This window comes from Schistocerca gregaria, chromosome 3 (genome assembly GCF_023897955.1).
Source record: "Schistocerca gregaria isolate iqSchGreg1 chromosome 3, iqSchGreg1.2, whole genome shotgun sequence".
NCBI classification, from domain to species: domain Eukaryota; kingdom Metazoa; phylum Arthropoda; class Insecta; order Orthoptera; family Acrididae; genus Schistocerca; species Schistocerca gregaria.
The window spans coordinates 684,091,036-684,163,124 of NC_064922.1; the positions used below are offsets into that span (position 1 = coordinate 684,091,036).

The following is a 72,089-nucleotide window of genomic DNA, read 5'->3' on the forward strand; positions in this document are numbered from 1 at the left end:
GGTATGTTCTCGAAATTTTAACAAAAGCCCGTACCAAGCTACTGAGCGTCTCTCCTGCAGAGTCTTCCACTGTAGTTTATCTATCATCTCCGAAACACTTTCGCGATTACTAAATGATCCTGTAACAAAGCGCGCTGCTCTCCGTTCAATCTTCTCTATCTCTTCTATCAACCCTATCTGGTACGGATCCCACATTGCTGAGCAGTATTCAAGCAGTGGGTGAACAAGCGTACTGTAACCTACTTCTTTATTTTCGGATTGCATTTCCTTAGGATTCTTCCAATGAATCTCAGTCTGGCATCTGCTTTACCGACGATCAACTTTATATGATCATTCCATTTTAAATCACTCCTAATGTGTACTCCCAGATAATTTATGGAATTAACTGCTTCCAGTTGCTGACCTGCTATTTTCTAGCTAAAAGATAAGGGATCTATCTTTCTATGTATTCGCAGCAAATAATGTTTAGGATCCTGCACTTTATTTACTAAAATCTCGCTCACCATCACATCCATCAGAGGTGAAAACTTTGAGGGAATTTGCATCTCACAGAGTATCAGTGCATGCTCTGTAAAAATAAAAGAGGATCAAAAGGACACAGTCAATGTCTGAAATCAAATAGTGTGAGGCAAACAACAGTTCACACACTGTTTAGAGTCCAGGCAGTGAATACACATAATATCAAAACTTGCAGCACCCAAAGTATAGAGCTGTGTTGGTTGGCAAAAGATTATGCAAAAAATGGAAACAACATTTGGCTGAACATTCAGAAGCTTGCTATGAAACACATTTGTGAATTTTTGAGACAAAGTTTGTATGCATGGATAATATTTAAAGCAATACAAACAGCTGAGAAAACTGACAACAGTTTCACAGTGGAGTTATTTTCCTGTGTATTTTGTTGTCAGCAATCGATCACAGTTTAAAGGCAACAGTAATATTGATGAGTACAATAACAGAACAAAAAATAGTTTCCTCTATTATACACTCAATGTTAGTGTGGCACAGAAAGAAATGAGCTACTCAGCCATAAAAATTCAGTGGCTACTAATGGAGTGATGCTAAGAAACTTACAGACTGTACAATTAACTTCAAACACAAACTGAAATCATATCACCTTGTCATCTACTACTCTATAGAAGAATATGTGGATGTGTAATACTAAGACGTGTGTGTGTGTGTGTGTGTGTGTGTGTGTGTGTGTGTGATAAGGAAGAGGAGGAGGGAGGAGGTTGCAAGAAGAGAGATGGATAGATAGATAGATAGAGATAGAGAGAGAGAGAGAGAGAGAGAGAGAGAGAGAGAGAGAGAGAGAGAGAGAGAGAGAGAGGAGGCACTGCATCATTTGATAAGAAAATAAAGATTAATGTAAACTACAGTCATGTAAATGATCTGTACACAAAAAATATAAACTAACTGACTTGTTCTTCCACATCATAGTGAGATATCACAATTGTGATTCATGGTGCATGCAAATACTGAATTACAGTACTTATTATAAATGGTCTTTGCAGTATTGATAAACTGTAATTATTAATGGTAGGATACCAGTACTTTGAAAATCAATATTATTCATTTCTTCGTGTCTATTATAATACCTGAATTATGTTAAAACACACACAAATCTTCAAAATGCACCAGATGACAAGAGTAGCAGCTATTACTTACTGCATAATTTGGATGTTAAGATTACCTAATTTGGTTGAAACCAGTCAGAGAAATAAAGATGCTTAATCTACTCTATACTTTGCTTACACAATTACAAATTTAGATAATGATATCTGCTGGTGATGCAACACCACTTTCCAGCACTTGAATTATTTGTTACATAGTTTGTAAAGTTTCATTGACTGTGAATTACTTGCCATCGGCTGTATTAGGTATAGATCTACTACCCATTAGTGAAATATTAAAACTGGTGCTAGCCAGATTTCCTGTTGTTTTTTTTTTTCTCATCCTTACAGCATAGTCCACCAGATTGGGGAGTGTTCACAGATAGCTGAAGTGATTAAAGTGACCACTGACAATAAGTAGGAAACCTGGGTTCAAATCCCAGTGAGGCACAAATTTTCACATGTCCCTATTTGGTAGAAGATCTACACCCAATACTGCTGATTTCAAAAAATTCACAGTCAGTGGGTAAATTTTGAAAATATTGCGTCCATATATGGATTGTGAAAAGTGTCTGCTCATTTTGACATGCATGTAACTATTTTATAAAGTTCTTATTTCCACAAAAATAAAAAAAAATTAAGCTGCTACTTTTCCAGTATTACCAGCCAGCCTACTGGAGTAATCACCTACAAAATATGCACATTATATCTGCCATTAATGCAAAAAGCTTACAAAGCATTGATTCTAACTACTGCTTCCACACTTACACTGATGAGCCAAAACATTATGAGCACCTCCTTAACAGCATGTTGGGCCACCTTCTGAATACAATGCAGTAGCAGTTTTGCATGACAAGAATTCAAAGGGCCTTATAAGGTTTCTGGAGACATGTGACACCAAATGTCTATGCATAAGTGATATAATTACCATAAACTACAAAATGGTGGTTTGTGGATACAGATTTGCAGCCAATAGTGTCCCAGATGGGTTGTATTAAGTTGTGGCTCTGATGAGGTTGACACCAGTATCAATTTGAGCATCTTCTTTGAACCAAGCAAAACATTATCTTTGTGTAGTTCTGGCATCCAGTTCTGGGTAAGCCCTCTTGTGTGAAGATGTGAATAAATGAACCCCTGATTATAAGGTGTTGTTTGGTGTATCTCACCCGAGCATCAACCTCAAAGTTAAGACCAGGCACATTTAGTGCCCAAGATGTTAACACGCATTAACTTTCATGCTCCTCAGACCACTATAGCAAGATTCTGATGTTTTAACATATACTGTTTTCCTGCTGCAAGATCTCTCACCATCAGAGAAGACATCAAGCATGAAGGGATGCAAGTGGTCATCAGTAATGTTCACAAAGTTCAGAGCTTTCATTGTGCCTTTAATTACTACTATAAATCATGGGAGACCAACTGAATGTCCCCCATAGCATAACATTGTTCCCACCAGTTTGTATCATGGAACAGGGCAAGTTTCACACAGCTATTATCTGGATGGTGTAATACTATACCCACAGTCAACTTGTATTGTAGAACATACTACACAAAACTAACGTACCACCTGATACATATCAATATTTGACATTTGTAATTTTTGTCATAAGTCTTAGCATTGTATTTTAGTATTGCATGGATAATCCTCAGTCTTCATCATTTTTTGAATAACTTCCCTGACTGCAGTTATAATATATGCTAAAAGTGGAGATGTATGGGGTAGTCCTCTATTTATGTTAAGTAAGTTACAAAATTATGAAAAATTATACTGTCAATTTGAAATGCAAAACTAATCTCACATTCTAATCAATGACAAATGACTGAAATCATGTGGATAACCGTTAAAGACTGACATTAATGAAATAATTTATAAAATCTGAATAGTTGAAGTGTAGTGTAATAAATTTAAAATTGAGTAGTATTAATTTTTTTCATAAGAAACAGTAATTGTAAAGACAAAAAGCAAGAAATTAAATGGCCTACAATAAGGTAAATAAAGTAAAACTGGTGTAAAATAGTGAAAACAATTGTTTTTAATCTAAAAAATAATATATCATACTAAAGTGATTGTCAGGTTCCATAAATCAGTAGGCAGCATAACCCACTGAATAGTTGTGGTAATGGTGGTTGTAATCAGTAACTACTACAGTTACACTACCAACCAAAACAAAGTGTCTGACTCAGTTAGACTCTGTGTGTTCATTTGCAGTGAATTATAGTAGTGTCATTATCTCCAACTTTGTTTTGTCCCTAAGGAAAATAAAAGGAAAGTTGGAAGCAAAGTGTGTCAGGTTATAAGAAAATGGGGATCCAGGTCCTATTAATCCTCCATCAGATATAAACATAAATTATGAAAATGAAAACTTTTATTAACTAATTAACTGTTTCCACTTCATCCACTGCATGTGATGATGTGTTAGATTATTTAGCTAAGCTAATCACCAGATGAACTAATTTTCATGAAAGTATCAAAATTTTGTGATGTTGTAATGAAGTGACTGTGTTAGAACGAAGAGTGAATTTGTTAGAATGAAGGTGTATGTGGTTGGAACCAATGACCTGATTCATCCAAGTAGACATCTGCTTTCCATTAATCCACCATCCAATCTCAAAGATCCCTTGCCTGCTGTAATCATAATTAATTTTGTTGGGTCAATATGGGAACATGTCGTCTGCTGCAGAGCTCTTTGTTCAATAATATACATAGAAACGCTTGTGCCTGCACCACAGTATACTCCATCATCATATCTGCCACAGATTGCCAACTATCCTGCTTTACAGAGTGGGAAAGCATCCAACCTCCATATTTGACATTTGGTCAAACTTCCACAGCGACGTCAGTCACTGCAAAATTGACGCATCCACCATGGAGAACTGATGTTCCATATAGAACATTGATTGTTTAGACATGATCAAGATTCATATTATAACCAATTTCAATGTCTAAAACTCTTTTGTAGATTGTAGGACACCAGTACTGAGCAGGCAACAACCTTGGCCACTAACTCCATTATCTCCACACTGCCTTGGCTGCTATGCATATTGCTAGAATGACTACAGTACATATACGGGATAATGCCTCACTTCTGTTTAAGAAATACCTAAGTCCATTATCAGACACTGACATCATCCAGTCTGTGCATTACTATATAAGTGATCACCCTGGTAAGACATCAGTCAGTTGGCAAGATGCCACGCCGTCACATACATCGTGTTTATCACTGGCATCCTACCATCTACAAAATGGTTGTAGATATTGTGTTGTTTGATAATATGAATGTTTGTCCTGCCAAAAACAAACAATGTTCTACATGGACCATCATTTTTTTGTGGTGGACATGTCGTTGACCAACAATTTGTCACCTACTCATCATTTCACCATCCTTCAACCCTTTCAACAGATGCTCAAGACTTTAGTAGAAGAAAATTAGCATGTTAATAGCCAACTAGCTGCATCATAACTGAGATGCTTGTTCCCAGTTGCCAGGCCACAGCAATTTTCTCTATGTCAAAGTCTGTACTTCCCATTTCACTGTCTATGTTGTTGCTCAAATTACATCTCACTTGTGTCTGCTTTGCTTATATCCTTTTCTTATCATGTCATTTCCTTGCAATGCCACTAGACAATGTATCATGGTTGGCAGTGGGCATAATGTTTTATCTCATCAATGTATTTGCATAACTCTAAGGACTATGTATATGATACATTGTCTTATATTTAATGAGAAAATAGACTATACTTCCTAAGTTAATTTAATTTAGAATAATGCTGAAGGAAAACCTGAAGTTTCCTTTGCATCAGCAGCTGATGCTTCTTTATGATGTGATATCTTAGGAAGTGTAATATTTTTGTCTCTCTCTTCAAGTACTTGTGAAGTATTTTTTTCAGAAACTGCAACTTCTGTGATGCATACCTATAAACATTTGATATATCTTCAAATTTGAAATTAATTTTATAAGCTGTGGCCTATTAGTGGCCATAAACTAAAAACATTGTGCATCTTTTTCTGTTGTCATAATAGATACATCATTTTGGATTTTATTCATTTTAGTTTTAAAAGGCTACCAGGCACATAAATTAAAAGGGATTTAGTAAACTTAGTTTAAAGTTATTTTAGCTGTTTACTGCTCTGTAAAATATTGCACCAGGCACATAGGAGCCTCTCTGTGCATGCTGCTCTAAGAGATGAAGTGAAGAGTTGCTGCTTGTAAGAAGCTGAAAATAGCTGTGACTATTGCCAATATCTTAACTGCTACATCACTAGCTTTGTGAACTGTAGTTCCTTGTTCTCTACTACAACAACATATTCTGCCATTCAGATACATCCTTTGCCTTTGGTAGTGAGTTGACACTATGAAGGGGAGCAGAAACTTGTGCTAATAAGTCTGCATCACATGTTTCTTTTGATGTTGCATGTTATATGTCATTTCCAAAGCAAATTCATAGCTGAATTATGTTTCAAGATACTATTTATTAGCACTGTCAGTAAAGATGAAGTTGTGTAAGGAGCAACAGAATAGCAAAATACATATACAGATGGTACTGATGTCATTCGTGCTATAAATTGTAAGGACCAATTCAGAGAATGTAATAACTCACGTAACATTACTTATTTTATTTCTCTAAAAATGAGCATTTTTTTCACAGTCATTGACAATATTGAAACTGAAGACCACATAAAAAAATAGTGAGAAACATAACAAAAATAACTAATGGCTGATCAGAGTTTTCTCAACTCTATATAAGCTTTAGATGATGATGATGTCGTGTGACGAGGGCCTCCCGTCGGGTAGACCGTTCGTTTGGTGCAAGTCTTTCGATTTGACGCCACTTTGGCGACTTGCACATCAATGGGGATGAAATGATGATGATCAGGACAACACAACACCCTGTCCCTGAGCGGAGAAAATCTCCAACCCAGCCGGGAATTGAACCCAGGCCCTTAGGATTGGCAGTCTGTCGCGCTGACCACTCAGTTACTGGGGGCGGACATAAGCTTTAGAGAAAACTTTGTATGTGAAACTGACATGATTTACCAAGAAGAATGATGTACTGTCCAAACCACAATATAAATTTTGATGGAAAAATCATCTCTTACAAAAATATGTGGATGATTCAGCAGGACATGAAATCTGATGGATCAGAAACAATTACCAACATGGATACATTTAGTGTGGTTAATCATGAATACCTCTTTCGCAAGCAAGAACAGTAGCCTATGGTATATGGGGACCCTCTAACAAATGGTTCAATTTAATCCCTAGTAATGAAAAACCATAGGTTTCAATGTGATATACTGACCATAAGCACAATGCAGCAACAGAAATATTATGAAATTAAGGTGGAGTCAAAATGCAATATGTCCTAAGGCTTGGTTGTGAAACTCCTTCTCTTTCTTACATATATCAACAATGATATATAAATGTGAAAGCACTTCGAGCTGCCTATTTGCTAATGACACAAAATTTCTGCTAGTTGGTAACATCTATGATGAAACTCAGAAATCTCAAAAATGCTGTTACAAAGCAAATCAGTATTTGAGAAAATCATAACCAGTTATTAATAAAGAACAGAAAGAGTTTGAGTATGGATTTTCATTCATACTAAAGCCAAAATCCTGATAAACTTGTTACTTCTAGTAACACTGTCCAATAGTTGATACAGGTCTGAATGCTTACTATCCTTACATTCAGTCCTACCCAAATCATGAAATAATATTCTCAAGGAAACCTCCAGCATCACTCCATACATTCAAAACCCGAAAAGAGAGACTGAAACTGTAGTAAGACTGGCGAACAGTGAAAAAACTCTTTTAATGTACTCGGGTCTGCAGCTTGTGGTCTCATGGTAGCGTTCTCACTTCCTGAGCAGGGGATCCTGGTTTTGATTCCTGATGGGGTGAGGGATTTTCACTTGCCTCAAAATGACTGGGTGTTATTGTGTCATCTTCATCATCATCATCATTCAATCCCCATCATGATTGGAGGAAGACAATGCCAATCCACTTCCTTTAGGACCTTGCCTAGTATGGCGGTGCGGGTCTCCTGCATCGTTCACCTATGCTCTGCAAAAATGCGTGGGACTTCATTTCTATTCCGATGTACTTGGCTTTTTCTTGTTGTTTTAATATGTTGAATTCTAACACAATAACAAAAATACCTTTATCTATACTGTGAGAAGGGTGTCTCTGAGATTCTCAGTGTTTGGGAAATTGAGTTGTGAAAAATGCTAGTGTGTGTCACTGCCCAAAAGAGCCATGTCATATATTTTGATAACTTTTTTAGTTCATATTATCTGTTTGTAGAACCGAATGAGATGGGATTGCATGCCACAGGTACAATAAGCAAAGCAGGATTGCTCATTGCCCTTTCAAAACAGATAAAATCTTATCAAAGAAAGATCGAGGAAGTTATGACTCCCATTTCAACACATTGTGATGCAATGGCAAAGTGAAATGACAACATCTGTGTTTCATTGGCAACAAATTTTGATCTATTGGAGCCTCTGGTTTCAGTTTCTAGATGACCAAAGAGACAAAATGAAAAGAACCACATCAGACAGCCATATCTTGTGAGTCAGTACAAAAAATATGTGGGCAGTGTAAACCACCATGGCACTTCTGGAGAAATATACAGTCGCATTTCATGGGAAAAAAAATGCCATTGGCCAATTTTCATTAGAATTGTTGACAGGGCTGTGTTAAATATATAAGTACTCTACAACAGTAATGGTTGAAGTACCAGAGAATGAAAGAGTTATAGTCGGAGGACATCTAAATAGTCATGTTGGCAGAAGGAAAGGTGGGGAAGAGAGGTGGCATGGAGGACTGGGGTATGGCAAGAGAAATGAGGAAGGAAAAAAGACAGTGGAGTCTGCAGTGGCTTTTGATCTAGTGATTATGAATACCTACTTCCAAAGAAAAAGAGAAAAACTAATAACATACAGGAGTGGCAAAAATAAAAGCCAAATTGATTACATATTATGTAGAAGGAAAAATAGTGGGGAGGTGCTAAATACTTAAGTCATATACGGTGAAGGAATACCAACACAACATAAGTTGATTGTAACGGATTGTGAGATGAAAGTATGTAAAAGACAGAGGCACATAAATCAATGGGAAAGGAAAATTAAGTGGTGGAGATTAAAGGACAAAAATTTGAGAGAGGAGATTAGTGAAAAAGTACCGGGAAAGGTAAAATTGGCAGAGAGTGTGCAGGAGTAGTGCAAAATAAATAGTACTGTTACAAGGAAGACCAGGGAGGAAGTGTTTGGGTTAACATCTGGGAGAGGGGTGCCAAAAGATAAGGAAGCATGGTGGTGGAACGAAGAGGTACAGAAGGTTGTGAAGGAGAAGAAAGACACTAAGAGGAAGTGGGATATGTACGGCAGTGCTGAGGATGGGCAAGCATACAAAAGTGCAAAGAAGTAGGAAAAATGAGCTGTGGCTAAAGCTAAAGCTCAATCAGTAAGGGAGGCATACGAACAACTATGGAAAAATCAGGATATGAGACATCTGATATGGATAAGCAAATCAAGAGATAAAGTTTCTAAGGATCTAACAGCAATAAAACAAATGAAAGATGAAACAGGAATAATCCTGCATACCATGGAAAAATAATCCAAAGGTGGTTGAATTATTTTGAGAAATTGCTGAATGAAGAAAATGTAAGAGTGAAAACTGAGGAAGGAGGGGCAAATGAAGGATTAACGATGGATATAAGTAGAGATGAAGTCGAACGGTCAGTTGAAAAGATGAAAAATGGGATAGTAGTTGGCCCAGACCAGATTCCCTTTGAGGAATGGAAGTGTCTTGGTAAAAAGGGAATTGAGCTCCTTTGGGATTTAATGAAGAAAATTTGGTGACAGGAGGAGGTGCCAGACGAGTGGAGAACTAGTGTACTGATCCCAATATTTAAGGGGAAAGGTGATGTGCAGGACTGCAGTAACTATAGAGGTATTAAATGGATGGCACATGCAATCAAAATTTGGGAAATATTTATAGAAGCAAGATTATGCAAGGAGACTGTGATGTGCGAAGAAAAATTTGGGTTCATGCCTGGAAGAGGAACAACTGGTCCAATACGTGCTTTAAGGTGGATAGTGGAGATACACGGGGAGCTACAAGCTGATCTACATGTGGCTTTCATTGATTTGGAGAAAGCATATGACAGAATCTCAAGGGATGAAATATGGAGAAGCATGAGAGAGTAGTGTGTGCCAGAGAAATATGTGAGGTTAGTGAAGGAAATGTACAGAGGAGCAATGACAGGTGAGAAATAGTGTGGGCATGACAAAGGAGTTTCCAGGAAGAGTAGGGTTACATCAAGGGTCTGCGTTTAGTCCCTACCTCTGTGACCTGATTATGGATGTGCTAGTGAAAGATGTGAAGAAGGAAGTGCCATGGAATATGATGTATGCGAATGATGTGGTTCTTTGTGAGCAGAGTATCAACAGACTTGAGGAAAAGATGGGATTGGAGGATGCTACCAGAAGAAAGAGGGATGAAAATTAGCAGGACAAAGTCAGAATACTTAGCACTGAAGAATGTGCAGATGAGGTCTTGCAAGATCCAGGATGATGAGCTGAAATCGGTCTGCAAATTTAAATACCTGGGGTCGTACATACAGAGGGACAGAGGACTGGAAAGTGAGATACAACACTGAATAAATTGTGGTTGGAACAACTGGAGGAAAATGAGTGGAGTATTATGTGACAAGAAGGTGAGTATTGGATTGAAATGGAAAGTGTACAAGTTGGTGGTAAGGCCTGCTATGATACACAGGGCAGAGACATGGCCAATCACAGTAGCCCAGGAAAGGAAGATGGAAGTGTCGGAAATGAGGATGCTGAGGTGGATGTGCAGTGTAACAAGGAAGGACAGGATTAGAAATGAATTTGTTGGACGGGCTGTGAAGGTGGGACCCATGAGGACTAATGTGGTAAGGATACTTACAGAGGAAATGGGAAGAGTAGATTGGAAAGAGAATTGAAGATATAAAGACTGAAGGAGCAAGAAGGAGAGGAAGACTGAAGATGAGGTGGAAGGATAAGATATTCAGGGACCTAAGGGAGAAAGGATGGAAGAAGGAAGAGGCAATGGATAGAGTACTATGGAGGAGAAGGATCCAGAAGAGCAACGCCAACCCTATGTGATGTGGGACAAAGTGACAATAAAGAAGAAGAAGAAGACTCTACAACAGTTCATCACAGGAGCCCAAAATCACCAAGAATAATCAAAGATACAAAGCCACCTCATATCTGAAAATTGGACAGAATGCAAGAAGAAGCATTGGCAGATCAGCACCATTGCAGACCTTCTAGAAATTAAGTTCTGGACACTGCATGGGAGGATGAGAGAGACCACATTATCGGAAAAAGAGAAAAGCAGAGAAAATGGCTATTCCAAAATTGTTTGGGGAAGCCTCTAACATTTTGTACAAAATGTGATATAAGTTTATGTATTTTTTGTTTTCCAAGATTTCGTAATTAACCAGGGTTCTCAACTAAGTAGTTTGTTTGTAATTGCACTGTAGTGCCTTGAGAATTTCAGGGTAAATTCTAGAGGCACTCGCTCTTCCATCATTTTGAACACTCAGTATTTTAAGAATAATTGTGGGAAAGTGGAGATGTGTCTACGGCACCACCAGTGTTTGTGTGTACAGGATGGACGTGTTTCAAAAGAATACTGCAATCGTGGTGGTCGATCAGCACAGACAAGTGTTTGCCGCTAATGCCGTAGGAGCTGTATGTAATTTACAGAGAGCAAGCACATATTATTCTTTGACAGTGTAATGATTGTAATTGTTACGAACAAATGAAATATGATTTGACTAGAGACTTTTAATTTGTGTGTTAGACTTTCTAGAAGCAAGAACTGTCTTTGAATTTCTGCTGGTTATTAAATGCAGCACATTGTAAATATACTTAATTGCGTCTGGCAGTTAAAGATGCAATTGAATTGCAAGAATTTGTTTACTTATGTGAGACTTGTGGAAGTGGAAATATACCAGAACTGAGTTGAAAGTATTATGAGAGTATCTAGTTATTACAAGATCAGAGAGAGAGTGAGAAAGATTTTTTTAATCCCTCTAACCAGCATTATTTCTTCAAAGAAGAAGTTGTGGAGATCGACGCAGCCATGTATCCAGAGAAGAGGATCAGCTGAATGTTTCAAGTAAGTCAATTGTAATAAGAGAAAAGGAAAGTAAACAATCCAGTTTTGCACTGCTTCTCTTGTCACCAAACCGTTAGAGTACCACATAACAAACTATTAATTGCTATGAATATTTGTTTCTCAACACTTAGATAAGTAATAATTAGATTCAACATTTTTACTACTGTAAGTGCAACTCAATGGGCATGTAGGTTCTAATCAGTGACTGTAGTAGATAATCACAGTTATCCTTGTTTATGAAGTCTATGGCTGACATGACTCCATTTAGAGGATAGCTAAAGACTTTCATAAATTATTTCTCATATTCTTTCAGGAGTATTGAATTTATTTTGTAATTTGAGCAATTAGATAAATCTTTCCCACTATGAAATTTAGTGTTTTGATTCTAACTTATCTCCTTAAAAATAAAGTGGAACAAAAATTGTAAAACAGGAAAGAAAGCTGAAGGAAGATTGTTTTCTTTATAGGACACTTTAAATACCCAGGGGCCTATTTATAGGACAGTGATTATTTTTATTTCTGTCAGAGGTGTGGTGTCTCTGCCCCATAGTGCCCTATCTTTGGCACCATCCTTCTTTGACTAGATGTAATTGTGTACTGCTTTCAGCTTTTGATGCTATCTGCTGTCTACATATTGTTGTGGTCTTCAGTCCTGAGACTGGTTTGATGCAGCTCTCCATGCTACTCTATCCTGTGCAAGCTGCTTCATCTCCCAGTACCTACTGCAACCTACATCCTTCTGAATCTGCTTAGTGTATTCATCTCTTGGTCTCCCTCTACGATTTTTACCCTCCATGCTGCCCTCCAATGCTAAATTTGTGATCCCTTGGTGCCTCATAACATTTCCTACTAACCGGTCCCTTGTTTTTGTCAAGTTGTGCCACAAACTCCTCTTCTCCCCAATTCTATTCAATACTTCATCATTAGTTATGTGATTTACCCATCTAATATTCAGCATTCTTCTGTAGCACCACATTTCAAAAGCTTCTATTCTCTTCTTTTCTAAACTATTTATCATCGATGTTTCACTTCCATACATGGCTACACTCCATATGAATACTTTCAGAAACGACTTCCTGACACTTAAATCTATACTCGATGTTAACAAATTCGTCTTCTTCTGAAACACTTTCCTTGCCTTTTCCAATCTCCATTTTATATACTCTCTACTTCAACCATCATCAGTTATTTGGCTCCCCAAATAGCAAAACCCCCTTATTACGTCAAGTGTCTCATTACCTAATCTAATTCCCTCAGCATCACCCGACTTAATTTGACTACATTCCATTATCCTCGTTTTGTTTTTGTTGATGTTCATCTTATATCCTCCTTTCAAGACATTGTCAAATCTGTTCAACTGCTCTTCCAAGTCCTTTGCTGTCTCTGACAGAATTACAATGTCATTGGCGAACCTCAAAGTTTTTATTTCTTCTCCATGAATTTTAATACCTATTCCAAATTTTTCTTTTGTTTCCTTTACTGCTTGCTCAATATACAGATTGAATAACATCAGGGACAGGCTACAGCCCTGTCTCAATCCCATCCCAACCACTGCTTCCCTTTCATGCCCCTCAACTCTTATAACTGCCATCTGGTTTCTGTACAAATTGTAAATAGCCTTTCGCTCCGTGTATTTTACCCCCGCCACCATTAGAATTTGAAAGAGAGTATTCCAGTCAACATTGTCAAAACCTTTCTCTAAGTCTACAAATGCTAGAAACATAGGTTTGCCTTTCCTTAATATTTCTTCTAAGATAATTTGTAAGGTCAGTATTGCCTCACGTGTTCTAATATTTCTACGGAATCCAAACTGATCTTCCCTGAGGTTGGTTTCTACCAGTTTTTCCATTCATCTGTAAATAATTCATGTTAGTATTTTGCAGCTGTGACTTATTAGACTGATAGTTCGGTAATTTTCACATCTGTCAACACCGGCTTTCTTTGGGACTGGAATTATTATATTCTTCTTGAAGTCTGAGGGTATTTCACCTGTCTCATACATCTTGCTCACCAGATGGTAGAGTTTTGTCAGGACTGGCTCTCCCAAGGCCGTCAGTAGTTCCAATGGAATGTTGTCCACTCCCGGGGCGTTGTTTCCACTCAGGTCTTCCAGTGCTCTGTCAAACTCTTCACGCAGTATCGTATCTCCCATTTCATCTTCATCTACATCCTCTTCCATTTCCATAATATTGTCCTCAAGTACATCGCCCTTGTATAGACCCTCTCCACCTTTCTGCTTTCCGTTCTTTGCTTAGAACTGGGTTTCCATCTGAGTTCTTTATTTTCTTACAAGTGGTTCTCTTTTTTCCAAAGGTCTCTTTAATTTTCCTGTAGGCAGTATCTATCTTACCCCTAGTGAGATAAGCCTCTACATCCTTACATTTGTCCTCTAGCCATGTCTGCTTAGCCATTTTGCACTTCCTGTCAATCTCATTTTTGAGACGTTTGTTATCCTTTTGGCCTGCTTCATTTACTGAATTTTTTATTTTCTCCTTTCATCAATTAAATTCAATATTTCTTCTGTTACCCAAGGATTTCTACTAGCCTTTATCTTTTTACCTACTTCATCCTGTGCTGGCTTCACTATTTCATCCCTCAGAGCTATCCATTCTTCTTCTACTGTATTTGTTTCCCCTATTCCTGTCAATTGTTCCCTTATGCTCTCCCTGAAGCACAGTACAACCTCTGGTTTAGTCAGTTTATCCAGGTCCCATCTCCTTAAATTCCCACCTTTTTGCAGTTTCTTCAGTTTTAATCTACAGTTCATAACCAATAGATTGTGGTCAGAGTCCACATCTGCCCAAGGAAATGTCTTACAATTTAAAACCTGATTCCTAAATCTCTGTCTTACCATTATATAGTCTATATGATACCTTCTAGTATCTCTAGGATTCTTCCATGTATACAATCTTCTTTCATGACTCTTGAACCAAGTGTTAGCTATGATTAAGTTATGCTCTGTGCAAAACTCTACCAGGCAGCTTCCTCTTTCATTTCTTAGCCCCAATCCATATTCACCTACAATGTTTCCTTCTCTCCCTTTTCCTACTCTCAAATTCCAGTCACCCATGACTATTAAATTTTCATCTCCCTTCACTACCTGAATAATTTCTTTTATCTCATCATACATTTCATCAATTTCTTCATCATCTGCAGAGCTAGTTGGCATGTAAACTTGTACAACTGTTGTAGGCATGGGCTTCGTGTCTATCTTGGCCACAATAATGCATTCACTATGCTGTTTCTAATAGCTTACCCGCACTCCTATTTTTTTATTCATTATTAAAGCTATTCCTGCATTACCCCTTTCTACATATAGTTTCCCTTGTCAAAGGGATCATCTCTCAACCATCAGCACCCCATTATCACCTGGAACCCTATTCATCAGTGCTGATGCTCCCTACCTATATATGAATATCTACCATGACCATGACCTTTCAACTGTCAACACTAAATCTATCAGCATCCTGCCAGTACTAAACCCACTAACTAATACTTTATACACCTAACTAACTTCATCCCCACACACAAATTCTTCTCCTTTCAGGGGAAGATACAAAACACAAATCCATGGCACTGTCAAGGACATCTGCATGATCAATTTGTTTGTGGGCCATCTGGACTCCCAAACCCCTTGTCTAGGTCAGGTCCATAGATGATATTTTCAGGATCTGGGTCCACAGCTTTAATATCTTCACTTCACATGGACCTCCTTAGCCAAGCTTTGCACCTTCCTGAACATTGTCCCCCAGCTAACTGATGACTCAATCTAAAGCTTCATCCATACCAAGATCATTTACCATTAACAGTCCTTCTATAAGGATAGCTGCCATCCCTTTTACACCAAAAGGTCTTTCCCATATATTGTGACCACCCGTGGGTGTGTATCTACAATTGTGAGCAATTCCTTACTCATTTTAGTGAAGGTCTTACTAAAACCTTCACAGATGGGCATTATTCCTTAAGCCTAGTCCACTGAGTGATTTTTCATGTTGTATATGCTCCCAAAAACCAGGTGGGAAGGCACACCCTCCTTTCATCCAGTTTCACCCTGCACTGGAACAACTGAGCCATATTCCTTGCCAGGCTTTGACTGCTTAACATCATGTCCAGAAATGATGAACATCCTACTGACCATTATTGCCACTTCTCCCAAAGTGGCATACTGCCACCTATTGAATCTACATAAGATCCTGGTCCATCCTTATGCCACTCATACTCACATTCCGATGCCACATATGTGATACTACTGTGGAAGATAAAATGCAGGACCTGTCCAATACATCCATACAGCACACCCTACCCCAGTTCCATCATAGGACAACATATTGAATGCAAGGCCACACACTAATGCAGTCATGCAATATACTACCTCCCTTGCAGTTCTTTATGGCGTTTTAAATGAAATGATTGCCATTCAACTGTCCACCTGAATGAATGACAGCTGCCAATCTGTCACCAAGGGCAGTGTTTGTTGTCCACCCAGTGGCACGACACATGAACAAACACTGCTTCATAGTGTGTGTCATCTGTACCTTTCCCTCCAACACCAGTTTCTCTGTATTATGTAGATTAGAATTGTCCTTACAACACAATCTTTGGTCCTGTAATCCTTCTGGCAATTGCTAGTCCCTGTCTCACACCCACCTCTGATCTACTCCATGAACCTAACTTCACTCATCATGCACTGTCATCCTCTTTCACAGTCTTCTTTCACATTAGTTTTACCTCCTCCTCGCAGACCACCTCTCCACATCACCATGTTCTCTGCACAATGTCCCCTCCCTGTCTCTGGAAAGAGCTCACTGGTGTTGTATTCCTGTCTGTGCACATATGCTGGCACAATGCAGTCAGCCAGTATATATATATATATATGGAAAAATGAAAGGATGTGGGTTTTAAGGGAGAGGGTAAGGAGTCATTCCAATCCCGGGAGAGTCTTTGCCTTTAAATATGTCTGCTTGTGTCTGTGTATGTGCGGATGGATATGTGTGTGTGTGTGTGTGCGAGTGTACACCTGTCTTTTTTTTCCCCTAAGGGAAGTCTTTCCGCTCCCGGGATTGGAATGACTCCTTACCCTCTCCCTTAAAACCCACATCCTTTCATTTTTCCCTCTCCTTCCCTCTTTCCTGACGAAGCAACTGCCAGTTGCGAAAGCTCGTAATTCTGTGTGTGTGTTTGTGTGTTTTGTTCATGTGCCTGTCTGCCGGCGCTTTCCCGCTTGGTAAGTCTTGGAATCTCTGTTTTTAATATATTTTTCCCATGTGGAAGTTTCTTTCTGTTTTATAATATATATATATATATATATAAAAAACAAAGATTCCAAGACTTACCAAGCGGGAAAGCACCGGCAGACAGGCACAATGAACAAAACACACAAACACACACACACAGAATTACTAGCTTTCGCAAGTGATGGTTGCTTCTTCAGGAAGGAGAGGGAAAGACGAAAGGATGTGGGTTTTAAGGGAGAGGGTAAGGAGTCATTCCAATCCCGGGAGCGGAAAGACTTCCCTTATGGGGAAAAAAAGGACATGTGTACACTCGCACACACACACACACACACACACACACACACACACACACACACACACATATCCATCAGTACATGTGGAAGTTTCTTTCTATTTTATATATGATGATGTAAATAAAATAGAAAGAAACTTCCACATGGGAAAAATATATTAAAAACAAAGATTCCAAGACTTACCAAGCGGAAGAGCGCCGGTAGATAGGCACAATAAATAAAACACACAAACACACACACAGAATTTCTCGCTTTCGCAACCGGCGGTTGCTTCTTCAGGAAAGAGGGAAGGAGAGGGAAAGACGAAAGGATAAGGGTTTTAAGGGAGAGGGTAAAGAGTCATTCCAATCCCAGGGGCACAAAGACTTCCCTTAGGGGGAAAAAAGGACAGGGGACAGGTGTACACTCGAGCACACACACATATCCATCCACACATACACAGACAGAAGCAGACATTTGTACAGGCAAAGAGTTCGGGCAGAGATGTCAGTCGAGGTGGAAGTACAGAGGCAAAGAGGTTGTTGAAAGACAGGTGAGGTATGAGCGGTGGCAACTTGAAATTAACGGAGGTTGAGGCCTGGCGGATATCGAGAAGAGAGGATATACTGAAGGGCAAGTTCACATCTCCGGAGTTCGGATAGGTTAGTGTTGGTGGGAAGTATCCAGATAACCCGGACGGTGTAACACTGTGCCAAGATGTGCTGGCCGTGCACCAAGGCATGTTTAGCCACAGGTTGATCCTCATTACCAACAAATACTGTCTGCCTGTGTCCATTCATGCAAATGGACAGTTTGTTGCTGGTCATTCCCACATAGAAAGCGTTACAGTGTAGGCAGGTCAGTTGGTAAATCACGTGGGTGCTTTCACACGTGGCTCTGCCTTTGATCGTGTACACCTTCCGGGTTACAGGACTGGAGTAGGTGGTGGTGGGAGGGTGCATAGGACAGGTTTTACACCGGGGGCGGTCCAAGGGTAGGAGCCAGAGGGTAGGGAAGGTGGTTTGAGAATTTCATAGGGATGAACCAAGAGGTTACGAAGGTTAGGTGAATGGCGGAAAGACACTCTTGGTGGAGTGGGGAGGATTTCATGAAGGATGGATCTCATTTTGGGGCAGGATTTTAGGAAGTCGTATCCCTGCTGGAGAGCCACATTCAGAGTCTGATCCAGTCCCGGGAAGTATCCTGTCACAAGTGGGGCACTTTTGGGGTTCTTCTGTGAGAGGTTCTGGGTTTGAGGGGATGAGGAAGTGGCTCTGGTTATTTGCTTCTGTACCAGGTCAGGAGGGTAGTTGCGGGATGCGAAAGCTGTTTTCAGGTTGTTGGTGTAATGGTCCAGGGATTCAGAACTGGAGCAGATTCGTTTGCCACAAAGGCCAAGGCTGTAGGGAAGGGACCATTTGATATGGAATGGGTGGCAGCTGTCATTATGGAGGTACTGTTGCTTGTTGGTGGGTTTGATGTGGACGGATGTGTGAAGCTGGCCATTGGACAGATGGAGGTCAATGTCAAGGAAAGTGGCATGGGATTTGGAGTAGGACCAGGTGAATCTGATGGAACCAAAGGAGTTGAGGTTGGAGAGGAAATTCAGGAGTTGTTCTTCACTGTGAGTCCAGATCATGAAGATGTCATCAATGAATCTATACCAAACTTTGGGTTGGCAGGCTTGCGTAACTAAGAAGGCTTCCTCTAAACGACCCATAAATAGGTTGGCATATGAGGGGGCGATCCTGGTACCCATGGCTGTTCCCTTTAATTGTTGGTATGTCTGACCTTCAAAAGTGAAGAAGCTGTGGGTCAGGATGAAGCTGGCTGAGGTGACGAGGAAAGAGGTTTTAGGTAGGGTGGCAAGTGATTGGCGTGAAAGGAAGTGGTCCATTGCAGCGAGGCCCTGGACGTGTGGGATATTTGTGTATAGGGAAGTGGCATCAATGGTTACAAGGATGGTTTCCCAGGGTAACAGTCTGGGTAAGGATTCCAGGCGTTCAAGAAAGTGGTTGGTGTCTTTGATGAAGGATGGGACACTGCATGTAATGGGTTGAAGGTGTTGATCTACGTAGGCAGAGATACGTTCTGTGGGGGCTTGGTAACCAGCTACAATGGGGCGGCCGGGATATTTGGGTTTGTGAATTTTACTAACTAGGTAGAAGGAAGGAGTGCGAGGTGTCGGTGGGGTCAGGAGTTTGATGGAGTCAGGTGAAAGGTTTTGTAGGGGGCCTAAGGTTCTGAGGTTTCCTTGAAGCTCCACCTGGACATCAGGAATGGGATTACCTTGGCAAACTTGGTATGTAGAGTGGTCCGATAGCTGTCGCACTCCCTCAGCCACATACTCCTGACGACAAAGTACCACGGTCGTGGAAACCTTGTCAGCCGGAAGAATAATGATGGATCGGTCAGCTTTCAGATCACGGATAGCCTGGGCTTCGGCTGTGGTGATGTTGGGAGTAGGATTAAGGTTTTTCAAGAAAGATTGAGAGGCAAGGCTGGAAGTGAGAAATTCCTGGAAGGTTTGGAGAGGGTGATTTTGAGGAAGAGAAGGTGGGTCCCGCTGTGATGGAGGACGGAACTGTTCCAGGCAGGGTTCAATTTGGATAGTGTCTTGGGGAGTGGGATCATTAGGAGAGGGATCAGGATTATTTTTCTTCGTGGCAAAGTGATGTTTCCAGCAGAGACTACGAGCGTAGGACAGTAAATCTTTGACAAGGGCAGTTTGGTTGAACCTGGGAGTGGGGCTGAAGGTGAGGCCTTTGGATAGGACAGAGGTTTCGGATTGAGAGAGAGGTTTGGAGGAAAGGTTAACTACTGAATTGGGGTGTTGTGGTTCCAGATTGTGTTGACTAGAATTTTGAGGTGTTGGGGGGAGTGGAGCTGGAAGTGGTAGATTGAGTAGATGGGAGAGACTGGGTCTGTGTGCAATGAGAGGAGGTTGAGGTTTGTTGGAAAGGTTGTGGAGGGTGAGTGAGTTGCCTTTCTGGAGGTGGGAAACCAGGAGATTGGATAGTTTTTTGAGGTGGAAGGTGGCATGCTGTTCTAATTTGCAGTTGGTCTGTAGGAGGATGCTATGAACAGCTGGTGTGGATGTGGGAGAGGAAAGATTGAGGACTTTGATTTGGGATAGGAGTTGACGGGTGTGTTCATTGGCCGAGTTGATGTATAGGTGAAGGATTAGGCGGGTGAGGGCAATGGATTGTGTAGTCTGGAACTGGTATAAGGACTGATGGAAAGAAGGATTGCAGCCAGAGATGGGAACTTTAAGTGTGAGGCCTTTGGGGGTAATGCCAAATGTCAGACAAGCCTGAGTAAATAAAATATGGGAGCGTAATCTGGCTAGGGTGAAGGCATGTTTGTCGAGGGAATGTAAATAAAATTTAATTGGGTCATTGTAGGGATGTTGTGAGGTTGACATGGTATTAGAAGGTGGAAAGGGTAATGTGAGGTTAAAGTAAAAATAAATAGAAATATATATAGGGAGAGATAAAGGTGTGAAAAAAGTCGAAAAGGTGTTGGTTTGAGATGAGCTTGTGCTGAACTTAGGTTGGTGAACAACAATGGGTGCAAAGGTTAGGTAGTTGTGTTGTCTCCAAAACACGTTAAAGGGTGGGGAAATTCAGGAAAATTTCGAAAAAAAAATTATATAATATTGTTGTCATCAGCGAAGAGAATTTTTTCACCATGAGTAACACTACTGGGAAAGTCATTAATGTATATCAGGAGTAGCATTGGTCCTAATATGCTACCTTGCAGAACCCCTATGTTAATGTATTTTGGTTCTGATGAGTGTTTTAGTAAATGTTTGGATTTATTTGAAGCATGTATTATCTCTACTCTTTGTACCCTACCTGGTAGGTATGATCAAAACCAGTCATTAACTACACCTCTTATTCCTAATTTATTTAATAGAATCTTATGGTTGAGTGTATAAAATGCCTTAGAAAGATCCAAAAATATTCCTGTCACCCACTCATCTTTATCCAAGAGCATCAAGTTCAACTTTTGTGAATTCTACTATGGCTGACTCCGTATTTTTGCCACTTCAGACGACTTGTGTGAAGAATTCAAACTTGTCTATGACAAACTAGAAAATATAATAACTTTACCTAATGTTGTTTCCTGGAAAAGTGATAACTGTTTTGTTGCGGGGGGGCTTTCACACAACAATTTAATGACAAGTATTGGTCCATAATTAATCAAGTGATGTAAATGTCAGATCCATGGGATCTGGGCAGAGTCACAGCTGTCTCCCAGGGACGTTAATGTTCTGTGTTAACGGCCAGAGTGACGACCATCGGATTCCTAGTTGTTTTTGGTGTTTATTCAAATTTAGTTTTCCTGCACCAAATTCCCTTCAATTCTTCAACTAGTCTGTAATCTATTCCTCCATTCTTACACTATCCTATAATGTTAGTAATTAGGAAACCAGATCTGACTACAAGATTGAGACCTCTTTAATAGAATCATGGATAAACAGTGATCTCTAAACATGGAATGAAATGAATAGAATATAGTACGAGTATAAAGATACTATCATGGTACTATTCAAGCAGAGAGATATCTAGATGACATAAATTGAACAGAATATTTTGTGTCTGTATAAAATATAGTGTAAAGTGATTAGCTAAACAACTGTTTGATTGTAGTGTATAATTGTCTATTTTTAAAGAATATTTTATAACTTTTGTGAGATGTAATGTAAATTGGAGGGTTTGTATCACTCTTGGAAGGGGTTGGTAGTGTAAGTACAAGCATGACTAACACTAATCACACTCACCATCTTTCAGACAACTCTCGCAGACAGGTGTAACTGATTCTTCACCATCTGCCGTTCCATAGGTGTTGCTAAGATTTTTCTTTGGGGAGTTCAAAGGTGAAGGTGAGAATATCCATTCTGTAGGAGACATTTAACATCATACCTCCTCCGGCCTCTCTATCAAGTACTGGTGAAGTAGGGATCCTGGGGAAGGGGGATGGGAAGGGTTTTCCTGTCTTTGGGGCTATTTTCTTTCATTTCTTTAATCTTAGCAACCAGTTCTACTATTTCCTTTCTAACTTCTCATATGAATACCAGTCTATTTTTCCCTTTTTCCATATGTGTATACTTATATCACTGAAGTCCTTATTTTCCAAGGTTTCCAATAACCTTCAACTTATTTCATATAAGTAGGCCAAGAAATTATTCAGGTAGTGGAGGGAGACAAAAATTTAATAGTCATGGGTGACTGGAATTCGAGAGTAGGAAAAGGGAGGGAAGGAAACATAGTAGGTAAATATTGATTGGGGGTAAGATATGAAAGAGGAAGCCATATGGTATAATTTTGCACAGAGCAAAACTTAATCATAGCTAACACTTGGCTCTAGAATCATAAAAGAAGGTTGTATACATGGAAGAATCCTGGAGATACTAGAAGGTATCAGATAGATTATATAATGGTAAGACATAGATTTAGGAACCAGGTTTTAAATTGTAAGACGTTTCCTTGGGCAGATGTGGACTCCGACCACAATCTATTGGTTATGAACTGTAGACTAAAACTGAAGAAAGTGAAAAATGGTGGGAATTTAAGGAGATGGGAGCTGGATAAACTAACCAAACCAGAGGTTGTACAGAGCTTCAGGGAGAGCATAAGGGAACAATTGACAGGAATGGGGGAAAGAAATACAGTAGAAGAAGAATGGATAGCTCTGAGGGATGAAATAGTGAAGCCAGCAGAGGATGAAGTAGGTAAAAAGACAAAGGCTAGTAGAAATCCTTGGGTAACAGAAGAAGTATTGAATTTAATTGATGAAAGGAGAAAATATAAAAATGCAGTAAATGAAGCAGGCCAAAAGGATTACAAACGTCTCAAAAATGAGATCGACAAGAAGTGCAAAATGGCTAAGCAGACATGGTTAGAGGACAAATGTAAGGATGTAGAGGCTTATATTGCTAGGGGTATGATAGATACTGCCTACAGGAAAATTAAAGAGACCTTTGGAAAAAAGAGAACCACTTGTATGAATAACAAGAGCTCAGATGGAAACGCAGTTCCAAGCAAAGAAGGAAAAAGCAGAATGGTGGAGAGGGTCTATACAAGGGCTATGTACATCATCATCATGATCATCATCATCATCATCATCATCATGATTTAAGACTGATTATGCCTTTCAGCGTTGAGTCTGGAGCATAGCCCCCTTACAAAATTCCTCCATGATCCCCTATTCAGTGCTAACATTGGTGCCTCTTCTGATGTTAAACCTATTACTTCATAATCATTCTCAACCGAATCCAGGTACCTTCTCCTTGGTCTGCCCCGACTCCCCTACCCTCTACTGCTGAACCCATGAGTCTCTTGGGTAACCTTGCTTCGCCCATGCGTGTAACATGACCCCACCATCTAAGCTTGTTCATCCTGACTGCTACATCTATAGAGTTCATTCCCAGTTTTTCTTTGATTTCCTCATTGTGGACACCCTCCTGCCATTGTTCCCATCTGCTAGTACCTGCAATCATTCTAGCTACTTTCATATCCATAACCTTAACCTTGTTGATAAGGTAACCTGAATCCACCCATCTTTCGCTCCCATACAACAAAGTTGGTCGAAAGATTGAACGGTGCACAGATAACTTAGTCTTGGTACTGACTTCCTTCTTGCAGAAGAGAGTAAATCATAGCTGAGCACTCACTGCATTAGCTTTGCTACACCTAGCTTCCAGTTCTTTAACTATGTTGCCATCCTGTGAGAATATGCATCCTAAGTACTTGAAACTGTCCACCTGCTCTAACTTTGTTCCTCCTATTTGGCACTCATTCGTTTATATTTCTTTCCCACTGACATTACTTTCGTTTTGGAGATGCTAATCTTCATACCATAGTCCTTACATTTCTGCTCTAGTGCTGAAGTATTACTTTGCAAACTTTCAATCGAATCTGCCATCACAACTAAGTCATCCGCATATGCAAGACTGCTTATTTTGTGTTGACCTACATGACCTGCTGATAACAAACAGATCCAAACTTTTTGACTCTGTAAGTGCAGAACAGGGAATCGCTGATCATAAGGCCGTTGCAGCATCCCTGAATATGGAAGTAGAAAGGAATATAAAAAAGGGAGGAAGGTTTATCTGTTTATCAAGAGTAATAGGAGTCAGATTTCAGACTACCTAACAGATCAAAATGAAAATGTCTGTTCTGACACTGATAATGTTGAGTGTTTATGGAAAAAGTTCAAGAGAATTGTAAAAAGGGTTTTAGACAGGTACGTGCTGAGTAAAACTGTGAGGGACAGGAAAAACCCACTGTGGTTCAACAACAAAGTTAGGAAACTACTGCAAAAGCAAAGAGAGCTTCACTGCATGTTTAAACACAGCCAAAACCTCTCAGACAAACAGAAGCTAAATGATGTCAAAGTTAGCGTAAGGAGGGCTATGAGTGAAGCGTTCAGTGAATTTGAAAGTAAAATTCTATGTTCCAACTTGACAGAAAATCCTAGGAAGTTCTGGTCTTATGTTAAATCAGTAAGTGGATTGAAACAGCATATCCAGACACTCTGGGATGATGATGGCATTGAAACAGAGGATGACACAAATAAAGCTGAAATACTGAACACCTTTTTCCAAAGCTGTTTCACAGAAGAAGACCACACTGCAGTTCCTTCTCTAAATCCTCGCATGAACGAAAAAATTGTTGATATCGAAATAAGTGTCGAAGGAATAGAAAAGCAACTGAAATCACTGAACAGAGGAAAGTTCACTAGACCTGACTTGATACCAATTTGATTCTACACAGAGTACGCGAAAGAACTTGCCCTCCTTCTAACAGCCATGTACTGCAAGTCTCTAGAGGAGCGGAAAGTTCCAAATGATTGGAAAAGAGCACAGGTAGTCCCAGTTTTCAAGAAGGGTAATTCAGCAGATGCGCATAACTGTAGGCCTATATCTCTGACATTGGTCTGTTCTAGAATTTTAGAACATGTTTTTTGCTCGTGTATCGTGTTATTTCTGGAAACCCAGAATCTACTCTGTAGGAATCAACATGGATTCCAGAAACAGTGATTGTGTGAGACCCAACTTGCTTTATTTGTTCATAAGACCCAGAAAACAGTAGATACAGGCTCCCAGGTAGATGCCATTTTCCTTGACTTCCAGAAGGCATTCAATACAATTCCGCACTGTTGCCCAATAAACAAAGTAAGAGCCTACAGAGTATCAGACCAGCTGTGTGGCTGGATTGATGAGTTTTTAGCAAACATAACACAGCATGTTGTTCTCAATGGAGAGACGTCTACAGACGTTAAAGTAACCTCTGGCATGCCACAGGGGAGTGTTATGGGACCATTGCTTTTCACAATATATATAAGTGACCTAGCAGATAGTGTCGGAAGTTCCATGCAGCTTTTCACGGATGATGCTGTAGTATACAGAGAAGTTGCAGCATTAGAAAATTGCAGCAAAATGCAGGAAGATCTGCAGCAGATAGGCACTTGGTGCAGGGAGTGGCAACTGACCCTTAACATAGACAAATGTAATGTATTGCGAATACATAGAAAGAGGGATCCTTTATTGTATGATTATATGATAGTGGAACAAACACTGGTAGCAGTTACTTCTGTAAAATATTTGGGAGTATGTGTACAGAATGATTTAAAGTGGAATGATCATATAAAATTAATTGTTGGTAAGGCGGGTGCCAGGTTGAGATTCTCTGGGAGAGTCCTTCAAAAATGTAGTCCATCAACAAAGGAGGTGGCTTACAAAACACTCGTTCAACCTATACTTGAGTATTGCTCATCTGTGTGGGATCCATACCAGGGCGGATTGACAGAGGGGATAGAGAAGATCCAAAGAAGATTGGCACATTTCATCGCAGGGTTATTTGGTAAGATTGATAGCATTACGGAGATGTTTAGCAAACTCAAGTGGCAGACTCTGCAAGAGGGATGCTCTGCATCACAGTGTAGCTTGATGTCCAGGTTTCGAGAGGGTACGTTTTGTGGATGAGGTATCAAATATATTGCTTCCCCCTGCTTATACCTCCCGAGGAGATCACAAATGTGGTGGCTTTCCAGCAGTCGTTCTTCCCGCGAACCATACGCAACTGGAACAGGAAAGGGAGGTAATGACAGTGGCATGTAAAGTGCTCTCCACCACACACTGTTGGGTGGTATGCAGAGTATAAATGTAGATGTAGATGTAGATGCAGATGTAGATGAAAAATGCCTGTGCACATCCTGCAAGACAGACAAAAAACGCTATATAGGAGTTGTGCTGGGAAGCGATTCCACACAGATTCTATTCATCTGATCTTGTCCCCTCACATTTTCACCTTCTCCAGTGACTATGAACAGCATCTAAGGAACTTCTTTTCTGTACGGAACTGTGCTCCAAATGTGGCTCAATGAGTACCTCATGATTTTTGAAGTTGTGGAATCGAAATGTAACCCCTGCTTTGGTAGACTGTTGTAAACAGTGAAGGATAATATGTTATTAATGACTAAAGTCTGTGTTATGTCTATCTGTTGTGTTTATTAATCTTATAGATGACTAAAAGGACTCTAAAATTCTAGAGACCAGGTGGTGTAACAGCAAATAATTGCTGAAGATTTTACTCTACATAAGTTGGGAGGGCAATAAAACAACACACGTTATTGTTTCTTGATTTTTTAAATTCAAACAACAATTGATTACCTTATCATATTTCAAATGTTATTTAAAAATTCAAAATTAAATCTTTTGCTTTGAAACAAAGTTGGTGCAATGAAATGTTATGAATACAATCATGCTCAGGAACTGTGTGCTGGAATGTTGTCAAGACAAAGTCCATCTGCCACAGAGTGGAGTTGTATGTTGGTTTATTGTTGAAAATAGGATCCAGATTAATGCTTCTTATCTATGTCAATGACATTAGAAAATGAGATCTTGGATTTTGTCACACATTTTGTTGTGCAACACTCTGTCATTATAAGATCTTAATTTCAGAGAAAGTTGAAAATTGCAAGCCCTAGAAAGATTATACATCTTGAGTAAGTATATGCAAATACATATTTATTGAATTACTTTGTAGCTTCTACATCTTCTTTCTTACATCAAACTTTCTGACAAGTCCACAGACCACATATCACAGTCTTTTACAACACTGAAATAAGATATGTAAGACAATGCAAATGAAGAAATGATTTAATAATGAGACAGTTATTACTTGTGTTACTCACAATGCATATCTTGTTGCACTGTCCCTCTCTTTCTCTAGATGTTCCATATCACTATTATAGTTCATGTGTGTGTTTAATTCCTTGAAAACAGAAAAAATTCAAGGTAAGTAAGTTCCCATGTACATTTAATATTAACTTTTATAGCTATTACATTTATCATTTATTTGTGTGAATAAGGGTAGATAAATACTCATCCAAAAGAAGAGGTTCAGTACCTATAAATGGATGATAAATTGTATGGGTTTCTGATAAACCATTCCAAGTTCCATCTGGTTTCATTGAGAGAGGACAATAGGTCTGTGTGGGGTGGAAGGAGGAGACACATCTGGTTGATGTATGTGTGTGTGTGTGTGTGTGTGTGTGTGTGTGTGTTTGTGTATATATATGTCTGTTGATTGATGCACTTTTATTTGCCTGAAGCCTTATTATGACAGTGGTAATACAAAAATACTGAAATAATATGTTCTTTGTTCATTTTTTTACAGAATTATATTTTATTTTTTCCACCAATTTTCTCATATTTTAATATACCATACAGTATTTTGATTGTCAGATTAAAAAGGCCAGCTTTACACTGTTTGCACCTATTATACAGGAACATGTCTGATCACACCAGAGGCAAGCTTACAACGTTCATGCTCCTTTGGGAATAACAATATTTGAAAGGGTTTACAATTTTTCTTAACAATGAATTCCTACTAGCTTTCATTACATTGTTAATTTCAATTATTATTTTGTAAATGAATCCAAAAATAAACATAGTAAACAGTACAGGTTTGTGTAATTAGGGACAGATATTTTAATTGTGCAAATAATTCGTAATTTCAAATGTTTATAAAAAAATAATAATTTTAACTGTATGTTCAGAACTGGTAGTTATCAATTACAGCATTGAAACTAAAATATTTTATAAAGTAATTCACTTTCATAAATTTTAGCTTGAAATATAACATACTGTGTATAAAATTATATGAAAGTTTTCTGAAAAGTAAGAGATAATCCCGACCTGTCAGAAATTCTAAAAATAATACTGGTATTGGCAGGAAAAGTTGTTGAGGAAAGGTAATACTAGAGGAAGATGTCCCGTTACAAGCAGCAGCACTATAGTTGTTGCTTTTTCCCCCCTAAAACAGCTTGATGAGTAAAGCCCTGTTCATCTTTTCCAGATTCTTGCTGACTGACTACAACTGCAATGCACTGATAACTATATTTCAACCATGCATCACTTTACCAGTAATGGTGCCTAACAGAAAGTCATGATATTAACATGACTAACTTTGAAAATCCTGCAGCACACAGACTCAACTCATTCCTATAAAGCAGGGTATCCATACAGTAGATAGTTTTCCATGTACATTCGATTAAGTAGTAAAAGTTTATTTATAACCACACTGTATGTTTCATATGATATTACCTAATGTTCCTGTCTTTCATGTTGCTCTTGAAAATGTTATAGCTCTGTATTGAAGGTTATTTAAAAACCTTCCAATTGAGAGTGTACAATATTTTCTGCTATTGACAATTTTGCAGTATATCATGTAAAACAATGTGGTTAATAGGAAAACTTTGTAATGGAAAATTTTGTAATGGCTCAATTTATAAATGAATTAGTGTACATAGTTGTGCATTCAGTTGAGTAAAAAAAGCATTTTGAAGTTAGAACTTCTTTATTATGTACGAAGATTTATTACAGAGCATGTTCTGTTGTAATTGTTATATGTATTTGTTTGAGGTCTTCCTTATGGGCTTTGTGTGGCAATGATTTCTGTAGCATTGTGTTCAATGTCATTGCAAGTGTAGCAAAGTGTCTTCTGTGCTGTACGTGGCTCTAAGACATGTCAATGACTAAGACATGATATACAGCAATATTGTCAAATACTGTCAGTATATACTGAATCTTTTTTAAATAGCCAATTGTTCGGTTGGTTGAATGTCAGAGTCTCAACTGGATGTCAGTCTAACATGAAGACACACCCTAATAACCGATCTCTTGTCTTATGTATAATCAATACATAACAAATTCTGATTGTAACTACAAGTTGGAATACCAATTTAGTGGATGTCAGTGTCAAATCAAGATTTAAGATGATGTCATCTACTGAGGAGTTGAATGATTACTACAGAGCCACATGTGTTGTTTATTCACAACATACATATTGATCAGACTCTCACACATGGTGACCCTGGCATGAAACAAACTATGAAGGAAATGAAATTAAACTTAGGATAAAAAATCAAGAAGATGCAACTAATTTGCAAAGATTTTTGCCATGTTCTCTGATATTTTACTGATAGTTTTTATTTAGAAACGCCATGATACACACTGAGGTGACAAAGGGTATGAGAATCTCCTAATGTTGTGTTGGACATTATTTTTCCCAGTGTAGTGCAGCAACTCTTCATGGAATTTACACAAAAAGTTGTTGGAGGTCCCCTGCAGAAATAATGAGCAATGCTGCCTCTATGGCCATCGATAATTGTGAAAGTGTTCCAGGTTCAGGATTTTGTGCATAAACTGACCTCTCAATAATGTCCCTTGAACCAATAAGCGTTTGGTGGGATACATGCTGAGTGACTGGGTGGCCAAATTATTTGCTTGAATTGGCCAGAATGCTCTTCAAATCAATTGCAAATAATTGTGGCCTGGTGCTATAGCACACTGTCATCTATACAAATTCCATGGTTGTTTGGGAATATGAATGGCTGCAAATGGTTCTCCAAGTAGCCAAAAATAATTATTTCCAGTCAATGATCAGTTCAGTTGGACCAAAGGACAGCTCAAACCATTATAGAGCCAACCACAGCTTGCACAGTGCCTTGTTGATAACTTGGATCTATGGCTTTCTAGGATTTGCATCACACCCGAGTCCTACCATCAGCTCTTACTAAATGAGATCAGGACTCATCTGACCAGCCCATGGTTTCCCAGTCATATAGGCTCCAACTGATATGGTCATGAGCTCAGCAGAGGTGATGCAGGTGATCCCGTGCTAATAGCAAAGGCACTCATGCCATCATCTGCTGCCATAGCCCATTAAAGTCAAATGTTGCTGCACTGTCCTAATGAATATGTTCATCGTACACCCCACATTAAATTCTGTGGTTATTTCACAGAGTGTTGCTTGTCTCTTAGCAATGACCATTCTACACAAAAGTCATTGCTCTTGGTCATTAAGTGAAGGCCATTGGCCACTGTGTTTTCCATAGTGAAAGATAAGGGAGTCACTCTCTTGACACTGTGGACCCCCAAATATTGAATTTCCTAACAATTTATGAAATATAAAGTCCCATGTGTCCAGATCCAACTACCATTCTGCATTCAAACTCTGTTAATTCCCATCATGTGGCCACAATCACTCAGAAAACTTTTCACATGAATCATCTCAGAACAAATAACAGCTCTACCAATGCACCACCATTTTATACCATGTGTACATAACACTGTTGCCATCTGTATGTGCAAGTCAGTATCCTATGACTTTTGTCACTTCAGTGTATAGAGTTTGGAATTTTTTCATTGTCTGACAACAGTGAAATATTTTGTAATTGAATTCTTTTGTGAATATGTTATAAATTTCATTACTACAAAGTTTCATACACACTCTTATGAGAAAAAGGTGTTCTACTGTTAAGTGTATGTATGTACAGTAATGTAAAGTTTTTTACTGTTAATAAATACAGTATCCAACATGAGTATCACAATCTCCAATTGGAAGAGGCAGACATAGATTTGATTTAGCCAGCATCTTTCTGCTATATCCACACACCCTCCCCACTCACCCTAGAGCCTTCTATGCAAGGCTCTGCTAGACATACACTGAGTAGAGTCAGCACAATGTCACATGTAACAAAATTGGAGATAGTAGTGTTTCTGTGGTATGGCTCCGCCAATGTGTCTTCTCACTCATATAAATGAAGTGCTACTCATTTCAACGAGACTTCATAAAATAGTTTTTACATATCAGTATCTTAATGATTCAGTGTCACTGAAGTAACAGTTATAATTATTACCCCGTTCATTCATATGCATTCAAAAGTTAGTTGTATTAATGGTTAAGTTTTGCATGGCATATCACAGAAGTCATATCTTCCATACAGTCACCTGACCATTTTCTCAGTTGAAAATGGGAAACTTCACTGTCATGTGTCCCAGTTTTATTTAATGTGACTAGGTATACCTGCACTCAGTTCATTGAGCTCTTTCTGAAATTGCACATTATTCTTGTTACCAAATGGTCAAACAGAACAAAAAACAAATTTTATAGACAACTTCATTCAACAGTTGATTCTCAGGATTGTGATTACTCATTGGTTTTTGGCAATTCCCATTCCCATGGCAAACTATTGAAAGAAGGACATCACCATCATAAAAGTGAACATGCAGAGAAAGTAGTTTTACTGAAATTAACACAATACAGTAGTAGCTGAAACCAGACTGAGTCAAACATAATCGCAAAGTCCGTCACAGTAGTACTTGTTACAATCTGTCTTTTCAGGAATGGTGCTGATGGTTGCCAAAGGGTGACCCTCCTACACTCCCCACCCACTAGCAGTGCAGAGCACTTGTGGGGAAACAAAGAAGTGATGCCAAAGCTGACAAGGTGATACAGTTGTTGGTCAGGATCAGGTGTCATGTGTGGCAAGTTTGTCTGTCCTGCTGCATCATGTCTTGCCCAGAAGGTGAGGGCAGCTAGGCCATTTCTCACAGAGATGTGTAGTCCAAATTGACATAGCCTTGATGCCACACCAGAGGGTGGAGTGGGTGGCCAGCACAAGAGACTGGGATTGACTGATCCTGCATCATGGAGATGTCACACATGACAAGCAGAGGGGCATGCAGCTGGAAAGTTGGCCGTGGTCATCAACTGAGGCAGTGATGAGATATTCTTCCACATCGGGAGGAAGGGTGAAGGTGCCAGAAGCATTATATGATGTGCAATGCTGTCAATCATGGCAGGGGGTGGGGGGGGGGAGGGGGGGGGGGGAGGGGGGACATGAAGTGAGTGCTGTTGCATAGTTGTAATGAGAGATCCTTAACTGGGAAAGAGGAGAAGTCAACAATAAAGTGTGTGATGCAGGAGGAAGAGAGAGACATGATAATCTTCAGATGAGGATCAGTGAGGGGAGTATCAGTGAGGAGGATTTTACACTTAGTACCTGGAGCACTTAGAACACACGAAACATGCAGATAACAAGAGTCACCAATACTTAGGAAGTCAGACAGTGAGGGCAGCTTAGTGGGTAGAGAAAACTGATCAGCTGATGGAGATGCCAAGTTATCCTTGGGAGGCATGTCATCATGAAGTGTCAAAGCTGACTTGAGTCTGTTGATGGAGACACTTTGCAGCTTACCAGGTAAGTGGATATCAAAAGTGTGGGTGGAGTGATGGAGCACTTTGTGGGGGCCAGAATAAGACTGTTGGAGAGCAGCGCACATGGTATGGTAACAGAGCACTACGTAGTCACAGTGCCCTAAGTTCTTATGAATGAAGACACATGGAGCATTGTGGGTGCAGGAGTGAAAACTGCAAGCTCTCATTGAATGCTGTGTGAATTCTGAGCAGAACCCAGAGGAGTGTCTTAGATAAGGAAGTGGAATGATAAATTAGCACTGCTAAATAGACTTGGTAGCAGAATACAATGAACCCATTACTTTGGGGATGATAAGCAGTTGCGTGAAATTTACTGGCACCACACAAGTTACATAGCCTGCTGAAAAGGATGGATTCACGTTATCACCCCTGATCAATAGAATAGAAGAGGAGCAGCTGACAAGAGCTATCTGAGAGGTGACTGACAGTATAGGCAGTATTGTCTGGCAGAGGCACAGCCTTTACCCATCTTCTGACATGGTCAATAATAGACAATATGAATTTACAACCATTCCAGTACTGACGAAACTCTACTGTCTGGTGAGCAAGGTGTATGAAACAGGTGAAATACCCTCAGACTTCAAGAACAACATAATAATTCCAATCCCATAGAAAGCAGGTGTTGACAGATGTGAAAATTACTGAACAATCAGTCTAATAAGCCACAGCTGCAAAATACTAACATGAATTCCTTACAGACGAATGGAAAAGCTAGTAGAAGCTGACCTCGGGGAAGATCAGTTTGGATTCTGTAGAAATACTGGAACACGTGAGGCAATACTGACCTTACGACTTATCTTAGAAGAAAGATTAAGGAAAGGCAAACCTACATTTCTAGCATTTGTAGACTTAGAGAAAGGTTTTGACAATGTTGACTGGAATACTCTCTTTCAAATTCTAAAGGTGGCAGGGATAAAATACAGGGAGCGAAAGGCTATTTACAATTTGTACAGGAACCAGATGGCAGTTATAAGAGTTGAGGGCTATGAAAGGGAAGTAGTGGTTGGGAAGGGAGTAAGACAGGGTTTTAGCCTATCCCCAATGTTATTCAACTGTATATTGAGCAAGCAGTAAAGGAAACAAAAGAAAAATTCAGAGTGGGTATTAAAATCCAGGGAGAAGAAATAAAAACTTTGAGGTACGCTGATGACATTGCAATTCTGTCAGAGACAGCAAAGGACTTGGAAGAGCAGTTGAACGGAATGGACAGTGTCTTGAAAGGAGGGTATAAGATGAAAATCAACAAAAGCAAAACGAGGATAATGGAATGTAGTCAAATTAAGTCGGGTGATACTGAGGAAATTAGATTAGGAAATGAGACACTTAAAGTAGTAAAGGAGTTTTGCTATTGGGGGAGCAAAATAACTGACGATGGTCGAAGTAGAGAGGATATAAAATGTAGACTAGCAATGGCAAGGAAAGTGTTTCTGAAGAAGAGAAATTTGTTAACATCGAGTATAGATTTAAGTCTCAGGAAGTTATTTCTGAAAGTATTTGTATGTAGTGTAGCCATGTATGGAAGTGAAACTTGGACAAGAAGAGAATACAAGCTTTTGAAATGTGGTGCTATAGAAGAATGCTGAAGATTAGATGGGTAGACCACACAATTAATGAGGAGGTATTGAATAGGACTGGAGAGAAGAGAAGTTTGTGGCAAAACTTGACGAGAAAAAGGGATCCGTTGGTAGGACATGTTCTGAGGCATCAAGGGATCACCAATTTAGTACTAGAGGGCAGTGTGGAGGGTAAAAATCGTAGAGGGAGACCAAGAGATGAATACACTAAGCAGATTCAGAAGGATGTAGGTTGCAGTAGGTACTGGGAGATGAAGAAGCTTGCACGGGATAGAGTACCATGGAGAGCTGCATCAAACCAGTCTCAGGACTGAAGACCACAACAACAACAACAACAACAACAACCATGTGAGGTGGGAAGAGGATTGAAAAGGTCGATATGAACGTGTCAAAACCATACTTTGGGGATGTCACATGGACCCATCAGATGTTGGGTATGGCACCTGACTTAACTACATTGACATGGTAGGCATGTACATGACCAGACATTACAGACTGACTTAGCCCCCACCCAAATGAAGCACTCAGTGACAAGGCCAGTAGTTCCCTGATGCCTGGATGGTTAATGACGTGAATCATTGTGGAGACTTTGTAGTGCAGTGAGGCTGGAATGAGGCAGTTCATGGCACCTGCAGAGGTGGGACATAGTAAAGGGCCATGGCAGCAGTGTGGTTTTATAGTCAATGTGGTACCATTGACTTGTTGTAAATGGTAGATATCTACATCATCTTGTTATAGATATGCCAGTTCATCCAAGTCCAAAAGTGAAGAGGTGGTGTGTACAACTTGTGTCATGTAGCTGGCAATGATGTTATCAGCTCCTTTGGTATAGTGGGCATCAATGATGTACTGGCAAGCAACGTCCATGTGACGGAAGTGCCAGGGCAGCAAGTTGTTGGGTGGTTATGTATGGCATCAATGGCTGATTTGTGATCTGTGCAGGCAGTTACAGACTGGCATTCTATGTCCTCATGAAAGTGGTGGACTACCTCATATATTGCACATGGTTCCTATCAATTGTGGACCACTTACATTGTGAGGCAGAGAGTTCCTTGGAGAAGGAACAAAGGGGTTGCATCAAGTCACCGAAGTGCTGCTGTAGGATGGCACCAATCAAAGACTCATTCACAGCAGTAGTGATAGAAATGCATGCATCAGTGATGGGGTAGTGAGCATGACAGCAGTGGCCAGTGCAGTTTCTAGTGTGTTGAAAGCACTCCACTTGTCATCAGGCCGTAGCACTTTGAAGGTGCCAGAAGTATTTCTCCTGTTAAGGCATCTATCAGAGAGACTTGCTTGGATGCAATGCCAGGAATATGATGTTGTCAGAAATTAATCAAACTAAGGAAATGACAGAAGTTTCAGAATATCTTGCATAATGCCAAATCACAGATTAATGGAACACAGTCAGATGTAGAATGAATACCTATGGTGGAGATGGTATGGCTGAGGAAAGTGAACATTGGTGACACATAAATGAGATTTATCACAGTGTATCTTGATGCTGTTATTGGCAAGTGGTTTGAGAACAAAAAGCAATCAATAGAATGCAGCTGAAACTGCACAGCGTTTTTGAGACTGTACTGCATGTAGCAGCACTCAAATAAGGTGAACAACAGGATAGCAGCTGTTTTAGGAGTATCATCACTGTGTGTGGGGATAAGCCTTGTGATTATCAGCAAGACTGAAGATCTGCACACCATGCAATTCTTGCACAAAATCCTGGACATGTGGTATCAGATTATTGTCTAGATCATCTGAGCACTGAGTCTGTGATAGTCCCACATAAGCAAGAAGAACCATCTTTCTTACATACAAGGTGTATTGGGGACAACCAATTACTGTCTGAAGGGTGCACAATTCCAGAATTTAGATGTTTTGGATAGCAGCTTTAGCATGGCAGAGTTTGGTGGAATTGTGGCAAAGAGCCTTATATTAGATGGGGGTCTCTCAGTTGTCATTAGCCTGTGGCAGGTGCCATTAATAATAGCGCCTATAAATGAGGCAGACACTGGACAGTGAAGTTGGAACACATGAAACACTGGTAGTTCAGTTGCCACTGACCTGAAGAGTTTGCTGCACAGGTGAATGAAAAGGTGAGTCAGGAAAAGGTAAGCATCATAGATATCATGTGACCATAACACAGTGAGGTCAGTGACCATGAAGAGAGCATGAGCCAGGGTGGCTGACATGCCAGTGAAGAGCTGATAAAGTTTGTCATTGTTGAAGTGGAGGTCAACACTCTTGCAACTTTGAGTCATAAACTGGGCCAGTGAGTTGAGAAGATCTGCCATCAGATGTGAGCATACAGAAGTAGTGCAGATGAGTGCATTGCACTGAGTGAGAGAGGAGGGGGTTGAGGGGATGACAGCACACAGAATGCAAGAGCATGATGTGTGGTGAAGCAGTGTGGCCCATTGGAGGTCTGGTGAGAGGCCAAAATGTTTGAGAAAATTGATCCCAAGAATGAGCTGTTGACATCAACAGCCTGTAAGGACCAAAGAAAGAATGGGTTCAGACTGAGCTGGAGATGAAGGCCAGTTGATCTGTGAACAGGTATCTAGGAGTTGTTGGCTACGTGAAGTCTTGAAGGAGCACATAATGGTGGGATGACATTGGCATCAGCCCTGTTGCTGACAAGGAAGCTGAACATTCTGGTGGGATCAAAAATGTAGAGCCACTATGTTGGAGGACTGAGTTGAAAAGGGCACTCTGCAGCATTGCTGTGAGCTGTGAGACCTATAAGGACTTTGTAATCTTACCCTCCCACATATCACTGTTAAAGTTTTCTTAATGTCTTCATTAGTTTGAGAGACCTAAAATATGCAAAAGAAAAACACTTTACTTATTTTCATTTTCTCTTGTTGTTCTTGTTGGCTCCAAGTCTTGGGTCTAGGGGTACATTCTCATGGTTGAAATTTTGATTTATAATGTTGTGGGTTCCTGATGACTAAATAACTAATGAAGATTTGTGTGTATTATTCTTTAATTTTATTCCTTGTCACATTTTCCAATATCACACTTTTTTTTTTTTTTTTTTTTTTTTTTTTTTTTTTTTTTTTTTTTTTTTTTTTTTTTGCAGTTTCCACTTAATATTCCAAATTACATTGTTAGTTCGATCATACAAATACCTCTGTCTCCATCAGAGGCATGCCCACTACTCCTTAAATTCTGCGGTATTCACAATATTCCAAAAGTTTACAAAGCAAAAGAGTTTACAAACTTTCTTGACAAAAGAAGAATCAAATGAAATTCTTTCAGTGAAACAGCTGAAAATGTTCACCTATACAAGAATCGACAGTATACGTGGTATTGGTTATTTCTATGAAAGAAAGGTAATGTTAGAGGAGGATGTTGCATTACAATATTCCACTCACAATATTTGGAAATAGTGTGTTTACAATATTTTGTGACAGTCATAAGGTCTGTCAAACAGTGAACAAAATAATGCCTAGGATTGCACATGGATGTATAGAAGTATCTGATACATAAAATATTGCAGAAAACATAAGAAAAATATCTGCTATACAAATCATATTCTATACATATATCAGGTCCTGGCATTCAGATTTTCAGATCTGTGGAACATACTATCACAAGACAAATAATACAAGGTCAAAAATACAACATTGCACCACTGAACTATGGAAATAATTTCAGAGACATACAAAATTAGTAGAATTACAAATTTTAAGTTTAATCCACACAATGAAACCATCAAAATCTTCAAAGGAGAAGAGAGAAATTTCAGAGCCTAAGTGTACTACGAGTGAGCCAACTCAAAAAACTCGTGATGACAGGTACAGACCAGAAGAATATATTCAACCAGCAAATAGTTTCACAGATGCACACACACACACACATACACACACAACTGTTATAACCAGGGATACATAAAATAGAGTTAAGCATGAGTCAGCCCACAACTCAATATCCAATCAGATACAATATTGCAATACTCAGGATAAATTCAAGTAAACATAGTCACAAATGTCTTTGAATGATGACACAACCCAGTAGCCAGAGAACCAAAATCAGAGTATGAAAGCAGACATATATGCATCTTGATATATTATCTACACTAGTAAATGTCTTCCACACTATTTGTTAATTGTCCATACAAACTAACACACACACACACACACACACACACACACACACACACATACTATGTATGGATAGATATGTGTGTGTGTGTGTGTGTGTGTGTGTGTGTGTGTGTGTGTGTGTGTGTGTGTGTGTGTGTGTGCGCGCGAGTATATACCTATCCTTTTTTCCCCCTAAGGTAAGTCTTTCCGCTCCCGGGATTGCAATGACTCCTTACCCTCTCCCTTAAAACCCACATCCTTTCATCTTTCCTTTTCCTTCCCTCTTTCCTGAAGAAGCAACCTTTGGTTGCGAAAGCTAGAAATTTTGTGTGTGTGTTTGTGTGTTATTTTATTGTGCCTGTCTACCGGCACTTTCCCGCTTGGTAAGTCTTTATATATATATATAAGAGCTAGAAGATTCACTTACAAATGATTAAAAAAATACATACTGATTTAAAGTTACATAATATATTGCACTTGAAAAAAAAAACATGCATTTATGCTGAATGACACTGTCTTTAGTAGTCATGGCTAACAATTCACAAATATCAGGCACAACACTGATTTAATTAGCAGACGTTCAAGTGTGTTGCCCAAAACCTATGATCTCTTGCAAGTTGACTGGCCCAGCAGGGTACAGCCATAAGTGCATCTTTCAGCTTCCTCCTTAAAGCTCTCATCACATGCTCCAACTTCTGTCTAGCATTCATTTTGTGTACTAAATATGCTGTTCAATACCTTCTCCTTAGTAACTTCCCCCCCCCCCCCCTCTTCCTCACCCCGCCCCATGAACCATGGACCTTGCCGTTGGTGGGGAGGCTTGCGGCCTCAACGATACAGATAGCCGTACCGTAGGTGCAACCACAACGGAGGGGTATCTCTTGAGAGGCCAGACAAACGTATGGTTCCTGAAGAGGGGCAGCAGCCTTTTCAGTAGTTGCAGGGGCAACAGTCTGGATGATTGACTAATCTGGTCTTGTAACATTAACCAAAATGGCCTTGCTGTTCTGGTACTGCGAACGGCTGAAAGCAAGGGGAAACTACAGCGTTAATTTTTCCTGAGGGCATGCAGCTTTACTGTATGATTAAATGATGATGGCGTCCTCTTGGATAAAATATTCCAGAGGTAAAATAGTCCCCCATTCGGATGGATCTCCCGGTGGGGACTACTCAAGAGGACGTTGTTATCAGGAGAAAGAAAACAGGCGTTCTATGGATCGGAGCTTGGAATGTCAGATCCCTTAATCGGGCAGGTAGGCTAGAAAATTTAAAAAGGGAAATGGATAGGTTAAAATTAGATATAGCGAGAATTAGTGAAGTTCGGTGGCAGGAGGAACAAGACTTTTGGTCAGGTGAATACAGGATCATAAATACAAAATCAAATAGGGGTAATGCAGGAGTAGCTTTAATAATGAATAAAAAAATAGGAGTGCAGGTAAGCTACTGCGAACAGCATAGTGAATGATTATTGTGGCGAAGATAGATACGAAATCCACACCTACTACAGTAGTACAAGTTTATATGCCAACTAGCCCTGCAGATGATGAAGAAATTGATGAAATGTATGATGAGATAAAAGAAATTATTCAGGTAGTGAAGGGAGATGAAAATTTAATAGTCATGGGTGACTGGAATTCATCAGTAGGAAAAGGGAGAGAAGGAAACACAGTGGGTGCATATGGATTGGGGGGAGAGGAATGAAAGAGGAAACCGCCTGGTAGAATTTTGCGCAGAGCATAACTTAATCATAGCTAATACTTGGATTAAGAATCATAAAAGAAGGTCGTATACATGGAAGAACCCTGGAGATACTGAAAGGTATCAGATAGATTATATAATGGTAAGACAGAGATTTAGGAACAAGGTTTTGAATTGTAAGACATTTCCAGGGGCATATGTGGACTCTGACCACAATCTATTGGTTATGAACTGTAGATTAAAACTGAAGAAACTGCAAAAAGGTGAGAATTTAAGGAGATGGGAACTGGATAAACTGAAATAACCAGAGATTGTACAGAGTTTCAGGGAGAGCATAAGAGAACAACTGACAGGAATGGGGGAAAGAAATACAGATGAAGAAGAATGGGTAGCTTTGAGGGATGAAATAGTGAAGGCAGCAGAGGATCAAACAGGTAAAAAGACGAGGGCTAGTAGAAACCCTTGGGTAACAGAAGAAATATTGAATTTAACTGATGAAAGAAGAAAATATAAAAATTCAGTAAATGAAGCAGGCCAAAAGGATTACAAATGTCCCGAAAATGAGATCGACAGGAAGTGTAAAAGGGATAAGCAGGGATGGCTAGAGGACAAATGTAAGGATGTAGAGGCTTATCTCACTAGGGGTAAGATAGATAGTGCCTACAGGAAAATTAAAGACACCTTCGGAGAAAAGAGAACCACTTGTACGAATATCAAGAGCTCAGATGGAAACCCAGTTCTAAGCAAAGAAGGAATGCAGAAAGGTGGAAGGAGTGTATAGATGGCCTTTACAAGGGTGATTTACTTGAGGACAATATTATGGAAATGGAAGAGGATGTAGATGAAGATGAGATGGGAGATATGATATTGCATGAAGAGTTTGACAGAGCACTGAAAGACCTGAGTCGAAACAAGGCCCCCGGAGTAGACAACATTTCATTAGAACTACTGATGGCCTTGGGGAGCCAGTCCTGACAAAACTCTACCATCTGGTGAGCAGGATGTATGAGACAGGCGAAATACCCTCAGACTTCAAGAAGAATATAATAATCCCAATCCCAAAGAAAACAGGTGTTGACAGATGTGAAAATTACCGAACTATCAGTTTAATAAGTCACAGCTGCAAAATACTAACGCGAATTCTTTACAGATGAAAGGAAAAACTGATAGAAGTCGACCTCGGGGAAGATCAGTTTGGATTCGGTAGAAATGTTGGAACACGTGAGGCAATACTGGCCCTACAACTTATCTTAGAAGAAAGATTAACCAAAGGCAAACCTACGTTTCTAGCATTTGTAGACTTAGAGAAAGCTTTTGACAATGTTGATTGGAATACTCTCTTTCAATTTCTAAAGGTGGCAGGGGTAAAATACAATGAGCAAAAGGCTATTTACAATTTGTACAGAAACCAGATGGCAGTTATAAGAGTCGAGGGGTATGAAAGGGAAGCAGCAGTTGGGAAGGGAGTGAGACAGGTTTGTAGCCTCTCCGCAATGTTATTCAATCTGTATATTGAGCAAGCAATCAAGGAAACAAAATAAAAATTTGGAGTAGGTATTAAAATCCAGGGAGAAGAAATAAAAACTTTAAGGTTCGCCGATGACATTGTAATTCTGTCAGAGACAGCAAAGGACTTGGAAGAGCAGTTGAACAGAATGGACAGTGTCTTGAAAGGAGGGCATAAGATGAACATCAACAAAAGCAAAACGAGGATAATGGAATGTAGTCAAATTAAGTCGGGTGATGCTGAGGAAATTAGATTAGGAAATGAGACACTTAAAGTAGTAAAGGAGTTTTGCTATTTGGGGAGCAAAATAACTGATGACAGTCAAAGTAGAGAGGATATAAAATGTAGACTGGCAATGGCAAGGAAAGTGTTTTTTAAGAAGAGAAATTTGTTAACATTGAGTATTGATTTAAGTATCAGGAAGTCGTTTCTGAAAGTATTCATATGGAGTGTAGCCATGTATGGAAGTGAAACGTGGACGATAAATAGCTTAGACCAGAAGAGAATAGAAGCTTTCGAAATGTGGTGCTACAGAAGAATGCTGAAGGTTAGATGGGTTAATCACATAACTAATGAGGAGGTATTGAGTAGAATTGGGGAGAAGAGGAGCTTGTGGCACAACTTGACTAGAAGAAGGGATCGGTTGGTAGAACATATTCTGAGGCATCACGGGATCACCAATTTAGTATTGGTGGACAGCGTGGAGGATAAAAATCATAGAGGGAGACAAAGAGACGATTACACTAAACAGATTCAGAGGGATGTAGGTTGCAGTGGGTACTGGGAGATGAAGAAGCTTGCACAGGATAGAGTAGCATGGAGAGCTGCATCAAACCAGTCTCAGGAGTGAAGACCACAACAAGAACAACAACAACAGTAACTTTTCAAAGTCACTTATATGGGATTTATGCCAGGTGAAATTAGAAATTGTTCACATATGAAACATTAATAAACAGAGATAAATTCAGTAAATAAAATTGATTAATAAGGTATTACACACAGATATGCTCAAATACTATTCCTAATTTTTGCAGTACAAATTATGAACAATGTCCTATTTCAAAATTGCAAAAGGATCTTCTCATATAGTCTCATGACATATATGTATCAAATTCTAAAACACAAATCTATTGCAGAACATATTTACATAGTGTATCATGGATTTTGACTCAGTAAATAGATAAGACACAACTTAAGAAATCACATAATCTTACACACTAAATTCCAGACAAGCAAAAAACAATTATATAATTTTATGAATCTACAAATGGACTTAAACTCACTCAATGGATGAGATAGAACTCTAGAAATCACATCATCTTACATACTAATATCATAATAATGGAAAAAAATTAGTTACTTATGGATCATGTCTGTAAGCTTTCAATTCAGTAACATTGCATAATCCGAACAACTTCTTAGATTTTAGATACACAGGTCTGTTTACATTAAGAAGTGGATTGTCAAGAATTTTGAATGGTCCAATATAAATATCAAAAAAACTCTTTATCACAGATGTCAACACTTTAGATTTCTCTTTAGCTTTCACCAACACAAGATCTCCTAAATCAAACTTATAAAATCTACCTTTACCATCATGTCTCTGGTTTCTCCTAGCATCCTGTTTTTCATCATCTCCCTAAAACATTCCTCCCTCTCTTGTGGAGACAAAATTTTACTTGGTGGAAAGTCAACATTTTCAGAAATAAGGTTAGGTGGTCTGCGATTAAACATGATTTCAAATGTTGGAAAACATGTTGAAGAATGTTGTAAGCTGTTTATAACAGCCTCAAAATCACTCACATAATCTATCTAACTGATATGATTCTTACTACAATATGTTCTAAACAGTCTTCCAGTCTCATACATCCTTCTGCAGGGTTACTTGAAAGATAGTACACCTAGTTTAGAATATGCCTTGTGGGGTCGATGGGTCACATCAACCACATAAAGCATGGTCTTTGAACTCTAACTGCTCTGACGAGCCACCATGTTAATGTTCCAGTCAGCCTTTGTACCTTGTACAGTGTAAGCACGTATCTTTCTTTGTGCTGAAATATATGTATGTATAGACAATTATGGGTACAGTTTGTTGCTTATAGATTTATCCATATTCCCATTTCTCATACTGGTGATCCCGAAGTTTCTATATCTTCTCCAGCTTCCGCGCCGGATGTGTGGAATCAACAGGTTTTATGTTTGAAGCCATGGTTGCCTCACCCAACATTTTACATGTGGATTTGGAGGCGCAGATACTACTACCAGGCCACTCCAATCCCCTGCCAATGGTTATTTTGCTGCTAATGGACAGTGATTCATGATCCCCAACGAAGCTAACCTCAAATTTTGCAGCTCTACAACGGCTGAGTGTTACACGATTACCTCAAACAATGGACTCAGGTTCTGTGTTGATGGACTGTGCACGTCAACATGTGAGAGGTGATGTGGACAATTTCCAGAATGGTGTAAAGATTGATCACTCATGTAGTGTTCAAAGGGACCCAAATTCACACATGTGCTTTGATCCTCTATGCATTGCAACATCAGTTACAGTAGTGCCGTGTGCAACACTGCCATTCCTGCAAAACGCACATGTGGTCAACTGCTATCAAGCTATTTCAGTTTTTCCCTCCTCACAATTTAATAATGGACATTTTTATACATCACGTTCCTCAGGCTCTACCACCAGATCTGTTGCCCAGTTTCTCAACCACTTGGGTTCAAGCATATCCAACAGTGCTTTGCCATTCAGGAACATTGTACCCCGACAATCTGACTGCCAGCAGGTTTCACCAGTGATTTTTGGTCCTACCACACGGGATGCATTTCTGATGTGCACAGAAAACTTTTACTATTCCTGCACCAAGTACCACACCGATCCCCCACCCCCACACACAGGGGGCCCCGATACTGACCATACAGCTGCTCACTCCATCTGCAGTAGTGTCTGCACCTGCCGCACCAGCCTTCTGCATTATTTCCAAGGTGGACAATTAAGTTCTGTGCCTTTAGCCTCCAGTCCAGTTTATGGGCCTACCTCATGCTGCGCTCATCTATTCATTCCCATGGTACCAACCGTGCCTGCCACGTTGTGATTCCATGACTCATCAGGGACATTGCAACTGGCTGTTGTTCGGGACGTGGCTCATATCTTGCTGCTGCAACTGCAGTCCACTGTTCCTTCACCTGATCAACCTGCAACAGGAGACACCAGCAAGGACACTCTTCAGGTTAGTTCAAAAATATTCATTGTGTGCGACAGTTCTCGTTCAGTGATCTCTGCACCTGCCCCATGCCTGCTACGTACAGTGCCATGTGTTTCGAACAGTGCTTCTAGTAACAGTTGCGCGCATGATGCAACCACGCTCACTGTGCATGCAGCTACACCTTGTGCTGGTAAACATTCCCCCTCTCTTGCACGCCAACCCCGTGATTCAGTGGCCATTGCCATTCCCTGCATGATGCCAACACCTCTCTCGCCTGCACTGTTTACTCAAGGCAAAGCTAACAACAGAGAGTCGCTGCATGCCCCAATCTGCTCCGTGCTGCACATGCAGCCAACCTCTCCATACAAGCACACGCCATGCTCATGTGAGCTGCATGTGACTTTTGTGCTGCCTTTTGGCACTTGCGCTAATGACTATACCTCATCATGCCCCACTTGTTCCAAAACTTCATGTCAGGACGTTACTCAGCCTCATGTGAATTTCTCAGTCTTTTCTGTCACTAACAGAATGACACACAAGATAATTACCACTGCCAGGCCTCATATTAGGCACAAGGTTAGATGCCTCAACCCCATTAAGTAGCATGTGGCCTGGTAGCAAATTAACAAAATTCTGGAGGCAGGCATTCTACAGGAATTGGACAGCAATTACTCTTCAATGATTCACCTCGTCACCAAACATGCCTTCTTTTTGAAAGTGTGATTATTGCAGACACTTAAATGCTCGTACCATCATGGACGATTACCCAGTGCTGAACATAAATGATCTACCTTCTGCCACTATCATGCAGGCCTCTCTGGCAAACAGACTTCAGGTTTTAAGCCAGTCTGTTGGACTGAACCTATGCTACAGGCCTTCAGGGCTCTAAAGACAGTGCTAGCTCACACTGTTGTACTCACACACCCTGATCTGTCTGGCGAGTTGTTCATCACTTCGGACGAGAGCGGTATCACGGTTGGGGCAGTATTCCAGCAACGTAAAAGCAACACAGTTTCACCCCTTCATTTCTTCTCTAAAAAACTGTCTATAACACAGAAAAAATATTCTGCTTTTTATAGAGAACTTCTGGCGGTCTATAAAGCCATCAAACACTTTTGCACTGACATCGAGGGCCATTCTTATTTCATCCTTACTGACCTCAAACCACTGGTGGATGCCTTCTGCAACCCTCCCAAGGACCCACCCCCTTGGCATTTCTGCCATTTGACCTGGTCTCTCAATTTACTGTGGACGTATCCTACATCAAAGGCACAGAAAACATCCCTGCTGATTTCTTTTCGCGGATCAATACTGTCTCACGCATCGTCAATCTATCCTGCCTCACAGCTCTCCAGGCCTCTTATGAGGAATCTCAAGCTCTCCTCACGGATCCTCAAACATTGCTTGTGTTTACCAAATCCAAGTTCCCTTGCATTTCGGATGAAATGTGGTGTGACTCTTTTACCTGAACTCTGCAGCCATTGCTCCCTCTCACGTTGCGCTGACAAGCCTTTGATACCTTGCATAACCTCACCCATCCTGGCGTACACACCACCACACACCTTGTCATTGAGTGTTTTGTTTGGAAAAATGTTAAGTATGACTGTCAAACCTGGACATACAGCTGCATTTCCTGCCAATGCAACAAAATCATATGCCACACCTCTCCCCCCTCCCCCTCTTGGCAAGTTTGACATTCCACAAGGACATTTTCGTCATGTACATATCGACCTTATTGGCCCTCTGCCACCATCAGAGGGCCACAGTTATATCCTCTCCACTATCAACTGCATGTCTCATTGGGTAGAACCTGTTACTTTACCCCCTCATGGATTGCTAGGTTCAGTTGCCCGTCCACCATCACTACTGACCAGGGTTGATAGTTTGAGTCTGCACTTTTCATGATTCTATGTAAGCTTTGTGGTATTAAAGAAATTCATACAACAGTCTACCACCCACAAAGCAATGGTTTATTGGAACAATGGCACTGTACCCTTGAAACAGCACTCAGGTGCCATGACTTCCTATGGTCTGAGGCGCTTCCTTGGGTGTTACTCAGTCTCTGTTTGACCTTTAAATCTGACTAACAGGGAACCATCTCCAAATTCGTTTTTGGTGAGAACTTGGTTGTACTTGGGGAACTTACCTGCCTCAAGCACCCGAGGATTTCCCCATCCCTTCGACTTTATCAATAGAATGTGCACCCACTTACGACATGCTTAGCTACAACCGCCTGTCAGTCATTCCCCACCAGACACTTACGTGCCACCCACACTCAACACATGCTCCCATTCTATGCTCATGGATGCCATTAGACAAGCCCTGCAACCCCCATACCTCTGCCCCTTTGAAGTACTTAGGAGGGATGAAATGTCATTCAACATTATTGTTAAAGATAGTCCACATACCATTTCGCTACACAGGATCAAGCCTGCTTTTGTGGACTCTGATGCCCCTCTGCCATCCCAGGTGGAGCATTCAGACGAATTTTCCACTGGCAAGCCTGATAATGAGTTAGCTCATTCCATGGTAGGATCTTCTCCTTCTGATGATTCATCACCACAGTTCATGGGTTTCCCAAGCATGTCATCATCATCCCCTTGTGCAGGTTTTGATGATGTTTTGTTTACTGGAGAGACTTGCTCCCTAACTTTCAACTTGCACTGCAAAGTACCATCTGACTGCGTTGACGACATGTCAATTGTGGCTTTTGACGACTGTGTGCTCATGCTCCTTATGGACATTGCAGACTCGACACTCAACGAGGAACTAGATTTTGAGATAGTGCATAGCCTGTCCGTCCCACAAGAGTGCGATCCATCAAGAGTTCATGTGTTCATCTCATCGGACGGCTCAATCTGCATTAGGGGCAGGCATGCTCACATGCCTCACCTGACGAGCCGCCATATTAATGTTCCAGTCAGCCTTTGTACCTTGTACAGTGTACACGTGTATCTTTCTTTGTGCTGAAATATATGTATGTATAGTCAATTATGGGAACTGTTTGTTACATATACAGTTATCCATATTCTCATTTCCCATAGCCTTATTTTTACGTGGTCAACAAAATCTTTCCAAGATTTTGATATAAACTGAGAACCATTATCAAATAAAATTGTTTTAGTAATACCCATCTGATGAAAATATATGTTTACAAACTTAGAGATGATTTGCTTACTGGTAGCTTTCTTAAGAGAAAACAGCTCTATCAACTTGGAAAATACATCAACTACCACCAAAACATAACCAAATTCATTCTTAGAATTAGGTAAAGGTCCATAAACTTCCGCAGACATAAGATTATGGTTATTATTAGGCAGCATGTTTTGCATTTGGCCTCTACTTGTTTGGATACTTACCTTCACTCTTTGACATATGTCACAGCTGCCATTGTTCTTCTTGACTCTGCTTTCTATGTTATAAGAATAGGTTTTTTTCCTGAATCTTTCATGGGCATTTGGTTGATCGACAATGGCCAAAACTCTCATGTATAAGTAATTAAAGTATCTATGCACTGCTCCGACCAACATAGTTTCCAATCTTTTGAGTCATTCTATACCCTTGTGTACCTTATAATACTGTTCTGTCTTTGATCCTCCTTTCTTACTCAACATGCTCTTAACCAATTTCCAATTTTGATCATGATTTTGATACCTAAGGATGTCTTTGCAAAATTTCACGATCTCTTTTTTCTCTTTCACACCTTTGTAGTACATTGTTTTAAATTGTTTTTCTCCCTCTTCAGAGTTGTTGGATAATTCACTTCTAAAGGAAGCAACGACATTGTCTGTACCCTTAATGTACCTGGTTTTATAATTGAACTGCTGTAAAGTCAAGGCCCATAGAGTAATTCTGTTGTGGTACGGCTTACACATCTGAAGATAACATAATGCTTGTGATCAGTGCAGATAATAAATTTGTGGTATAATAAATAATTTTTAAATTTGTTTGATGCCCAAAGTATAGCCAAAAGTTCTTTCTCATTTACAGTGTATATCTTTTCATGTTTCTACAATACTCTACTAGCAAATGCAAGTGATTTATGTTCAATAACATCATCAACTTCAACTTCTTGAAATAAATAAGCACCCAATCCAACATCACTACTGTCTGTCATAATACAAGAAGGAAGGGACAAATCTGGTCTGAACAATATCTGACTTTGACACAAATGTCCTTTGATCTCATTGAAAGCATCCTGACATTCTTGATTCCAATCCCAAATGGAACTCTTCTTCAAAAGTTAACACTAGCATGGAGTTTTCAAAGCTTGGCTGTCACAAAGTTTTCTATTAAATCCAGTTACCAAAAAAAAAAAATATTTAAGCTGTTTTTTGGAGTGTGGAGAAGGAAAATTAGCAATAGCATCAAGTTTCTCTTTATCAGTGCAATTCCTTTTTCAGATACACCATATCCTAAAAATGTAACTTCTTCCACACCAAATTCAGACTTAGCTATTTTCAAAGTAATGACACCTGATTCTAATTTTGATAACACATCTCTTAACAGATTCAAATTTTTTCCCAATTCTTTTCAGTGACCAAAATGTCATCAACATACACAATTCATTTTGAACTCACTTCATGTCTCCAGACAAAATACAGAGCTCTTATGAATTCAGCTACAGATACATGTAGCCCAAATGGCATCACACAATACTAAAAACATGTACCACCATACAAAAATGCTGTATACTTTCTAGAATTAATTTCAAGTGGCATCTGGTGAAATCTAGAGGTCAAGTCTAAACTATTCATGTGTTGTACATAGTCAAATTTGTGTATCAGGTCAGGATGGTCATTCTCTCTGATAAGTCACAACTAAACTTCAAAAAGTTTTCACCTTTTTTTCTCTAGGTTTTCAGATAAGTCACCTTTACTGTTTGGATCATTACTCTGCATGACAATGAAAAACTGCTTTGACTGGACTGGTTTTCCGTGACACTCACTTACATCACCTTACCTGTATTCACAATTAACTCTGTACCTTCATTATTCTTAAACTAAACAGAAACATCATCATCATTATTATCATGAAATTCTTCTAAAATTACTTCCACAATAACATCATTAACCCCACAAGTTTCATCTCTATTAACATCACACAACACATCTACATTCATTTGCAGTAAGCTACCAGTCTCAGACTTACCAACCTTAGTCATTTCACAACTCTCATTCACATTTACATACAAAATACCACCTAATTCAGATCCCATTCAGTCATCACCTGTTTACATGTATCAGTAACACTGTTTTCTGACCAAGAGAAGAAATCATTACTACACACTACATCAAAATTCGCATTACTCTCACATTCTGGTTTGTGATTAGTATCTACATTACTATAATGAAACATAACATTCCAAAACTTTTGATCAAATCATAAATGATAAATCTGATATTCCTTCTGTTCAACTTCAGATATCTATGCCACATTATTAATACTGTTATTATTGTCTAACAGTTAATGTAAATTGGGTGTGCTGTACTTGTTGTTTTTCCTTGCCCCAAAACTGTGGACATTCATTGAGGCAGACTGCCATTTCCATAATAGTTGCCTCTATGATTGTTTCTCCTATTAAATTGCCCATGGTTACCCCATTGTTCCTATTTTGCTGATGTTCAAAATTTCTGTCTCTATTACCATTTTGACCCTGATTGCAGTTAACATTATCTCTGTTTCTGTAGTTGTTACCATTGTGATCTCTATCATTTCGATTGTTGTGGTACATGCTTCTTTCTACTCCCCTATCCATCCTGTCAACATACCCTAAAAATTATTCAAGGCAATTGTCAGGTCTGTGTACTAAAACCCATTGCAACCTTTCTGGTAATCTCCTTTTTAGTGCACCAATCAATGTCATTTCATCAAATGATTTGTGAAGATGTGTTAATTTCTAAAGTTGATTCTTACAAAAGTCTTTCAGTGTACCATCCCAATTCCGTAATTTGGACCATTCAGAAATTCACTTTTAATTCTCACTTGTTCAGCTTCTGGCCAAAATTTATTTAAAAATCTTTTGTTTGAAAATTTGGTATGTTTCCCACTGACTTAAATTTAGATTTACCCAAGACAGAGCTTCACCTTGAAGAAATCTTTTAACAATTTAATCTCTTGGTCATCATTCATGCCCAACACAAACCTATCTCTACAGCGGTGTAGAAAATTCACTGGATGTACATTGTATGATGGAACAGTTTTGATAAGAATGTTGGATCATGTAATACCATTATTTGAATATATATCATTGTCAATGCAATTTTCCTGAACTACTAAAATTTTTTGATCTAAAACATTTACATTAGTTAACATACTGTTTTCAACATTTAAAATTTTTTGATCTAACCTACTAAAGTTCTGTTTCATTTTTTCCTCTACAACCTTCTGTTGAACTCTGACATCATTAACATTCTTCTCCTGTTGTGAAGATTGTGCTACTATCTCATTTTCCAAATTAATAAATTTATTTTCTAAGACATTGACTTTTTTATTCATACTTTTTAATCCATCTGACAACCTATTTTCTAGCTCCAAAATCTGATTAGTAAGTTGGTCTATTTGGTATTGTACCCTGTCCACTTCATCATTGTTTTCAGATTGTATTAATATTAACTGATCAGTAATTGCAATCAATTTTGCCAACATCAGTTGTAACTGTTCTTTGCTAACTACACTTTCACTTGGTTCAAATATATCTAGAGTATGTGCTAAGCCTTCACTTCATCACCACTACCCTTATCTCTATTCATTTTCCTAGTAATCACACGAGTCCACCAAGAATATTAATTTCACAAAGAGTCTATACCTATCTTTTTCTGATATCCTTCATTGTACTTCTAAAGTATTCTTTCTATTCATCTGGTCTGTCATTGTTGATATTATCTTGTCGCTGTTGATACGACTTTGTTGGGCAGCTCTCAGGTCTTATTTCATTTAGTGACTGAAGTTCATTTACATAAAAATCTCACACACAAATAATTATCCTTTCCTCCTCTGCAACAGACAAAACTTCATTATTAGTCAACAGATCACAACTGAGGCCCACACTTGTAATCTTACCCTCCCACACATCAGACACATCACTATTACATTTTTCTCGGTGTCTTAATCAGTTTTTTAAGCTCTGAGAGGCCTAAGACATACAAAAGAAAGAAATTTTACTTATCTTCATTTTCTCTTGTTGTTGTTGTTGGCTCCAAGTCTTATGCCTAGGGTACATTCTTGTGGCTCAAATTTTTATTTATAGCATTGTGGGATACTGATGATTAAATAACTGATGAAGATTTGCATGTATTATTCTCTAATTTTATTCTTTGTCACATTTTTCAATGTCACACTGTTTTTTACAATTTCCACTTAATATTCCAAATTACCTTGTTAGTTTGATCATATGAATATGTCTGTCACAATCAGAGGCATGTCCACTACTCCTTACATTACAATATTCCAAAGAGTTTACAAAGTAAAAGAATTTACAAACTTTGTTGTCCAAAGAAGAATCACCATCAAGATATTCATTTTATGAATGAATCCACAAATAAATTTAATAATGAGTGTGGGATTGTGCAATTAATAATATGAATTTTAAGTATGCCAGAGTTTCTAATTTAAAATATTTCTGAAACAAGAATAATTTCAGCCATTAGTACATATCGATTGTAACAAATTAATTTCTTTGTATACATTTTATCCCAAAATGTAACACATTGTACAGAAAAAAAAAAAAAAAATTCTTTCAGTGAAACAGCCTAGAACGTTCAGCTACACAAGTACTGACGGACATGGAGGACAATATTACTGTGAGGAGTTGCCAAAAATTTACATGGTCCCTACATAACAGATACATGAGTTGAGGCATTTGCTGTGTGTTTCCCTGGCTGCATTGTGGTGCATTGTTTTCTTGTACAGATAGTGGTGCAAGTAGTGTGGGAGGTTGACTGCCAGGTGGCACAGGAGGTAGCTGCTGGAAGTGCCCATCTTGCATAAGACTTCTACCTGCCACAGTTAAGAGGCACCTGGACAGGGGTTTGAGGAGTGTTAACATTTTTCTCAACGTGACAGCTGCCTGAGGAAAGAAGCTTGTGATGCTGAATAATACTCTAGACCTAGTTAGCAAGATGGAGTTTCTCCTCTAAAACAGCAGACTTGTGAAACGAGATGCTGTTGAAAATCAGACAACAATTTGACCAGCCAAAGGGTCCATAGAGTGACATGAGTTAGCACTTCAGGCATGACTTGGGTGTGAAGATGATGCCACAAATGAGGTTCAGTCCTATCCCATGTATAATGTAGTGGATAGCTATGACAGGAGGGCATGATAGGTGCTCGATAATTCAGGTGTGGCCTGTTGCATATTTATGTTGTTAGGGAGGATACAGTGGCAGGTCATTAATGAGGTCTGGCTCATCATGTAAGTGGCTAATAAAGCATATAAAGCATTCATCATATCTCAGTATTCCAAAGATGTCAAACAAGTTACTGATCAAGGCAAACCAAGGCAAACATATATTATTAATTAAATCATGTAGGCATAGTTTCAGTTCATAAGTAGAATAGCCACAGTATTATAATATTACTAGAGTCTCTCTCTATTCTAGCAATGGAGATGCATATGTGACTCACCAAAATCAATTGGAGTCAAAGCTTCTCTTAGTTGTTACACATTTACAACTAATCAAAATGTTGAGCGGGAACATACATACTTATGTATGTACAAGTTAAATCTAGATTTATTCTTACACAAGAGACATTCTGCTTTCTAGTATAAGAAAATTCACTGTGATCTTTATGCCAGAGTTGAGGAAATGAGTCTCTTGCTCTACATATTGCCTGTTGTATATACATACTCATCACCAACACATTCTCACTCTATAGAGTAATGTACAACTATTTTCTTGGTGTAGTCTCATGTAGTGTATAATATAGATATTGTGACTTATATATAGCTTTTCTGTCAGTTCTGGTTAAATCGTGTGGCTGACTAACTATAGGCATGAGGTGACATAAGAAGATCCCTGACAGTTTGCAGTGCTGCTACCAGCTGTAAAGTGTGGAACACTAATGCCTGCAGGCAACAACAGCAGTCATCAACAGATCTGTGACATCATGGAGGCATTGACAAAGAGACATTTACAAAATTGATTATGTTATTGTTTCAGGTAGACATACAAAGCTACCACACCCAGCCCACTACAGCTGTCAGAGATCAACTTATGCTGATTAAACTATAGTATGATAGATAATAGTCTAACAATGTAAGTATTTACAAGATAGACAGTTGTGGAAAGATAAATTTGTGAAGCAGTGATCAATGTTTACATGCAGAAAAGTGTCAGATTACCAGTATATATATGTACATTTGCTCTTTTCTTAAAATAACTTCCTCTTCACTGTCAGCTTAAATGTGAAGAGGAAGTAATATGTATGAGTAATTGAATTCCTTTTGGATATAAGTGTTTTGAAATGCTTATAGGATGTTATAAGTAGCTTTGTAAATACAATGCACTCTCAGTAAGTATCCTCATTCAAAACCAACAGTACTCAATATACTGTATATTTACGGTATAGTCACGTGCTTAGCTGGGTGGTAATGTGCTCACTTCCCATGCAAGTGGGTGTGGGTTCAATGGTTGGCTGTGTTGGAGATCTTCTCTGTTCACATACTGGGTGTTGTGTTGTCCTCATCATCATTTCATCCTCATCACCAGTGTGTAAGTTGCACAATGCAGCATCAGCTGAAATAAGACTTGCACTTGGCAGCCAAATACGCCAACCGGGGCCTCTCAGCCAGTGATGCCATATGCTTATTTCATTTTTTCTGATTTATAGCTGTACATACCTCTCACTTCATATACTGTCTAGTAATCATGTGCACTCCATTGTCATGTGTGACTCAAGAATATATATGCCTTGTAGTAAGATCATGACCAAATATCATTTTCCTCAAGTAGTGATATGAAATATTTCTCTAAGAACATCATCAGAACCCAGAATTAACCCCAAATGGCATGGAAATAACACTCAGGATGATAAGTAATATGTACCAGACCAGTCTCTCCTGAATGTCTTCTTATACAAAGGAGCTTCTCTCATTAATGCGGGTAGGCAGCACAGAACTTGCTGGAGAATGATACATGAATAACATTTCATATTAGCATTGATATGTGTAAGCAATAAATTACAAATCTCACTCACTAAAAATTATGATTCTTTGTGACTGTAAAATCCATGTTTTACAAATACCTCTTAGTACAATGATGATTAAATCACATTTTTGTATATCATATCTCATAGATGAAAGTAATGTTGAGGAAATGTTGAAATTGAAACAATCAGCAATACTGTTTACAACATGTGTAGACTTCCCTCCAAACAGCTGTATCTGTGGGTAGTATATCTCATGTAAATTATATAATTAAGTAGGTATAATGTGAAGTAATAATGTAAGTCCAGTGTAAGTCAATAATATATGGTTACAAAATGACTTCTGGTCCTAATCCAGAAGTGGCATTTAGTAACAAGTGAATACAACCGTGAAGCTGTGATATATATATTCCAAGACTTACCAAGTGGGAAAGCACACAATAAAATAACACACAAACACACACACACAAAATTTTGAGCTTTCGCAACCGGCGGCTGCTTTGTCAGGAAAGAGGGAAGGAAAAGGAAAGATGAAAGGATGTGGGTTTTAAGGGAGAGGGTAAGGAGTCATTCCAATCCCAGGAGCAGAAAGACTTACCTTGGGGGAAAAAAGGACAGGTATATACTCGCGCACACACACACACACACATACACACATATCCATCCATACATACACAGACACAAGCAGACATATTTAAAGGCAAAGAGTTTGGGCAGAGATATCAGTCGAGGCGGAAGTGTGGAGGCAAAGACAATGTTGAATGACAGGTGAGGTATGAGTGGCAGCAACTTGAAATTAGTGGAGATTGAGGCCTGGTGGATAATGAGAAAAGAGGATATATTGAAGGGCAAGTTCCCATCACCGGAGTTCGGATAGGTTGGTGTTGGTGGGAAGTATCCAGATAACCCAGATGGTGTAACACTGTGCCAAGATGTGCTGGCCATGCACCAAGGCATGTTTAGCCACAGGGTGATACTCATTACCAACAAACACTGTGTGCCTGTGCCCATTCATGCGAATGGACAGTTTGTTGCTGGTCATTCCCACATAGAAAGCGTCACAGTGTAAGCAGGTCAGTTGGTAAATCACGTGGGTGCTTTCACACGTGGCTCTGCCTTTGATCGTGTACACCTTCTGGGTTACAGGACTGGAGTAGGTGGTGGTGAGAGGGTGCATAGGGCAGGTTTTACACTGGGGGCAGTTACAAGGGTAGGAGCCAGAGGGTAGGGAAGGTGGTTTGGGGATTTCATAGGGATGAACCAAGAGGTTACGAAGGTTAGGTTGACGGCGGAAAGACACTCTTGGTGGAGGGGGAGGATTTCATGAAGGATGGATCTCATTTTGGGGCAGGAATTTAGGAAGTCATATCCCTGCTGGAGAGCCACATTCAGAGTCTGATCCAGTCCCGGGAAGTATCCTGTCACAAGTGGGGCACTTTTGGGGTTCTTCTGTGAGAGGTTCTGGGTTTGAGGGGATGAGGAAGTGGCTCTGGTTATTTGCTGAGGGAAACATTGTATGTGGGCAACATATATTTAAAAAACAAAGATGATGTGACTTACCAAACGAAAGCGCTACACAAACATACACACAAAATTCAAGCTTTCGCAACCGACGGTTGCTTCATCAGGAAAGAGGGAAGGAGAGGGAAAGTCGAAAGGATGTGGGTTTTAAGGAAGAGGGTAAGAAGTCATTCCAATCCCGGGAGCAGAAAGACTTTCCTCAGGGGAAAAAATGACAGGTATACACTTGCACACACACACACATATCCATCCGCACATACACAGACACAAGCAGACATTTTCATAAAAAATATTCACACATTAAAGGTTCTTGTAGCTGATGAAATCTGTTTGTATTATGACATGCACCCAGTACTTCAGTATAAATTGAATTTACAATTATGGATGTACACAAAATAAGGAGTTTGTAAAGAGCCAACCGTTGGTTGCGAAAGCTTGAATTTTGTGTGTATGTTTGTGTTTGTTTGTATGTCTATCAACCTGCCAGCACTTTCGTTTGGTAAGTCACATTATCTTTATCACTGTGTTATCCTTGGACAAATTTCCATGCATAATTAAGAAAAAGCAATGAAATTTATTGTGCATCTGCTCAATTAGAGCCAATCTTTACAAACACCTTCGTTTGTGTACATCCATAATTGTAAATTCAGTTTATACTGAAGTACAGGGTGCACATCATAGTAGAATCAGATTTTATCAGCTACAAGAACCTTTAATGTGTGAATATTCTTGATGAAATATAATCAGGTGACTAACGTTTCAAAAGTAATATTCAATTCATAGAGGCTTACTCTTGGAGAGTCATGCTAGGTTTGATAAATTTAACCATGGATATTAACTCAATACATCAGCACAGTTTGATAATATACTGATAAGTTAATAGGCATGTATATAATGTGAAAAAAACATAAATGCATAGTTCAATAACCTTTCACAAAATTAATGTATGTTTGATCCAATAACTCTTAGAACACCAGGGCAAAAAGAGGGTAATATGGTTACATTTGTGTTTTATCTCAATTAATGCCTGATCACATGAACTTTCATGTTCCGCAAGACTTCTGTTATACATCTATTGTATTGTTTGTGGGACAGTATACCATATAATGGCACAGTTTTTAGTTTCAAAGCAGTGCCTGATATCTGAATATTTTGGAGAAGCAAAGATAAAACAAGAAATACAGCAGTCAGACTGCTTGTAATTTGGGGTATCCACTCCACTCTAACTAATCAGTATTTCATGTCACTCAACAATATAATTACAAATTAAGCTTCTTTGCAGAAAGTTAGACATACTACATTACATTAACTCATAAACAGTCTTAAAAAGTGACACGTGATATGTGTTTATTTCTTCATGTAAGAGTTTCATTGACTGAATTCACTAAATATAAAGTTGCTTGTATTTCAAGTAAAACACTGATAATCAAGAGATCAACCACTTAAAATCAACTTGATCCATATAGTTTGCCAGCCATTCAGCAAGATACACATGGGTTGTATTTAGTAGCTCATTCGCATAAGCTAGTTTACTAGGCTGCATTTCATTTCTAATGTTAACTCGTGTAGCAGTATCCATGTACTCAGTGTAAACAATAGAAGTGTATAAAGAGTGTTTTTCATATCAGTAGATATTTGAGTGTAAATTCATTTATCACACAATACTGTAAACTTCAAAATGCAAATATTGGCAACCCTACTCCTTCACTTAGCACGTAGTTACATGAACAATAAACTTGTAGGCTGCATAAGTAAAATATATAATTGTAATGTAAGCCTTATGACTTAAGTTTAATCAGTATAACATATCATTCTCAAAACATTAATATAAATGAAATAGAAAGAAACTTCCACTTGGGAAAAATATATTAAAAACAAAGAAACATTGAAAATGTCTGCTTGTGTCTGTGTATGTGCGGATGGATATGTTTATGTGTGCGAGTGTACACCTGTCCTTTTTTCCCCCTTATGGTAAGTCTTTCCACTCCCAGGATTGGAATGACTCCTTACCCTCTCCCTTAAAACCCACATCCTTTCGTTTTTCCCTCTCCTTCTCTCTTTCCTGAAGAAGAAACCATTGGTTGCGAAAGCTAGAAATTTTGTGTGTGTGTTTGTGTGTTATTTCATTGTGCCTGTCTACCGGCGCTTTCACGCTTGGTAAGTCTCAAAACATTAATATGATTTTACAGTGTATTGCTGAAGCCATCAGACTGTAGGAATATGAAAAAATAAAGATAAGATGAAGAAACGATTTCATATTTGAAATAAAAAGTCAGAAGTAAATATCGCATGCCTGGGACTCTTGTGCATGCCATAGAGATAACACACAAAGTTGCTAACATTCCCCAGGAACATAGATTTTCAAACATAGCATAAATTCATTTGGTATGTGCACATAGATGGCTTCCAAGAATTAAGTGTATGAGTGTTGATATATGTAACAAAACAAGAAAATAATTTGTTCTCTCATGAACACATTGTGCATCACTATGCTTTCATAACTAAACAATTTTTCAGGTGGTTTCTTCAGTCACTGAACTATCACACATCATGATATTTTACTTTTGTATTCTACTGTTAATCTATAGCATCCATCATCTACTTGATCTGGGTCAGTGTTAACTTCATCAGCTTCAAAGCAACCCCTCATCTGCATGAACTAACCATCCCCCCCCCCTCCTCCTGTAACCCCTTTCTCCTGGTTGTATTGGTATGGTACTGTTTGAAGAGTTCAACATGTTTTTTATTTTATTTGAGAAGAAATCTCTGTTTTTGGTTCAGTAAAAACTAGCTCTTTCTTGGCTCAATAGAGTCCCACCTTATATTTGCAATCCAATCCATTCCCAGAATAAGGTTCTCATTCAAACCTGAAATGACAAGACAGCTCCAAACAAAGTTACACGATTAATCTTAAACTTAAGCATGACTTGTGTATTCACCACTTAACTGTATTTACCAGTAGCTTCCTTAATTTTAAATCCAGCTAAAGGTAATTCTACAAATTTTTGACTATGCTTAATCTTCTCTTTCAGTTTTTCACTTATTTCACAGATAAGACTACCACCATCAACTAGGTATTTTCCTTTCCAACTATCAGTCTGAATAAAAATATGATGGCTCTCCTGTATCTCATAATCATTGTTCCCCTCTGTCTCACACAAGCAATTTTCCTAAATCAGTTTAGACTCCATATATTTTATATCATTCCTGCTAATACATACATCTGTTCTTGGTTGTGTAGTACTAGCAGGCACACCAGATTCCTTTACAATATTCAATGTATCCCCCCCCCCCCCCCCCAACAGACTGCTTATGAACTCCCACAAATTTCCTGTAGTTTATGAGTAACTTCATTACAATTATCAGCACTGCTTTAATGATCTCAAGTTAGCTAACATCAACAGGTAAAACCTGACTTGAGGTACATCCCTATTAATCTCCTGCCCTGTCTGGATATTATCACAATCAGTCTCTATATTACTTTCTTCTAATACTACCTATTTAATCTCTGCATACATCATCCCACTCAACTCTTCACTAAAAATGCTCTCATTTCTTACTTCATCATCAAGGTCTTCAACGCCTTTTTTATCACTACCTGACACAAATTCCTCACTATCTTCCACAAATACAGGGTGTTACAAAAAGGTATGACCAAACTTTCAGGAAACATTCCTCACACACAAATAAAGAAAAGATGTTATGTGGACATGTGTCTGGAAATGCTTAATTTCCATGTTAGAACTCATTTTAGTTTCGTCAGTATGTACTGTACTCCCTCGATTCACCGCCACGATTTCATTCAGGATACTATACCTGTGCTGCTAGAACATGTGCCTTTACAAGTATGACACAACATGTAGTTCATGCACGGTGGAGCTCCTGCACATTTCAGTCGAAGTGTTCGTATGCTTCTCAACAACAGATTCCGTGACCGATGGATTGGTAGAGGAGGACCAATTCCATGGCCTCCATGCTCTCCTGACCTCAACCCTCTTGACTTTCATTTATGGGGGCATTTGGAAGCGCTTGTCTATGCAACCCCGGGTCCAAATGTAGAGATTCTTCACACTCGTATTGTGGACGGCTGTGATAAAATACGCCATTCTCCAGGGCTGCATCAGCGCATCAGGGATTCCATGCGACGGAGGGTGGATGCATGTATCCTCGCTAACAGGACATTTTGAACATTTCCCGTACCAAAGTGTTTGAAGTCACACTGGTACGTTCTGTTGCTGTGTGTTTCCATTCCATTATTAATGTGATTTGAAGAGAAGTCATAAAATGAGGTCTAACATGGCAAGTAAGGATGTCTGGACACATGTCCACACAACATATTTTCTTTCTTTGTGTGTGAGGAATGCTTCCTGAAAGTTTGGCTGTACCTTTTTGTAACACTCTGTATATTAGAAATAATTTCTTCTCTTGCCTCCTCACAAGAACTTTCTTCGACTTCTCCCCTTCTAGCAAAGGTTTGTCAGACTTGCCAGCTTTCACATCAGAAACAGCAGCTTCACTTTTTGCTTCCATTATTATGTTGTTCATCAATTGTTTATGCCATACACATCAAAGTTATGATCAATTAATTCTTCACTTGACAAAATGGTATCATTTATCCCATTATACAGATTTGTTTGAGCTTCTGAATCCAGTTTTGTTTCTCCATTCTGTGTTTTCCTAGCTACTCCCTCTCTACATTCATCAGACTTCAAGACTTTCCAAAAGTCTCCGCTAAAACATAATCAATTTACCTGGCATGCCCATCTATTCTACTGTCTGCAAGATCTCACTTCTCTCCCCACCAGTTGTATCTTTCCATTATACTAACCCTGTTTGTATGGCTTCTCTTCATCTCAAACCGACAACCTTCCAATGAGGGAAACCTTAGTATATCTGACCTTTCCCTCTTGTCTTTTATCCTATTTTCATATGATCTACTATTCCCTTCCCAATGATTATTCCTGCTATCTAATTCTCTATCTCTATTGCTGTTCATATCATCCCACCCAAATTTCTTTCTGTTGCCTCCTTTGTGTAATCATTTCTGTAATTGTTTGTTTTTCTTCTCCCATGAATTACTCCATTACAACTTTAGTTCCCAATCCCTGTTGAAATACTCTGTGCTCATTCTGATGAAAACTCTATCTGTTGTTACTTTGTAATGCTCTATCAAGTTTGTTCACATGTTTCAAAACTATAATATGTTCATCTAACCAGTTCCCACTGTACTTTCCCTGGTAACCTCCTTGTGGGAATATCAAAAGCTTCAAGAGGTCAAAACTTCTTTGACATTCCAGGGAGAGGATCTTTGGTTAGACCTTTTTACAAACTTATTTTTAAGAGCATCAGTCATGCCATAAATAAAAGTATGATGAAAGTTATGTATAAAATCAAATCAGTTGCCTTTTTGCTAATATTACTCTTGTCATTACAGTATGCATCTACACTGTTTGTTAAAAAACTCTTTACATCAACAACCTCAACTTTAATTGCAGAAATTTTGTTATTATTATCAATTTTTTTCAAGTTTTGGTTTGATACCCTGTTTATTTTCATCCATGTCACAATGCAGATTATTCTAACACCATCTTGTTATGTTATGTATAATTTTACAAATTTTCTCAGTTCACTCAATTTTGCCTCTGTGAGGATGAACTCAATTTTACCAATTATGGTTCTTGTTGAGCCTACCTAAGCATTCATTGGTATGTTTCTGTTCTGCCACTGATATTGTTACTTGAGTCTTTGATTTTGTTATTCTGATTCTTGAGTGAGTCCTGCAGAAATATGTTTGGCTGTTAAAAAAGTTCAATTTTGGGTCCCAAAAGTTCTCCCAAAAACCTCAGAATGGGCTGCAAACACTGCTGACATTATCGGATGCTTTACCTTATCATGACTTTGATTTAGATCTACATTATTGTCTGCTATTACTGATACTTCAATAGGACTATCATTGAGATTTACATCATTATTGCTGGATCCTGTTCAGCTACCAGTAATTCACTTTGGTTTTCCACATTCAACAGAGCTTGTGTACAATGTGACATAAAAATGTTTTTGTATCACATAGCTGTCTACTGCCAAGCACAAGGAATAGAAAATATAAAAAATAAGTACACTACTAAATTTTTGTATTCAATGTTTGTGAGGTTCTGTGCAATTATTATCATTTGTTCACTTTGACTTCTTTCTATCCAACCATTTCTTGATCCAAATGGTCCATATTTCATTTTTTCTGTGGTTTCTGGAAGTTCTTACTTGGAATTCTAATTATGGAACTTCATCACTAGTCTAAAAATGAAATTAAATGTGGTTAGAATGTTTATCTTGATTTTCTCACATTGATCTCAACTCCAAACACCAAACTGGAATCCGACCACAATCAGCGTGTGATGAAGCATTCTGAGGTCTATTTACTTCTTCTGTTGTTTTGCCGTCTGCCTCCTTAAATTCATTTTTGCCTAATTACCATTAATATGCATGAGTGTAATCTGCATTTCCATAAAAGAGGAAGGGTGGATATCAGTCTTAAGGAATATAGCACCAGGTCTAATTTTCTGCTTAGTTTTGTGTGTGTAATTAATTTCCTAATTTATGAGTATCATTATCTCAAATTGGTAGAGGCACAAAGAGAATTGTTTTATGAAACCTTATTCCGATACATTTTGGTACAAAAAATATGAATATCATCAAGTAACATAAAAGAAATATACACTCCTGGAAATGGAAAAAAGAACACATTGACACCGGTGTGTCAGACCCACCATACTTGCTCCGAACACTGTGAGAGGGCTGTACAAGCAATGATCACACGCACGGCACAGTGGGCACACCAGGAACCGCGGTGTTGGCCGTTGAATGGCGCTAGCTGCGCAGCATTTGTGCACCGCCGCCGTCAGTGTCAGCCAGTTTGCCGTGGCATACGGAGCTCCATCGCAGTCTTTAACACTGGTAGCACGCCGCGACAGCGTGGACGTGAACCGTATGTGCAGTTGACAGACTTTGAGCGAGGGCGTATAGTGGGCATGCGGGAGGCCAGGTGGACGTACCACCGAATTGCTCAACACGTGGGGCGTGAGGTCTCCACATACATCGATGTTGTCGCCAGTGGTTGGCAGAAGGTGCACGTGCCCGTCAACCTGGGACTGGACCGCAGCGACGCACAGATGCACGCCAAGACCGTAGGATCCTACGCAGTGCCGTAGGGGACCGCACTGCCACTTCCCAGCAAATTAGGGACACTGTTGCCCCTGGGGTATCAGCAAGGACCATTCGCAACCGTCTCCATGAAGATGGGCTACGGTCCTGCACACCGTTAGGCCGTCTTCCGCTCACGCCCCAACATCGTGCAGCCCGCCTCCAGTGGTGTCGCGACAGGTGTGAATGGAGGGACGAATGGAGACGTGTTGTCTTCAGCGTCGCTTCTGCCTTGGTGCCAATGATGGTCGTATGCGTGTTTGGCGCCATGCAGGTGAGCGCCACAATCAGGACTGCATACGAGCGAGGCACACAGGGCCAACACCCGGCATCATGGTGTGGGGAGCGATTTCCTACACCGGCCGTACACCTCTGGTGATCGTCGAGGGGACACTAAATAGTGCACAGTACATCCAAACCGTCATCGAACCCGTCGTTCTACCATTCCTAGACCAGCAAGGGAACTTGCTGTTCCAACAGGAGAATGCATGTCCGCATGTATCCCGTGCCACCCAACGTGCTCTACAAGGTGTAAGTTAACTACCCTGGCCAGCAAGATCTCCAGATCTGTCCCCCATTGAGCATGTTTGGGACTGGATGAAGCGTCGTCTCACGCGGTCTGCACGTCCAGCATGAACGCTGGTCCAACTGAGGCGCCAGGTGGAAATGGCATGGCAAGCCATTCCACAGGACTACATCCAGCATCTCTACGATTGTCTCCATGGGAGAATAGCAGCCTGCATTGCTGCAAAAGGTGGATATACACTGTACTAGTGCCAACATTGTGCATGCTCTGTTGCCTGTGTCTATGTGCCTGTGGTTCTGTCAGTGTGATCATGTGATGTATCTGACCCCAGGAATGTGTCAATAAAGTTTCCCCTTCCTGGGACAATGAATTCATGGTGTTCTTATTTCAATTTCCAGGAGTGTATATAATGATATTAAAGAAACAAAAACTTCATCATTTTCAACCTACAATGGTGGCACTAAATAGTCTGTATGTAAGAGAAGCAAATTTATAAAGTTAAAAGGCGAAATGACAGCAAGTGAATGTTCAAGAAAAGTGACACATACCACATTTAAATGTGAATTGTAGAATTCATTGGACATTTATAATTCATTTGGAAATTTAATGCACATTTATTCTTACTTTGGCAACATAATCAACATGACTGCACTAAGCAAATAAACAGCAACATTTACATTATATATTATTATTCAACAAATGCTTATTAATCAAAATTAAAGAGATCATCAGAATCCCAAGGGGCTTAACCAAGATTTATAATGATTTACTCAAACAAAAACAAGATAAACTTCTGCTATATTTACAATGTTTTTACAAGCAAATCATTCATCAAGAACACTTTGAAGCTGCAAACCCAAACAGAGCAGGTGCTGAGTTGATGAGAAGAACAAATCTTGGCAGTAGCCTTTGGAGCTTGTGACCATTCCCACCCTCTTGTTGCCAAAATTTGGTTTATTTATGATTGGAGTTAGTTAGTAATCTGGGTAGCTGGTCACATTTTCACAGCACTTGCCTTGCAGAGATAATAACACCTGCAGCAAGGGCAGGGACAGTCAAATTTAAATAACCAGTTCTGTTAATAATGCAAATACTCATCTTCTTTGTTACTCTTCTTTGTTTTTTATTGATGGCTCATTGTTCTTTCGCTTTCTGTGGTTCTTGGAAACATAATTTCCTAAATGAAATAAAATTAACTATCTATCTTTTTTTTTTTTTTTTTTTTTTTTTTTTTTTTTTTTTTTTTTTTTTTTGCAAGTCCATAACCATCATTTTAATTACATTAACATTTATAAATGTTGATATTGAAACATTTTCACATAGATGTCATAATAGATTTTTAGTTTTTGTCTCTTCTGTGTGCTATTGTTCATGTAATGTGATCCATTTGTTAACATCGAGTATTGATTTATGTGTCAGGAAGTTGTTTCTGAAAGTATTTGTATTGAGTGTAACCATATATGGAAGTGAAACATGGACGATAAATAGTTTAGACAAGAAGAGAATAGAAGCTTTGGAAATGTGGTGCTACAGAAGAATGCTGAAGATTATATGGGTAGATCACATAGCTGATGAGGAGGTTGTTGTTGTTGTGGTCAGTCCTGAGACTGGTTTGATGCAGCTCTCCATGCTACTCTATCCTGTGCAAGCCTCTTCATCTCCCAGAACCCACTTCACACCACATCCTTCTGAATCTGCTTAGTGTAGTCACCTGTTGGTCTCCCTCTACCATTTTTACCCTCTACGTTGCCCTCCAATACTAACTTGGTGATCCCTTGATGCCTCAGAACATGTCCTACCAACTGATCCCTTCTTCTGGTCAAGTTGTGCCACAAACTTCTCTTCTCCCCAATCCTATTCAATACTTCCTCATTAGTTATGTGATCTACCCGTCTAATTTTCAGCAGTCTTCTGTAGCACCACATTTTGAAAGCTTCTATTCTCTTCTTGTCCAAACTATTTATTGTCCAAGTTTCACTTCCATACATGGCTACACTCCATACAAATACTTTCAGAAATGACTTCCTGAGACTTAAATCTATACACAATGTTAACAAATTTCTCTTCTTCAGAAACGCTTTCCTTGCCATTGCCAGTCTACATTTTATATCCTCTCTTCTTCGACCATCGTCAGTTATTTTGCTCCCCAAATAGCAAAACTCCTTTACTACTTTAAGTGTATCATTGCCTAATCTAATTCCCTCAGCATCACCTGACTTAATTCGACTACATTCCATTATCCTCGTTTTGCTTTTGTTGATGTTGATGAGGAGGTATTGAATAGAATTGGGGGAGACGAGGAGTTTGTGGCACAACTTGACTAGAAGAAGGGATCAATTGGTAGGACATATTCTGAGGCATCAAGGGGTCATCAATTTAGTACTGTACGGCAGTGTGGAGGGTAAAAATTGTAGAGGGAGACCAAGAGATGAATACACAAAGCAGATTCAGAAGGATGTAGGCTGCAGTAGGTACTGGGAGATGAAGAAGCTTGCACAGGATAGAGTAGCATGGAGAGTTGCATCAAATCAGTCTCTGGACTGAAGACCACAACAACAACAAGAATATGATCCAGGATAGTTTAGTACATTTATCTCACCATAATCAGTTTCATTACAGTAGCCCTCCAAAAATTTTGAAAGAACAAGATGGCAGAAAATTTTTTTATACAATATGATAGAACTGGTTATGCCAACTAGTTTTGGAATATAACAAATCAATATTCAGTGTTTCTTCAGTACACGATGCACAGAATTTTGACTACCTGAGCATCGCCACTATTCAAATGAGAGCAAGAACAAAATTTTACCTTTTTTCCTCAGAAATTTTCAAAAACAGTTTCAAAGTCTGACCATTTACTTATCCTGTAGCTCTCAAATTATTACCAAACATCATACAATATGCACGGAATAAACAAAAGGCTGGTACACGTAACAATGATTTTATTGTATCAGTGAACAGTAGAACTTGTATTTCATAAGAATGTCTGTATATTAATATTTATAAATCTGCATTTAAAAGATGAAATATCATTGAGTGATAATACACTATGATCAAAAGATAACATCTTAGTCCATACAAAGTTATTTGGAAGTCTATTTTTATTTTTTTTGTTTTGTTTTTTGCATAATGTGGTGGATGATGTGAGGGTAGTAATGTCGGATAGGATCAACCACAGAAGTTGTGGTGACATAAATAGTATAGACCATGGATTAAAAGAAAAAAAAGTAGAGTGCACTAGAAATTATGAATTTATACACTGAGCTAAGGAAGGAATCACTTGCCATATGGTATGGCTACCAAAGTCAGCAGACTCCCTATTATTCCATACTCAACATTATCAATTTTTATCACTTGTCCTTTAGTCTCTGATTGTTCCAAAAATCTTGCATTCATTAGTTTTCATATCACACAGTGGCTAACACAATAGCATATGAAAAATTGCTTTTCAGTTCTTTCAAATTATGGTGCAGGATGAGACAACTAGCTTATTCTTATGCATGTTCTCAAAAACTTAATTATTTAGTTACTTATGTAAAAAAAAGTTGGCCATAAAATAAGCTAAAAATTTTACCAACACTGAAATTTGCATTAGAGTGCTATTTGTTAACCATTTGTCACTGTTACATTTAAAATTCTTCTTTCACATCTACATAAAGTACACAAATTCAAGCGGGCAATATGAAAATCCAAAATGTATACAAAACAATATCAAACATAAAAAATATCTTTCATAGCAACCAAAGTAAATTATATACTGAATAACAAAATAACAGTTAGTTTGTGAGCATATCACAATTAAAACTAACATGAGAATGATTTCACAAGGTATTAGCACTTTATAGTCAGCCACAAGACATTTACTAAGTATATGTTATTTCCTACCAATATAACTCTTTCTCATGCCAATGCTATGGAATCTTACAGCTGTTAAATAAAATTCAGATATTTTTAACAAATCAGACCCAGCACAAGCTTTCATAAGCATTAAGCATATAATGAAAAATCACTCTTTCTAACCTCCTTATCATCATTTCTCACAATTTTCTACAGCATATCATCATAAACAAAACCACAATGTGTTAAAGAACAGTGCACCAGTAAGTCCCTAATATTTCATTTCCCTCTCATCATTATAAACCTCATAAACTTCACATACTCATTATTGTTCACTATACAATAATCCTTCATCCCTCCCAGCACTTCATCTAAACATGAACCTCATCAGCATCACAAAGTATTTCACAATATCTCCTAATACCATCAATATGCCTCAAATAGAAAAATTGTTCTGCATTGTAACTCTTGTGTGCTATTCATAATGGTACAACGCGTGTTAGTGTGTTATAAACCCAGAAAAATATGTTAATCATTAACTTCACATAGTTCTGAAAAACAACACTCTCCATTATGCCTTTACATCACAAAGACACCACAATAATAACTGTGATGATATAGCTTTTAAATTTCTTACTTTTTCATTTTCCATAAACATTTTTTATTCAATAAATCACTAGATGCTGAGACATTGCCAACACTGGCTACTATAGTAATACTTTCTCAATCTGTGATAGTTTTACTTCTTTTATTTCTTTGTTGATTGTCCTCAGTGTTGACGTACTCCATTGTGATATTGGCTGTAAAATGGGGTGAGGAAGTGCAACACTGCCTACTTTAAATAATACAGACAACAGGTGCACATTTGTGTTTCACAGTAGTTTACTTTCACGGTTCACAACCCCCCCCCCCCCCCCCCAAACCCCCAATAATACATAGTTATATATGGCCAGTGCACTATTGTTTAACTTTAGGTAAGCCCCATTAATAGGTTGCTACAATATTTTACTATTGAACATCTACAAGCAGTAAAAACCTAACCACAAAGTTCACAGTTCTTGAAGAATAGATAGGTACATATGAAGCAGGTACTGTCATTGTTGGAACACATGGCCTAATTTTGTGACACTTATTTCACAGTGAAGTTTGAGCATTGTTGTTGTTCTAACGAATACAGGTTTCTCAGCTGAAATTCAGCCATGGACTGACTGTCTCAAGAACAAATTGGACCGTTATATATCATCAAAATAATAGGTACTGAAACTACACATTGTTCAAAGATAAATTTACATAAATTGCAGTTAAAGCTTAACTCATTAAATTAACTGAATATACCGAAAAAATTGGTTCTTTTTAACAGTTTCTTCTACTACTAGGATGAAGCCCAATTATTTGTTTGAATCATGAAATTAACATATATAGTTATGTAAACAACACTTTTGGCAAAACTGTTAATTATTTTGGGATTAATTAAGGGCTGGTTTTGCTAACATGTTTTCAAATAGATCCAAATAGGTCATTCAAAATTACTGTTACTTGTTCCTCCAAATGTTTATAATTATTATTCTTATTTACATTTTATGGTCTCCATTGGACCACTCTAGCCAACTTTATACAAAGAATTTTTCAGTTTCCTGTCAGCCCAGTACTTGGATCTCATCCTTCTTTCTTCATTGGAAATCACCCTTCCTATTGTCTGTTTGTTGATTCTAATTTGCAGGCTGGTTTGTTTGTCCGTGAGTTTCCTGATTTTGTCAGTTTTGTTTCTTAGTTCTTCCAATGTAATCTGTAGCTGATCCATATCATCCTTGATTTCTGTAATCCACTTAATGTTGCACTTACTATTCCATAATTTTTCTATTATTCTCCCAATGATCCTATTCTCTTGTGCTCTGATTAGATGTCCAAAAAATAAAATGCATTTCTTCCTGATTGTACTCATTACTGGTTCTCTTTTCTTGTAGACTGTTTCATTTGTAGCTACTCTCCGGTGTCCATCTTTCTGGTACAATTTGTTGATGCGTGTTCTGATGATTCTTCTCTCTATTTTGAGTATTTTGTCTATTTGTGCAGTGTTAGTTGGTTTGAAGATGGTTTCACTTGCATATGTTATTTCTGGGTGAGTGACTGTTTTGTAGTGTTTTAATTTTGTTGCTGTTGACAGGCTCTTTTTGTTGTAGGTGTTCTTGGTGATATATTGTGCTCTAGTCAATTTGTTGATTCTGTTATGCCATGTTGGATTTTCATTGAGGTTAAATGTTATGATTTCTTCCAGATATTTAAATTAATCTACAATTTTCATTTCTTGGTTTCCTATGGCAATTTTGTTTATGAGTGGTGAGTCAGTTAACGTGATGACTGTTTTTTCAAAGGATATTCGAAGACCAATTTTCTGTGCTATTTCCTGTAGTGAGATAACTTGTTTGGATTCCTGAATACTGCTGGACAAGAGAGGAAGGTCATCAGCAAATCCTAGACAATTTAAACTTATGTTGTCTTTGGGTCTACTAATTGGTATGTTCTTTGGGTTAGTCCTGTACCATTCCCTCATTATGTATTCTAAAGCACAGTTGAACAGCAGCGGTGCCAAGCAATGTTCTTGTCTTAAACCTGTTTTTATGGTGAATGGCTCAGAGAGTTCCCCCCTGAATTTGACTTTTGGTACATTGTCGGTTAAGGTAAGTTGTATCAATTTGATTAATTTTGTATGGAGCCCAGAATTTCTTAAGATTTTTAACACTGCAGGTCTATGCATACGGTCATCTGCTTTTTAAGCCCACAAAGGTTATTACAAGAGATTTATTTCATTTCTTGTATTATGCTATGACTGATGATGATCTGTTGTGCACAGCTTCTCCCAGGTATAAAGCCTCCTTGGTATTTGCCTAATTCTTCCTCTAGTTGCTCTTTGATCCTCTTGTAAAGGATTCTGGAGAAAATCTCGTATGTGTAGTCTAAGAGAGAGTTACCTCTATAATTATCTTGGTTGCTTTTATCTCCTTTTTCATGGAGTGGGTCGATTATGGCTGTGGTCCAATGTTCAGGAAACTTTTCTGTTATCCAGATTTTTGTTAGGTCTGTGTAAGCATGTTCGAACTGTATCACTGGCATATTTACACATTTCTGCAAAAACTTGCTCTTCTCTGCAGCCTTATAATTTTTCATCTCTCTGAGTGTCGTTTCCACCTCTTGGATTGTTGGAGGATTTATGTGATCAGGTGGAGTTTTGATGGGTGTGTCTGTATTAATTGCTAAAAGTTCCTGGGGTTCTTCAAAATTCAGACGTTTACTAAATGCTTTTGCCATGATTTAGGCCTTGTCATTATGTGCCTTTTTTCCATCTTCCCTTTTGATAATTAACATAGGAGGGGCAAATTTGAGTGAACTTTTTCCTGATATTTTTGAGGTTGGTTGCATTTTCTTCTGTTTTTTGTTTTTGAAATTTTAACCATGCATGATGTCTTTCTTCATGAATTTTGTCACATTCTGAGTTCCACCAGACATATCTTTTATGTGGGTCCAATGGGGCTAAATTTTCTGCTAGTTGCCTGAGAATTTGAACCAGTTCTTCGAAATTATCTGTCTGTTTTATGTTTTGTGAGACTTCTCTATATTTATCATTTCTAATTAATTGGCGCAGATCAAAGTTCCTCTTTCATTTATTGCTTTTTGGTTTCTCTTTTAGTGGTGTGAACTTAATTTTGATTTTGATAATGTAATGATCTGACTCTATGTCTGACCTTCTTAATACTTTATAATTAATAAAGAATTTATATTTGTTTATAAGTCAACAGTAGAATTTAAGTTACAGAACAATTACTGAATTTACCCTATAATGAAAAATACTAACTAATAATAGTCAAAATAAATTAGAACGTCAATTACATACACACAAAGCACTAACCACAAATTAGATATGG

At 38.8% G+C, this 72,089-nt stretch overlaps 1 long non-coding RNA gene across 1 annotated transcript; it reads right to left on the bottom strand.

Moving 5' to 3' along the window:
- Positions 1 to 5,410: 5,410 nt before the first annotated feature.
- On the bottom strand, positions 5,411 to 52,362 carry LOC126354593 (uncharacterized). The gene is made up of 3 exons (XR_007565358.1): positions 52,319 to 52,362; positions 27,498 to 27,577; positions 5,411 to 5,527 (listed from the first exon to the last, which is right to left on the bottom strand). It is a non-coding gene; the product is annotated as an uncharacterized LOC126354593 (long non-coding RNA).
- Positions 52,363 to 72,089: the final 19,727 nt, after the last annotated feature.